This window comes from Suncus etruscus, chromosome 15, assembly GCF_024139225.1.
Source record: "Suncus etruscus isolate mSunEtr1 chromosome 15, mSunEtr1.pri.cur, whole genome shotgun sequence".
NCBI classification, from domain to species: domain Eukaryota; kingdom Metazoa; phylum Chordata; class Mammalia; order Eulipotyphla; family Soricidae; genus Suncus; species Suncus etruscus.
The window spans coordinates 2672758-2744846 of record NC_064862.1 but is presented as its reverse complement, the minus strand read 5'-3'; positions in this window follow the sequence as shown (position 1 = coordinate 2744846).

The following is a 72089-nucleotide window of genomic DNA, read 5'->3' as shown; positions in this document are numbered from 1 at the left end:
TTTTCTAAGCAGGTATTAGAATACTCTGCTCTTACATCAACAGTTAAAAGGTGAAAGTTATAAATATATCTTTGTTATATTTTCATCATGACATTATAAAATGCTGGCTTTGTTAATTTCTTCTGAGTTTCCTCAGACTGAAGACCAATACCACTCTGGAGTTTTTAGTCCATTTTAAAACCATTTGATGATAAGCAGGAGGTTAACAAATATAAAGTTGTCACTAAATTTTTCTTTCTTGGACCAATTATATGTGAACATGCCACCTAGAGAGTCTTTAATCTTGGTGGTACTTTTTCACAATACATCAGAGAAACTTAGTAGACTCTTAGAGCTGGTGAGGACTTTCTGTGTGTGGGCAGGGGGTGATTATTAAATAGAAGTTCAGAGTAAAGAAACAAAGTAATTTCATGAAGTCACAGTCAATAAGATTAAACAAATGAGTCAAGAGTCTATAGTTTAAGCATTTTATGAGATAGAGTTCATGCTAAGTGTTCTTGAATGCAAGCTGCTTCTGCTTGACCATCAGCTGCAGCTTTTGGGACCAAACCCATGCAGAAGCATGTGTAGAAGCTATGTAATCAGTGGGGAGCTGGCACTACCCAAGAAGGGTGGAGAGTAAGGAGCCTAGCTGCTTTGCTTTGCTTCACTGCTACACACACTTCCTATTCAACATACCCCAGCACAACACTACAAGCTTGACAATAGGGAAACACAAGACACCACCATGCATAGAAAATAAAGATAGCAGCTCTGATGAGCCAAAAAGTGACAACCACCTATTTAAACTCTCAGATAAGGAGTTTAGAAAATAAATATGGAGGATGTTCATAGAACTCAAAGAAAGCATACATAGATCAAGCTGCATGGACCACAAATAATAATCAAGAGAATATGAAAATAGAAATCAGAAAACTCCAAACTGAAATAATAGGACTGAAAAACGTGGTAGGAGAAATAAAAAACCTCACTGAAAAGCCTCTTCAACAGCAGCTGAAGACCAAACCAGTGAGTTAGAAGATGAGGTGCATAACACTTCTATACAACAAAAGAGATCAGAAAATAACCTTAAAACAAGTGATCAGACGATGGAAAAAATCTTTAAAGAATGTGAAGAGATGAAAATAGAAGTCTTTGATAAACTCAACAGAAACAATAGAAGAATCATTGGAGTCCCAGGGATCCAGGAAGAAAATCCCCAGGAAGAACCAACAACGGTCATTAGGAAATTATTAGAGAGAAGCTTCCAGAGCTAAAGAGAGCATGCAACCAAATCCTGCATGCTCTAAGAGTACCAGCTAAAAGAGACCCAAAGAAAAGCACCCCAAACACATCCTAGTCACAATGACAAATCCCACAGGTAGGCATAGAATACTGAAAGCAGCAAGATCAAAAAGGAAAATTACATTCAAATGAGCATCCTTACAGCAGACCTGTCACAAGAAACCCTCAAGGCCAGAAGGCAGTGGTGGGATATAGTGAAAAAATTTAACGAAATGCTGCACCTAGAATACTGCATGCAGCCAATCTCACTTTCATGTTTGAAGAAAGTATACATAGCTTCATGGATAAACAACTGCTGAGAAACTTTACATACTCAATCCAGCCTTAAAAGAAAAACTAAAAGATTTACTTTAAAACAAGACAGACCAACAGACACATCAAACTTCTACACAAAGATAACAGTAAATCCCATGACCATTATAGATTTCAAAGTCAATAGACTAAATAAACACCTATTATGAGATACACAGTGGCAAAAATGAATCAAAAGGCTGAATCCAACATTCTGCTGCTTACAAGAAACATATCTAAATAGTCAGAAAAACATGGAATCAAAATCAAAAGTTGGAGGATAATCATCCAAGCAAACAACTTTACTAAAAAATCTGGAAGGCCATATTAATATCAGATGACACAACTTTAGATTCAGAAAAGTTATAAGGGACAAAGAAGGACATTTTGTACTAATCAAGGAATATGTAAAATAAAAATTAATCACACCTATAAACATATATGCAACTTATAAGGGACCAGCAAAGTATTTAATACAATTGTTGACAAATCTGAAAGAAGATATCAATAGCAACACAATGTTAGTGGGAAACCTCAACACTGCTCTGTCACCACTTGATAGGTTAACCAGACTGAAACCCAACAAAAATATACTAGCTCTGAAAAGAGAAATAGAAAAAAGTGGACTATATATGTGTATATATTACTATATATATTAATACTTATAGGGCAATCTACTCCCAGAAAACTGTACACACACTCTTATCTAATGCACATGTGTCATTCTCCAAGATAAATCACATGCTGTCCAATAAAAATACCTCCATAAAATCAAAAGGATATAAATTGTACAGCCTACCCTCTTAGATCACAATGCACTGAAATTATAAGTGAAATGCAAAGAAACATGTAAGAAAAACTTTAAAACCTGGGAACTAAACAGCTCACTAATGAACAACCAGTAGAGATGAGTTAGAGATAAAGTCAAAGAGGAAATCAAATGATTACTGGAAACAAATGCAAATAAAGACAAAATTATCATATTTTTTGAGACACAGCAAAAGCAGTACAAAGAGGAAAATTTATAGCTTTGCAAGCACACACCAGGAAGAATGGGCCCCCATATATAACTTAGTGACACAGTTTATAAAATTAGAAAATAATCAGCAAAATGAATAAAAATGCATAGGCTGAATAAAATTACAAAGCTTAGAGCAGAAATTAATGAAGTGAAACTCCAAAAAAAATCCAAATGATCAATGAAAGCAAATGTTGTTTCTTTAAAAAATAAACAAGATTGATAAACCACTAGAGAAATCACAAAAAAGGGAAAGAGAGGAATTTAATAAACCAGATTAGAAATGAAAAGGGTAGGATCACTACAGATACTACAGAGATTCAAAGGGTAATCAGAGACTTTGAGAACCTCTATGCCACAAAATATGAGAACTTGGAAGGTATGCAAAAATTCCTGGACTCTTATAATCTCCCACTGTTGGATCAGAATGATATGGTATATCTAAACAGACACATCACTATTGAGAAAATTAAAATGGTAATCAAGAGCTTTCCAAAAACAAAAGCCCTGGCTCAGATGGACTCACTAATGAATTCTTTAAAACATATCAAGAAGAACTAATACCAATCCTTTTCAGGAAATTGAAGAAACAGAATCACTCCCAAATAGATTTTATGAAGCTAACATTACCATGATAACAAAACCAGACAGAGATGCTGCCAAAAAAGAAAACTACAGACCAATATCACTGATGAACACAGATGAAAAGATCCTCAACAAAATCCTGGCAAATAGAATCCAACACTCATGAAGAAGGTCATACACCATGACCAAGTAGGTTTTATTTCAGGAATGCAAAGATGGTTTAACATGTGTAAATTGGTCAACATAATATACCATATCAATATCATATTAATAAAAGGAAAAATAAAAACCATATGATCATATCAATTGATGAGGTGAAAGCATTTGATAAGGTCCAACACCTATTCATAATAAAAACTCTCAACAAGATGGGAATGGAAGGAATTTTTCTCAGTATAGTCAAAGCCATCTACCACAAGATGGCAAATAATATTCTCAGTGGTGATAAACTAAAAGCCTACAATCTGATACAAGAAAAGGCTGCCATCTCTCACCACTCCTATTCAACATTTTATTGGAAATACTTGCCATAACAATTAGGCAAGAAAAAGATATTAAAGGCATCCAGATAGGAAAGGAAGAACCAAGCTTCCACTGTTTGCATATGACATGATACTATATTTAGAAAACCCTAAAGACTCCACCAAAAAGCTTCTAGAAACAATATATAGTGGCAGGCTACTAATTAACCAACAAGAATCAACAGTTTTCTTACACTCAAAAAATGATTGAGAAGAAATGGACATTAAAAAAGCAATCCCATTCACACTGGTGCCACAAAATCTAAAATATTTTGGAATCAACTTAACTAAAGAGGTGTAGGACCTATACAATGAAAACTACAAAACACTGAGTCAAGAAATAAAAGAGGACAAAGAAAGAGACACATACACTGTTCATGGATTGAAAGGATTAACATCATTAAAATGACAATACTCCCCAAAGCATTGTAGAAATGTAATTCAATTTCTCTTAGAATATCTATGACATTCTGGGGCCGGGCGGTGGCGCTGGAGGTAAGGTGCCTGCCTTGCCTGCGCTAGCCTAGGACGGACCCCGGTTCGATCCCCCGGCGTCCCATATGGTCCCCCAAGAAGCCAGGAGCAACTTCTGAGCGCATAGCCAGGAGTAACCCCTGAGCGTCACAGGGTGTGGCCCAAAAACCAAAAAAAAAAAAAAAAAAAAAAGAATATCTATGACATTCTTAAAACAATAAACACCCATTAATAGCTAAAGCAACTTAAGAAAAAAATAAGATGGGAGGCATCACTTTCCCCAACTTTAAATTGTACTACAAGGCAATAGTCATTAAAACAGCAAGGTATTGGAATAAAGAAAGAACCTCAAATCAGGAGAATAGCCTTGAGTATTCAGAGAATATTCTCTAGACATACAATCAATTAATCTTTGGAAAAGGAACAAGAAATACAAAATGGAGCAAGGAATGCCTCTTCAACAAGTGGTATTGGGACAACTGGGCAGGCACATGCATAAAAGCAAACTTGGACCTCCATCTAACACCATACACAAATGTCAAATCCAAATGGATTAAAGACCTTGATATCAGACCCAGAAGTATATGTTATATATTTAATAACATGTAGTAAAACACTCCATGACATTGAGACCAAAGACATCTTCAAGGAGAATATAGCACTATCAAAACAAGTAAAAGCAGAGATAAACAAATGGGATTATATTAAACTGAGAAGTTTCTGCACCTCAAAGGAAATAGTGACTAGAATCAAAAGGCCACGCACCTACTGGAAGAAACTATTCACCCAATTTCATCAGATAAAGGACTAATATCTAAGATGAACAAGGTACTGACAGAACTTAACAAGAAAAAATATATAGCCCCATCAAACATGGGGAAAATAAATGAACAGACAATTTCTCAAAGAAGAAATACAGATGGCCAAAAGGCACATGAAAGAATTTTCTAAGTAGATGCAAGTCACAACAATGAGATACCATCTTATGCCATGGAGACTGGCACACATCTCAAAGAATAAGAACAATCAGTCAGTGCCAGCAGAGATGTGGAGATAAAGGAACTTTCATTCACTGTTTGTGGTAATGCCATCTATTTAGCCTTTGGAAAACAATATAAAGATGCTTCAATTGAGCATCAATTGAAAATTGAGCTCCCATCTGATCCAGCTGTAACACTCCTAGGAATATACCTTAGGAACACAAAAATACAATACAAAAATACCTTCTGCACACCTATATTCATTGCATCAGTTTTATAATAGCAGGATCTGGAAACAACCCAGATGCCCAACAACAGATAATTGGCTAAAGAATCTGCGCTACGTATACACAATGAAATACTATGCAGCCATCAGAAAAATGAAAGTCATGAACTTTTCCTATACAAGGATGAACATGGAAACTAATTATTATGCTGAGTGAAATAAGTCAAAAGGAAAAAGAGAAAGATATAGAATAGTCTCTCTCATATATGGGATTAAGAAAAATAAAAGACATTATTGACAGAGACAATAGTGATGAGGCCTGGAAGGATCAGCCCATGGTATAAACCTTACCACAAAGAGTGGTGAGTTCAGTTAGAGAAATAACTACACTGACAACTATCATGACAATGGTAGTGAGTGAGAAAAATAGAATGCCTGACTTGAATACAGCCAGGGGGTGGGGAAGGAAAGGAATGGGGGGCATTGGTGGGGGGATTATTGTATTGGTGAAGGGAGCTTTCTTTTTCTATAACAGAAACCCAACTATAAACATGTTTGTAATCAATGTGATTAAATTTATTACTTTAAAAAGTGTTCTTAAAATTTTTTTAAAAATGTGTTCTTAAAATGGGGAGAAGAATTGAACAGACACTGATAAAAAAAAAGAAATACAAATGTCCAAAAGGCACATGAAAAATGCTCCTCATCACTAATCATCAGGGAGATGCAAATCAAAACAATGATGAGATACCACCTCACACCCCAGAGATTGGCACACATCACAGAGAATGAGAACAAACAGTGCTGGCGGGGATGTGGAGAGAAAGGAACTCTTATCCACTGCTGGTGGGAATGCCGTCTAGTACAGCCTCTATGGAGATTCCTTCAAAATCTGGAAATTGATCTCCCATTCGACCCAGCTATTCCACTCCTAGGGATATACCCTAAGAACACAAGAATACAACACAAAAACCTCTTCCTCACACCTATATTTATTGCAGCACTATTCACAATAGCCAGGCTCTGGAAACAACCAAGATGCCCTTCAACAGACGAATGGCTAAAGAAACTGTGGTACGTATACACAATGGAATATTATGAAGCCATCAGGAGAGATGAAGTCATGAAATTTTTCTATACATGGATGTACATGGAATCTATCATGCTGAGTGAAATAAGTCAGAGGGAGAGAGAGATGCAGAATAGTCTCACTCATCTATGGGTTTTAAGAAAAATAAGTCATTTTTATAACAATCCTCAGAGACAATGAGAGGAGGGCTGGAACTTCCAGCTCACTTCATGAAGCTCACCACAAAGAGTGGTGAGCGCAGTTATAGAAATAACTACACCGAAAACTACCATAATCATGTGAATGAATGAGGGAACTGGAAAGCCTGTCTGGAGTACAGGTGGGGGTGGGGTGGGATGGCGGGAGATTTGGGACATTGGTGTTGGGAATGTTGCACTGGTAAAGGGGGTGTGTTCTTTACATGACTGAAACCTAATCACAATCATATTTGTAATCAAGATATTTAAATAAAAAAAAGCTACATAAAAAATGTGTTCTTGGAGTCCGGAGAGATAGCACAGTGGTAGGGTGTTTGCCTTTCAAGCAGCCGAATCAGGGTCAATGGTTGTTTGAATTATGGCATCCCATATGGTCCCCTCTATCTACCAGGAGCAATTTCTGAGCACAGAGCCAGGAGTAACCCCTGAGCGCCTCCAGGTGTGGCCCAAAAACAAAAACAATTTTAAAAAGTGTTCTTATAACACACACACAAACAACACAAAATTGCAAATAAAAACATGGCTAAAAGACCCTGAAAAATTCTCCAGACCATTAATTATTAGAGAAATGCAAATCAAAACAAAAATGAGGTATTATCTCACACCACAAAGAAAGGCACACATCAAATAGAACAAACAAGTGCCTGGTGAAAGCAGTGAGAAAAGGACTCTCACTACTCGTGGAAATGCCATGTAGTTCAGCCTTTCTGAAAGACAATATGGATATTCCTCACAAATCTGGAAACTGAGCTTCCTTATGATCCAGTAATACCACTTCTAGGGGTTTACTCTAGGAACACAAATTCACAACACAAAAATGCCCTCTGTACTCCTATGTTCATCGCATTATTTGCAATAGCTAGAATTTGTAAACAACCCAGGTGCCTGACAACAGATTGAGTGGCTAAAGAAACTGTGGTACATATCCACAGTGGAACACTGTGCAGTCTTTAGGGAACATGAAGCAGTGAAGTTTTCTTATACATGAATGGACATTATTATACTGAGTGAAATTAATAAGAGAGAGAAACAATAATCTAACTCACCTGTGGGATATAAGGAAAATTTAAAAAAAAAAAGCAATGTAGATATACAGACAATACTAAAAAGGATTATGAGGATCAGTCCATTGTAGGAAACTCACCGTTAAAAGCAGAGAGTGCAGTTAGAGTAGAGAAAGCTGTACGATGGAAATGACATGGACATGCATGACACCTCTCCATTAACAGTAGTACAAACCGCAGTGTCAAAAAAGGAAAGTGGAGGAGAGAGAGAGAAAGAGAGAGAGCGAGCTCAAAAGAAAACTTTTTAGTTTCTGGTTCCAGAGTTTTACATGCGAGTCCACTATCTTTCCCACCCACTATTCTCCACCAGTAACATATGCCCCAGAATCTCAGATCTCAGGGGTTTGTGAAAAGAATGGAAGGTACCTCAATTTTTCTTTAAAACTAGAAATGGATTTAAGACATTCTTTATCTTTAGAATTTTCTTTACATAGACATAGTCTATTTTAAAGTAGAAGTCATTATTTGGTGTTTGAAGTCCATGTGGGTTTTAACTTGGAACTCCCAAGAGCCAGAGGAAGAGGTGACCTTCTTATCAATTTCCTTTCATTAGCCTCCTTTCATTAGGAGAGGCTTAGAGGAGTAAGCCTTGGTCAAGATAGATAGTTGGGTGATAATGAGACTTTGTTCAGGAATGCTCTGCATGTTTGTAGACATTTCTGGAATTTGTTTGAAAACATCTGTAATGTGGAGCCACGGGTCCCTGCTTTGCAGCTCTGTTGTGCGACGTGGGTAGGGGAAAGAGTTCCAAAAATTAAATAGCTTCAAAAGCCCTTCTCAAGCTGAGCCTCTCTCTCCTGTCGGGGAGTTTCTGCAAGCAAATGAGCAGAGACTTTAGTATTTTTGGTGGGATACTGCTATTTTACTCTGAAATGGAAAATTTTCCTTTATAGTGTGTCATCTTCATCAAAGACCACATAATTCTAAAATTCTGTGTATATAAAATGTCCCCTATAGGCAAATCAACAGACACAGAAAGTAGAATAGAGAAGGATGAGGAGCAGGAATGGGGAATGATGCTTCAGGGAAGGTTTCTCTCAGGAATGATGAAAAACATCTAGGTTAAACAATAGTAATAACTGAAATACAACAAATTAATGACCAACATGAAATAGCACATTAAAATGATAAATTACTTTGTTTCCATTAAAAAATTGAGTGTAGTTAGAGAAATAACTACACTGACAACTATCATGACAATGTTAATGAGTGAGAGAAATAGAATGCCTGTGTTAAATACAGGCGGTGGGGGGAGGGAGATATGGGGAGCATTGGTTGTGGAATGTCGCACTGGAAAAGTCATCCTTTTATAACTGACCAACTACAATCAATCATGATTGTAATCGTGGTGCTTCAATAAATATATTATTAAATTAAAAATTTTACATTTTATGCCATCTTTAGATGTGGACTGGAGTATGTGGATTTGGAGGTACAGGACCCCATTGAATAATAATAATTGAAGCATGTGTGTGTCGTACAGCAGCATGGTTCTGACGGTCTGATAAATATCCAGCAATTTGCCCTCAAAATAGCTCTCCTCTTTGAGATGGATGCTATCATCAGTCCTCTTTTATAGCTCTAAGAACAGAGCACAGGAAAGTCAGGGACTCTCCAGGTGGATCAGAGTGAGGCTCCTCACCAGATAGTCTTACCCAAGGTCTGTATCTGCACCCATAGCAGTGCTCCTCTAGGAATTCTAGCAGAGTAATTTCAGGTAGAACAATGGGCAAGTGTGGGTGTGTGAGAGAGGGCAGAGAAAGGGGGAGAAGAAAGAGAGAGAGAGAGAAAGCTCAGGTGGCCCTTGTCTGAATATTGATTGATTAAAACAAGATCAGTCTGCCACAAAAATAATTACAAATTAACCCACCAGTTTTTTGGTTTTGTTTGGGGGCCACAGTTCTCTGGGCTTGCTTTTGGTTCTGCTCTCACAAATCTCTCCTGGCTTGGCTTGGGGGACCTTTGACTCCTGGGATCAAAACTTGGGCAAAGTCAACACCCTGTCTGCTATACTCTCTCTCAAACTTCTAATTCCCTTGAATCTTATGCTAACCTGGAGCAGATGCCAAACATTCTAACACCTATTTGTTTAGAGTTGGACAAAAATTAATTTTTGGCTTCAGACCAGTTTGAAAGAACACATCTGTACCTTTCCTGGATGATTCCCTCTACTCTCAGCCACCTTATAGCTACATACTATGGAAGCTCTGCTCTTTCTTCTGCTGCAGTTTTGGCAGTTGTCTCAGTGCACACAACTTTGAGAATAAAACGTGTATTTCACATGTTTTATTACCACCCAATGTAAATTTTTCTTTCATCAGAAATAAACTTTAGGGATTTGGAGATATTGTATTGTGCTTGCCTTGAATAGAGCTGAGCTGGGTCTGTTCCTCAGTATTTCATCTGGCTCCTTGAGTTCTGACAGGGATGACCCCTGCACAAGAGCTAGGAGGAAACCCTAACCTTGATTGGATGTGACTCAATAACTAAACAACCCCCCAACAAAGAAATTAGCTTTTATTTTTTTTGTAAGAATTTATTCAAGAGACAAAATTGATTAACATAATGTGGTAAACTAACATAACATAATATAGCGACATAACATAACATATAATATAATTGATATAATAATAATACATGTAAGTCAAAGAAAGTTTCTGATTAAAAACACAATTTTTTTCCATAATGGCTTACATATCTTTCACTGTAGAATTTTAGGTATATATTAATATTGAATCAGGGGAATACCCATCACCAACTATGTCCTCCCCCCATTCCAGTTCCCTTTCTACAACCCATATAACCCAACATCACCCACCGGGCTGCTAGAGTAGGTGGACCCCTCTGACTGGCTTACTATTAGTGATCACATAGCTGTTTGGTCCTGGAACCTTCCCTTGTTTAAGAGTCAGAGCTAGAAAAATCAAGGTATGTGGTTTTGTTTGAAGGAAAGAAAAGCAATAGATTGGGGTACAAAATAAGAGGGGAAAAAGTCAAAAGTCAAATATGCTGAAAATGGGCAGATTCCCTCTAGAGGCTTCCAACCTCAGTTTGAGAGAGGACGTGAAAAAGGTAATTGGGATACCACAATACAGAAAAAAAAATCGAATTAAATAACTGCTGAGCACTACAGCAATAAAGACAGGCACCACACAATAGTCTCGGTTCTGAAATCAAATCATGCTCGAGTGCAAAAAGAAAGAGAAAGACAAGACAAAATAATATAAAATAATATTGGAGGCATCAACCATAGTCTCCACACCAAAACAAAGATGTCAAAAAAAAATTGATCAATCAATAAATAAACATGTGGAAAAATTATTGTTTTGTGCTTTTTTTTTTTCCTTTTCTTTATCCCCCTGTATAGGCACTACTGGGAATATTGTAGAGGGAATTCCCTTGACCTAGGAGACACAGGGTTTCTCTACCCCTGAAATATACTGTCATGGGATTAACTCTAGACTCCTTGCATCATCATTTACTCTCCCCTTGCTGCTTTCGTGCTGTGTGGAAGACTTCTGCTTTGTCTTGGATGGTAAAATCAGACCTCTGTTTCTAGAGATCTTGGTGGCTGTGCAGCTCAGGGAATGGAGTTTATGAAGTCTTTCTTTGTGGTTCTAGCAGTTCTGCTTCTTCAGTGTCAATGCTTCCTCAGTGTCAATGCTTCTTCAGTTTCATTTTAATCCATCTTCTGTAATTGGTATTCTTGCTCGTTATGTTGCTCCTAGAATGGAGCCTGGGATAAAGTCTTTCATTCTGTTTCCGGAAGACCCGTTCAGTTGCGGTTGTCTCAGTCAGACTTCTGGAATTGGAGCTCTTGTTTGTTGAACAGATCGTATACCAAAAGCTAGGCTAGAGCTTTTTGTTGCTGTTGTTGTTGTTGTTGTTGGTCCCTGGGTATGTACTGTCCAGTCTTGGTTGCAACAACCAGTAGTCTATATATAGCGATCTTGGCTTTTGCACAGATCAAAGGGTGACATGTTTTCTGATTTTGTCTTATCGATAGCTGATGAGGAAGGACTACTTGCTCTTAGATCAAGTTGTTTCCATTTCCTCATTGTCAGGTTATCAATTTAGAACTGGCACATGTTGGTGTCAGAGCAGCATTGTAAATACCCTGGAGGGGATTTGGTTCCTGGAGCTGTTGTGGAGAACTCTGTCATATCTATGTCTGGAATCCAGGAGTTAAGGCTGAATGGTCAGTGTCTAGTTCCCTGGAGCCTAAGTTGTTTCCACATGACATACATTCAGGGTGGGAGATGTCCCTGTGTTGTAAAAAAGTATGAGTTTTTATCCCTAGTAGATAAGAGCTTGTTTTTATACATACAATTTCCCCTTTGTTTAATATGTCTTTGCAGGAGGAAGTGTTGTTACATTATATTGCTGGTGGATTTGGGGGTGGAGAGAAAAGAAACCAGACTCCCGACAAAAACTAATAATATATATGCTCATACATATTTAAAGGAAAAAGTTTCTTAAAAAAAAAGAAGATTTAATAAAATGTGTAATTAAAGGGATAAAGTGGGGTAAGGAGAGATAGCATGGAGATCAGGCATCTGTCCTTCCTGTAGACGGGCGGTGGCTCAGAACCCGGCCTCCCATATGGTCCCCCGTGCCCACCAGGGACGTTCTCCAAGCATAGAGCCAGGAGCACCCTCCGAGCGCTGCCAGGAGGGACCCAAAAGAAGCAAAAACAAATCAAATCAAATCAAATAAAAAACTAAAACAAGACAAAACAAACAAACAAAAGAAACTAACAAGAATAAAAGAAATAAAAAAAAAGAAAAAAAACAAAGAAAAAAGGGAGAAAGTGATACAGGAGATCACTTTACATTTGGGAAGAAACAGGAGAAGAGGTAGCGTTATATGGGTCTATACTTATGATGAAAGAATAGGATTCCCCCTTGTCTTTTGAGATTTCCTTGTGAGGCGTGGGGTCCAGGCAGGGAGGTCTTGGGTAGAGTTCTTGAAGGGGGGGTCCTTTGGAGCTAGTTCTGGTATCAAGCCACAGTCCACATTAGAGAGAGGTGATTAGGAGGGCCACATTGCATGAGTCTGTCCGGGTGTTGGTTATATTTTCTTGCTAGGAACGAGGTGATAGCTTGAGTGGGTATCTCTTCACTTGGGTAGTGGGTACTGGCTCGTTGTGGTAGAAGGTGTTTCTTGGTGCCTAGTGGATTAAGAGCTGAGGGTGAAGAGTTAGAGTGTGGTGGGGATGTTGGGGGTGGGATTGAGGGGTGAAGGAATAGTCGGATTTCTAGAGTAGGGAGAGGGGATAGTATATGGGAGGGGTTACATAGGGTATAGGTATGAGTTGTTTGTGGTTTAGGTTTGTCTCTTAAGGAGAATTCCTGTCTCTGTGTGCTCCCGCACACATATAAACGTTAGCTTAGGTGTATATATATTTGGTTTTTAAGCCACACCCGCAGTGCTCAGGGGTTACTCCTGGCTGTCTGCTCAGAAATAGCTCCTGGCAGGCACGGGAGACCTTATGGGACACCGGGATTCGAACCAACCATCTTAGGTCCTGGATTGGCTGCTTGCAAGGCAAACACCACTGTGCTATCTCTCTGGGCCCAGCTTAGGTGTATATTAATGTAGAGAGGTGTGGAATGCAAGAGGTGTGCTGAGTACTAAGTATACTACTTGTTAGAAAAGGAAACTAATAGATCAACTTTTGGGTATGTATAGGTTTCGTGTCTCGAGTACTGACCATTATGTTAGAGAGATCTATTTATATAGGTGTTTACCCTTTTCAATTTTGTCCACAGCACCCTATATGTCAGCATTCCTTTCCTATAGAGGAGGTAACCATGTGGTTTTTATTTGGCATAGATTGACTGATGATAGTGAGGAGGAGAAGTTGGAAGAAGAGGGAGACAAGAAGAGAGAATAGGAAAAACCAGACAAAACAAAACAAACCAACAATCAAACACCAAAAACAACAAAAATACGAAGTAATGAGAAGAGAGGCTATAAGAGCAAGGGCATGTTAGTTTGGTTGAAAGGGTTCGATGCTTGGGCCCTGTGGTAAAAATGTATAGGTCTCGGTTGTTGCTTCGGTGATCTGGCTGGTCCTGTGCTTCAGGTCCTAAAAGAAGGCATAATCGAGAGATAAAGGGTATGTTAAGGAGTTTTATCTGGCCATTTTCTTGCTTCAAGCAGAGGATGGTGCCTCGTGTGACTGAGCACCGAGGTACCGCCATAGGATGTTCACACTTTGTATCCAGGAACCCCTGTGAACAGAAAAACTGAGAGGTTATTTTAAATGTGGTAAGATTAAGGCATTCAAATATCATGTTTTGAAGTGTTTCCATTGGACTCAGTAAGTTCCTGTTATAATCTTTACCTGTAATCCTGTATATAATCCCTAGTAAATTATTATGGGCCTTTGTAATAAAACGATAATTACATACCTGTTCTCTCTATGCTACTGTTTCTTGTTGTTGCTGGTTTCTTTATGATATAATGTGTAGTCGGGCTTTGTGTTGTTTCTCTCCCCTTTGTTTTGGGCTATACTCCCCAGTATATGGTGATTATTACTGTGTTTGAGGTTCCTATCCTGTTACACCCTGTTATTTGATCGTGGGATATTGGATGTATATCTGGTGTATATTCTAGTTACTTCAGAATAGTGCTATCATTCTGTTTTTATCTTTCGTCTTCTGGCTTGCTTCATTTAACATAATATGCCCTAGGTCCATCTACATTGCTGCAAAGTCTGTGATTGTATCATTTCTGACTGCCATGTAGTATTCCATTGTGTATAGATACCACATCTTAATGATCCACTCATCTGTTGTTGGACATTGAGGTTGGTTCCAAGACTTGGCTATTATACTGAGTGCTGCGATAAATAGTGGGGGGGGGGACACATACTTTGGGATAAATGTCCCTCTGACTTGGGGGTATATACCTAGGAGAGCGATTGATGGGTCAAGTGGGAGCTCAATTCTGAGTTCCTTGAGCACTCTCCAGACTGTTCTTTATAGGTGTTGGACTAGGGGGCATTCCCACCAGCAGTGGATGAGAGTGCCTTTCATACCACATCCCTGCCAACATAGATTTTTCCCATTATTTTTGATGTGAGCCATCCTCACTGGTGTAAGGTGGTACCTCATTGTTGTCTTGATTTGGATTTCCCTAATGATGAGTGAAGGTGAGCATGTTTTCATGTGTTTGTTGGTCATCTTTTGGTCTTCCTCGGAGAAGTATCTATTTATTTCATGTCCCCATTTTTCTATGGCTTTATTTGGTTTTGGGGGACTCAACTTTCTGAGTGTTTTGTATATTCTGGTTATCAGCCCTTTATCTGATGTGTTGAGTGCGAAAATTTTTTCCCATTCAGTTAGCTGTCTTCTTGTCTTAAGTTGGGTTTCCTTCGCCATGCAGAAGCTTCTTAGTTTAATGTAATCCTATTTGTTTATGTTTGATGCTAGAATCCTTGCCATTGGTGTTCCATCCTCGAAGACTTTTTAATATATAGATCTTCAAGTGTTCTGCCTATTTTTTTCCTCAATAAAAGTCTTTAATCCATTTTGAGTTGACTTTTGTATAAGGAGTGAGGTATGGGTCGATTTTCAGTTTCTTACAGATAATTTTCCAGTTGTACCAATACCATTTCTTGAAGAGACTTTCTTTGTTCCATTTCAAGTTCTTGGCTCTATTGTCAAATATTAGTTGACTGTATATCTGTGGATTTATGTCTGGAAATTCTGTTCTAACCCACTGGTCTGAGGCTCTGTTTTTGTTCCAGTACCATGCTGTTTTGATCACTATGGCGTTATAATATAGCTTCAGATTAGGTTAAGAAATGCCACCCAAGTTCTTGTTTTTCAGTATCTGTTTGGCTATCCTGGGTCTTTTGTGGTTCCAGATGAATTTTATTATTGATTGTTCTAAGTCTTGAAAGAATGATGCATGGATTTGGGTGGGAATTGCATTAAATCTATATAGAAGTTTGGGTAGGATCGTCATTTTGATTATGTTGCTTCTACCTACCCATGAACATGGGATGTTCTTCCATTTACTTAGATCCTCTTCAATTTCTTTCTGAAGTGTTTTGAAGTTTCCCTGGTATAAATCTTTCACTTCCATTGTAAGGTTGATTCCTAGGTACTTGATATTTTTTGAAACTATTTTAAATGGAATTGTATTTTTAATCTCTCTCTCCTCAGCATCGTTATTTGTATAGAGAAACTCTACTGTCTTTTGTGTATTTACTTTGTAAACAGCCACTTTACTGTAATGGTTAATTGTTTCTAGGAGTTTTACTGTGGATTCTTTAGGGTTTTCCATGTATATCATCATATCATCTGCAAATAGAGATAGTTTAAATTCCTCTTTCCCAATTTGGATCCCTTTGATTCCCTTCTCTTGTCTTGCTATTGGAAGGACTTCTAAGATTATGTTGAATAAGAGTGGAGAGAGTGGACAGCCTTGCCTGGTTCCTGACCTTAGTGTAAATGCTTCTAGTTTTTCGCCATTAAGGATAATGTTGGCTGTGGGCTTTTCATAGATTGCTGTAACTATCTTGAGGAAGGTTCCTTCTAACCGTATTTTACTAAGTGTCTTCAACATGAAAGGGTGTTGGATTTTGTCAAACATTTTCTCTGCATCGATTGATATGATCATGTGGCTTTTGATTTTCTTGTTGTTGATGTGATGTATGATGTTGATTGATTTCTGTATGTTGAACCAACCTTGCATTCCTGGGATAAAACCCACTTGGTTATGGTGTATGATCTTTTTGATGAAGTGCTGGATTCGGTTTGCTAAGATTTTGTTGAGTATCTTTGCATCTATATTCATTAGATTGGTCTGTAGTTTTTTTTCTTTGTGGTGTCTTTGCCATCTTTGGGAATGAGTGTGATATTAGCCTCATAAAAGGAGTTGGGAAGAATTCCTGTTTTTTCGATGGTTTGGAAGAGCCTGTGGAAAAGTGGCAGTAAGTCTTCTTGGAATGTTTGATAGAATTCACCTGTAAATCCATATAGACCTGGACTTTTGTTCTTAGGGAGTTTGTTTATTATATCATCAATTTCCTCTGAACTGATTGTTCTGTTTAGGCTTTCTAGGTCTTCCTTTTTCAGTCTCGGAAGATGGTAATTTTCCAGGAATCTGTCAATTTCTACTGGGTTCTCTAGCCTAACTGAGTATAGTTGTTCATAATATGATCTCATGATATGTTGTATTTCTTGGGGTTCTGTTGTAATCTCTCCCCTTTCATTTGTGATCTTATTTATTTGGATGTTTTCCCTCTTTTTTTTTTTTTGGTGAGTTTTGCCAGTGGTTTGTCTTTCTTGTTTATTTTTTTGAAAAACCAACTCTTGGACTCATTGATTTTTTGTAATGTTTTATTAGTTTCTATGTTGTTTATTTCTGCTCTGGTTTTTACTATTTCTTGCCTTCTGGTTGTGGTTGGATTTCTTTGCTACTGTTGTTCCAATTCCTTGAGATGATCCTTTAAACCAGTGGTCTTCAAATTATGGCCCGTGGGTCACATATTGTATTTGTATCTGTTTTGTTTCTTCATTGCAAAATAATATATATGCAGTGTGCATAAGAATTTGTTCATAAGTTTTGTTTTTACTATAGTCAGACCCTCCAATGGTCTGAGGGACAATGAACTGGCCCCCTGTTTAAAAAGTTTGAGGACCCCTGCTTTAAACTGTTGATTTTGTCATTTTTCTCTTGCTTGACATAGGCCTGTATTGATATGAGTTTCCCTCTAATTACTGCTTTTGCTGTGTCTCACAAAATTTGACAAGTTGTCTCTTCATTATCATTTGTCTCAAGGAATCTTTTTATATCTTCCTTGGTTTGCTCTTTGATTCAGCTGTTTTTGAGCAGTTTGTTGTTTAATCTCCAGGTCTTAGTTTTTCTCCATTGCTTCTTCTTGCAATTAATTTTGACCTCTGTTGCATAGTGATCTGATAGAGTGCTTCTAATGATCCTTACATTTGTGGTATTATATAGGTTTGATTTGTATCCTAAGACATGGTCTATTCTGGAGAAGGTTCCATGAGGACTTGAGAAGAATGTGTATTCTGTTTTCTGGGGGTAGAGGGCCCTATATAAGTTTATTAGCCATAGATATTCTAATTTTTCATTTAGGGCTCTTATTTCTTTGCTATTTTTTTGTCTACTGGATCTGTACAGTGGTGATAGTGGAGTATTGAAATCTCTTACTATTATCACATTTCCCGTCATGTGTTTCTCCAAGTTAGTGAGCAACTGCCTCACATATTTTGCTGACTCTACATTAGGTGCATAAATATTGATCAGAGTTAGTACCTCTTGATCTATTGTCCCCCTGATTAGTATGTAGTGACCCTCTTTGTCTCTGATCACTTTCTCGAGGTTGAATGGAATTTGGTCTGATATAAGAATGGCTGTCCCTGCTCTTTTTTGTTTTCCATTGGCTTGAAAGATTGATTTCCATCCTTTTATTCTAAGCCTATGCCTGTCCTGTACTTGTAGGTGTGTTTCTTGAAGGCAGCAGAAGTCCAGTTTATGATTTTTAATCCAATTCTCTACTGTGTGTCTTTTAATGGGAAAGTTTAATCCATTAACATTTAGGGAGATTATGACAGAGAGGGCTGTTGTGCAGTTGTGTTGTGTAGGGTGGTTGTTGTTACAATCGGGGGTTTGGATTGTGTAGTTCATTTCTGAGTAGGTCGTTTAGGATCAGTTTTGTTTGCACAAATACTGCAAGCTCGTTTTTGTTTGAAAATGTCTTTAGGATACCATCCCATAGGTATGACAGTTTTGCTGGGTATTGTACCCTAGGCTGGAAATTTCTTTCATTCAGTCGTTTAAATATTCCATTCCACTGTCTTCTTGCTTGAATTATTTCAAATGGGAGAGCTGGTTTGATTCTTATGTCCCTTCCTTTCTACTTGAGGTTCTTTTTTTCCCTTATTGCTTTAAGGAGTTTATCTTTCTCTTTTTTCTTTGTCATTTGGATTATAATATGTCTTGGTGTTGGTTTATTAGGGTCTATTTTATCAGGGACTCTTCACTTCCTGGATTTGCACAGAGTCCTCTTTCCAAAGGGTGGAGAAGTTTTCTGCTATTATTTCCCTAACTACTTGTTCTTCCCCTTTCCCTGTTTCCTCCCCTTCTGGTATACCTACAATTCTTAGGTTATTTTTTTTTTGTCTTTGTTCATCAAGTGCTGGACTTTTCCTTCCAGTGCCTTGCCTCTTAATTCCTTGTTGGTTTCCTGGTCAGTTTTGGTTTGCAGTTTTCCTTCAAGTACTACTATATGCTTCTCCATCTCTGCGATTCCGCTTGTCTGGCTTTTTACGGTGTCTGTTAATTCCTTTAATTGCTTTTGTATGGAGTCTCTCATATTCTGTATCAGATCTTCTTTAATTTGCCTAATTTGTTCCTCCATGGATTTCTTGTACTTGGTGGCTAGAGATTCTCTCATTTCCTGTACCATGGCTTGCATTTCCTTTCTCATGGCTGCTTTTAAATCTTCATCTCTTGGATATGTGCGTTTTGGTGGACTTGGGAACTTAGTAGGGGTTCTCTCTGTATCTCCAGCTGTTAGGTTCCTCCTCAGTTTACCCATGGTTTTATGTATTTATTGGTGTGGCTTGGAGAGTAGTGTCTTCTGATTTTGGCCTGCTTTTGCTCCCTGAGATGTGGGGCTGGGTCCCTTCTCTGGACTGCAGCTCTGAGTGGGACTGTTGGGTGGGCTGGCTGGAGTTTGGCCTCTAGTGTGCCCTCTAGCGGGAGCCTGGTTAGTGTTCCCTGCTCTTGCTGCCAGCCAGTGCAGTGCCGCTCCGAGCCACAGTGGTGGGGGGCGCTGTTGAGCCTGGCTCCTTTGCCCTCTCCTTGCCCTCCCCTACCTGGAAGTCAGTGGAGCTCCGCCTCTTCCAGGCCTCTGTCGGAAAACCCTCTGGTCATGGTTCCGAGCCCGTCCCAGCTGGGGGCGCTAGAGACCTCGGAGATGCCATGGCAACTGCTGCCCCGGGAGACCTCACAGCCGCGACAGGGGGAGGGGCGGAGACAAAGGCCGGTCTCCCACCTGGTGCCGCCTCTGGAACCTCACAGATGTGACGGGAGAAGGGCGAAGGCCAGGAATTAGCTTTTAAAACAATTGAGCCTACTGTTCAAAACCTTTAAAATCTGATAAACTGATGATATCTGAAAGAGGGGAAAATGAGTCCCCTCTGTCAATAATGCATAAAATAATGATATAATTTACTTTAGTTGAACATTTTTTTCTTTAACAAAGAGGCGTATATACATATTCGGTACCTGGAGTTTTCAGCAGCGTGAATAGTAAATAAATCCTTCTTTGAGTTAGAATCCCTGCTAGCCATCTAGCAGCCATCTAGCTGTGGTCAGGTTTGTATCCATTTCTATAATTCAGCTCTCTGAAAGCAGAAAGGAACATGATAAAAACCTACCCTTTAGACTTGGTACAAGGTTTATTGAAAAATGTAAATGATTTAAGGAAAAACTGGTCTAAAGCTTGCTCTCTATTTTCTATTCTCACTCAATCTATATATTTTGGTCCAATACATTTACCATGAAAATAACAACCAGAAATCATCTTTTATTTTTGTCACTCCTGATATCTGTGAGTGGCTTTCTTTCAGGATCTCTTTAGACTCTGATGAGGTTTCCCTTTACATTTGAAGCAATGGGAAAAATGACAAGAGTCTGCATAACATAGTAGCAGCCTTCCATGCATCCAAAACATTCACTTCCTTAAATAAACTCTGTTTTTGAAATTGATCAATGTCATATATATCTTGAATTGATAAATTGAAAGAAAAATATACCAAGATGCAAAAGCACTAAGAGAAAACAACAGGTATGTGTTATTTGAGAGAGAAAGAAAATGAGAATTCTAGCTTTCTTTCTTTTTTTTTTTACTTTTACAATTTCTAGGAAAGCTCCTCTACATTGTGTTTGTTCATAAATTACAGACTGTTCAAGGTAGAGAAGGTAATAAAGACAATCATTATACTAAGCTTCCATTTTGTGAATTAGAAATAATTTACAAAGATCTGCTCTAAGATAGTTTTGGGGAGACTATTAAGTAAGTTAATGTAAAGCCTGAAAATAGACTAAATCTAGTGGCAAATACGGTCTCCTCTTTGTTTGAATATTTTCTTCTGGCTAGATGGACCCACTTTCACTGATTCAGAGCTATATAATAACTATCTTATTAGTTTTCATGTTCATTCTAAACATTTAATACCCCACTGTTAAGGCCTCTGTGTGTTGAGGAACTTTGGAAATCAGAGGTATCTCTCTGTAAAGCACATATACAAGTCATTCTTTTCAGGATGACAGCCACTTTTCTGCGTTCCGTCATTTATTGTATATTTCTACAGTCTTCTAGAAAACTCTTCCTGTGAAGAGTATCTTCCCTGTGAGGCAGATTTTTCTCATGTAAAATGATATGACTTTATAATTTTCATAAGATTGTCAAGAAGATAAAATGAGTACTATGTAGCATGGTGTGTCTGGATTACAGTTAGTAAGCTTGATGTTATTTAGGATTGTATCTAAGATTTTTTTTCAGCTTTTTAAATTTATTTTTTATTTAACCTACTTTATTACATACATGATTGTGTTTGGGTTTCAGTCATGTAAAGAACACCACCCATCACCAGTGCAACATTCCCATCACCAATGTCCCAAATCTCCCTCCTCCCCACCCGACCCCCGCCTGTACTCTAGATAGGCTTTCCATTTTCCTCATACATTCTCATATTTAGGACAGTTCAAAATGTAGTTATTTCTCTAACTAAACTCATCACTCTTTGTGGTGAGCTTCCTGAGGTGAGCTGGAACTTCCACCTCTTTTCTCTTTTGTTATTATTGCAAGAATATCTTTCATTTTTTCTTAAAACCCATAGATGAGTGAGACCATTCTGCATCTCTCTCTCTCTCTCTGACTTATTTCACTCAGCATAATAGATTCCATGTACATCCATGCATAGGAAAATTTCATGACTTCATCTCATCTGAGAGCTGCATAATATTCCATTGTGTATATTTACCACAGTTTCTTTAGCCATTCATCTGTTGAAGGGCATCTTGCTTGTTTCTAGAATCTGGCTATTGTAAACAGTGCTGCAATGAATATAGGTGTGAGGAAGGCATTTTTGAATTGTATTTTTTTGTTTCTAAGAGTGGTATAGCTGGATATTATGGAAGCTCTTTTTCCAGTTTTTTGAGGGATCTCCATATTGTTTTCCATAAGGCTGGCTGGACTAGATGGCATTCCCACCAGCAGTGAATGAGTTCGTTTCTTTTATCCCTGTCAGCACTGCTTGTTCTCATTCTTTGTGATGTGTGCCAGTCTTTGTGGTGTGAGATGGTACCTCAATTGTTGTTTTGATTTGCATCTCCCTGATGATTAGTGATGTGGAACAGTTTTTCATTTGTCTTTTGGCCATTTGTATTTCTTCTTTGAGGAACTGTTTGTTCATTTCTTCTCCTCATTTTTTGATGGGGTATATTTTTTATTGTTAAGCTCTCTCAGCACCTTGTATATTTTAAATATTAGCCCCTTATCTGATGGGTATTGAGTGAATAGTTTCTCCCATTCTATGGTTGGCTTTTGTATCCTAGGCACTATTTCCTTTGAGGTGCAGAAGCTTCCCAGCTTAATATAGTCCCATCTGTTTATCTCTGCTTCTACTTGTTTGGAGAGCACTGTTTCTTCCGAACATGTCCAGTCTCAATGTCATGGAATGTTTTATCTATGTGTTGTTCTTTATACCTTATAATTTCAGGCCTGCTATTAAGTTCTTTAATCCATTTGGATTTGACCTCTGTGTATGGTGTTAGATGGGGTTATGAGTTTGCTTTTTTGCAAGTGGCTAACCGGTTGTGCCAATATCACTTGTTGAAGAGACTTTCCTTGCTCCATTTTGGATTTCTTGCCCCTTTATCATATATTAGTTGATAGTTAAGTTGACTCCAAGATATTTGGGTTTGTGTGGCAATAATGTGAACATCATTGTTTTTTTAATGTCCATTTCTTCTCTATCATTATTGGTGTATAAGAAGGCCATTCACTTTTGCATGTTAATTTTGTAACCTACCACTTTGCTATATAAATCTATTGTTTCTAGAAGCTTTTTGACAGAGTCTTTAGGGTTATCTAAATATAGTATTATGTCATCTGCAAACAGTGAGAGTTTGACTTCTTCCTTTCCTATCTGGGTGCCTTGATATCTTTTTGATGTCTAATCACTAGGGTAAGTACTTCTAGTAGTATGTTGAATAGGATTGGTGAAAGAGGGCAGCCTTGTCTTGTACCAGAATTTATAGGAAAGACTTTTAGTTTATCTCCATTAAGGATAATATCTGCCATTAGCTTGTGGTAGATGGCCTTGACTATATTGAGAAAAGTACCTTTTTTTCCCATCTTGATGAGGGTTTTTTTTTTTATCAAGAATAGGCGTTGGACCCTATTAAATGTTTTCTATATGTCTCTTAATATGATCACATGCTTGTTATTTTTATTTTTGTTAATATGATGTATTATGTTGATTGATGTTAAACTATTCTTGCATTCCTGGGATAAACCTTCCTGATGAGGCATTGGATTCTATTTGCCTGGATTTTGTTGAGGATCATTTTATCTGTGTTCATCAGGGATGTTTGTATGTAATTTTCTTTTTTGGCAGCATCTCTGTCTGGTTTTGTTATCAAAGTGATGTTATCTTCATTAAAACTATTTGGAAGTGTTCCTGTTTCTTCAATATTATGAAAGAGCCTAAAAAAGATTGGTAGTAATTCCTCTGGAAAGGTTTGAAAGAATTTATTAGTAAACCCGTCTGGTCCTCACCTTTGTTTTTGGGAAGATGTTTGATTACCATTTTAATTTCCGCAATTGTAATGGGACTGTATAGATATGCTACTTCATCCTTATTCAGCTGTGGAAGTTTATGAGAGTCCAAGAATTTATCCATTTCTTCTAGGTTCTTATGTTTCGTGGCACAGAGTTTCTCAAACTATTCTTTGATTACCCTTTGAATCTCTGCAATATCTATAGTAATCACCCCATTTTTATTTCTATTCCAGTTTATCAAGTTCCTTTCTCTCCCTTTGTGAGTTTTGCCAGTGGTTTATCAATCTTGTTTATTTTTTTTTCAAAGAACCAACTTCTGCTTTTGTTGATTTTTTAAAAAATGGATAATTATCTTTTTTATTTTGGGTGGGTCACACCTCTCAGTGTACAGGGGTTAGTCCTGGCTCTACACTCAGAAATTGCCCCTAGTAGGCACTGGGTACCATTTGGCATGCCGGGATTCGAACCACTCTCTGTCCTGGATTGGCTGCATGCAATGCATATGTCCCACCGATGTGCTATCTTTCTAGTTCCTGCTTTTTTTAATTTTTCATATTGTTTTGTGAATTTTCACTTCATTGTTTTGTGCTCTAAGTTTTGTTATTTCTTTCTGCCTACCTAATTTTGGTTTCTTTTGTCAATCATTTTCTAATATTATATGCTGTGTCATTAAGCTATGCATGTAAGCTCCTTTCTTCTTGATATGTACTTGCAAGGCTATAAATTTTCTTCTCACTACCGCTTTTGCTGTGTCTCATAAATTCTGATAATTTGTGTCTTCATTGTCATTTGTTTTCAGGGATGTTTTGATTTCTTCTTTGATTTCATTTCTTACCCACTGATTGTTCAATAGTAAGCTATTTATTTTCCAGGTGTTAAAGTTTTTCTTTCGTGTCCCTTTGTAGTTCATGTCTAATTCCTTGTGATCAGCGAAGGTAGTTGCATGATCTATCCTCTTGATTTTATGGAGGTATGTTTTATGGGCCAGCATGTGGTCTATCATGAACACCATTGTTTTCTTCATGCAGTTATTCTAAATACCACATATAAGTGTTATTCTGTATTTGTACCTCTCCTGGCTTACTTCATTTAACATAATATCTTTCTATTCTATTCATGTTTCTGCAAATTGCAATATTGCATGATTCCTTACAGCTATGTAGTATTTTATGTATGTATGTATGTATGTATGCATGTATGTATGTATGTATGTACCACCTTTTGTGATCCACTAGTTTGTTGTTGGACATCTAGCTTGATTACAAGTCTTAGATGTTGTACTTAAGGCTGCAATAAAAAGTGTGAGCATATATCCCTCTGGATGAATGTCTTCCTTTTTAGAGATAGCTACCCAGGAGCAGATTGCTGGGTCATATGGAAGCTCAATTTTGAGTTTAATGAGAACACTGCATACTGTTTTCCATAGGGGTTGGACAAAGCAGCATTCCCACCAGCAGTGGATGAGAGTTTCTTTTTCACCACATTACTGCCAACAGAGATTATTCCCAGTATTTTTAATATGTGCCATCCTCTCTGGTGTAAGATACTATCTCATTGTTGTCTTGATTTAGATTTTCCTAATAATATGTGATGATGAACATTTTTGTATGTGTCTATTAGTCATCTGTGCCCCAGAGATTTATCTATTAATTTCCTCTCTCATTTTTGATGGTGTTTTAGGTTTGTGGAGTTAATTTGTGAGTACTTTATATATCCATGATACCAAGCCTTTATCTAATGTGTTGATTACAATTTTTTCCTCATTTGGTTATCTTAGCCCATGTTTCTTTTTTCTTATAAAAATTTTTTAGTTTGACATAGTTCAATCTATTCAGGCTTTCTTCAGATGGCTCTTGATTTCCTATTATGTGTTAGGTGCTATCCTTGTAACAAAATGGACACATTTCCTCCTTTTCATGAACATTTCATTATTATGAGGATGTGGAGAAATAAATATGTAAGTTGTCAAGATTGCTCATGTAGTTTAATGTTTAAAGGCAATAATGAAAGACCTTTAGGATTGTTGTAAGGTGAATGGAGAAGAGATAGATTCTGAGATGCTCAATAATAGAAAAAATGATGACTAAAGAAATATGTGGTATGTCCTAGAGTGATTTGGAAAAGAGAAGTATGAAGTGAGGGTTCCTACCATTCACAGGGCTTAAGGCATAAAGCTCTAAATGCAAAATAATCATAACTTAATAGTGGAATATCAAATATTTTCAAAGTAGAGGCCAGAGCAGTGGTGCAGCAGTAGAGCATTTACCTTATACATGGTCGACCCTAGGATGGACCGCGGTTCATTCCCCTGGGGTCCTATATGGTCGTCCAAGCCAGGAGCAATTTATGAGTGCATAGCCAGGAGTAACTCCTGAGCATCACTGGGTGTGGTCCAAAAACCAAACCAAAAAGTAATCATCGTAAGTGAAAATTAATAGTTTTGGTGATGAGGATGCTAATGAATCACAATGTCATATACCTGAGAAGAAATGATAAATTCTTGGACTCTTATAGTCTTCCACAGTTGCATAAAGAGGATGTAGCATATCTAAATACCCCCATCACTATTGATAAAATTAAAACAGTAATCAAATATCTGCCCAAAAACAAAAGCCCAGGCCCAGATGGATTCATTAATGAATTCTTTCAAACTTTCCAAGAGGAACTACTACCAATCCTGGCAAGACTCTTTCATGAAATCAAAAAAAAAATGGGAACACTTCCAAATAGCTTTTATGAAGCCAACATCACCTTGATACCTAAACCAGACAGAGATGCTACCAAAAAAGAAATTTACAGACCAATATTGCTGATGAATGCAGACGCAAAGATCCTCAACAAAATCCTGGCAAATAGGATTCAATGCCTCATTAAGAAGATCATCCACTATAATCAAGTAGGTTCCATCCCAGGAATGCAAGGATGGTTTAACATTATAAATCTATCAACATAATACACAACATCAACAACAAGAAAAGTAAAAATCACATGATCATATCAATAGATGCAGAGAAAGCATTTGATAAGGCCCAACACCCATTCTTGATCAAAACTCTCAGCAAGATGGGAATGAAAGGAACCTTTCTCAATATAGTTAAGGCCATCTACCACAAGCCAGTGGCAAATATTATCCTCAACGGAGAAAAACTAAGAGCCTTCCCTCTAAATTCTGGCACAAGACAAGGTTGTCCACTCTCACCACTCCTATTCAACATAGCACTGAAATTACTCACTATAAAAAATATATGAAGGGAATCCAGATAGGAAAGAAAGAAGTCAAGCTCTTGCTATTTGCAGATGGCATGATATTCGACTTAGAAAACCCTAAAGACTCTACCAAAAAGCTTCTAGAAACAATAGACTCATATAGCAAGGTGGCAGGCTACAAAATTAACACACAAAACTCAATGGCCTTTCTATACACCAATAGTAATAAGGAAGAAATGTACATGAGATCTTGACTAAGTAGGTATTCATTGTTTACACAAAGTTTATGCGACATAAAGAACAGTGTTCTAAGACATTAATGGTAATCTTCCTTTGAGATGTAAAAATTTTAGTGCTGGGGCCAGAGAGATAGTTCAGTTGTAGGCCGTTTGCCTTTCACACAGCCAACCCATGACGGATGGTGGTTCCAATCCAGGCATCCCATATGGTTTCCCCAAGCATGCCAGGAGTTCTTTCGGAGCACAAAGCCAGGAATAACCCCTGAGCACAGCCCAGTGTGGCCCAACAACCAAAAAAAATTAATTTAGTGCTTATTATGCTGAGACAGGGTACTGAATTCATGATCAACCTTGCCTCTACTTTGTATTGGAATTAGAAATCTGGCTAGCATTGATGAAATCAATCAATGAGTTTCCCAGGTTTAAACTGAGATTCATAGAAACTGTCATATATCAACAAATGATGACTTACAGGTCACAAACTTCAGATTGGCCTCTGGTTTTCTGATTGACTTTTGCTTCACCAAATGTTTAAAATTATAGCATCTAATTTATCACTTTTCCACAAGTAAAATGGAATAAGAAAATGGCCTCGCTTCTGAAAGATGTGGGAGCTTTTATTTGGGCGAGGGTTTTTATGTTTTAGGGTACAACTTAGTTCTATGCTATTACTATATTTTGTTTTTCATTTCCCCTTCTAGAAAAACTCATTACATCTGTATGCTATTTCACAGACCATGTGAGTTCTCTTTCTGTCCATAGAAAATATTTATGGAATGAAATAATGGGAGAAATAAAACTTTTTTCTATCTTTTATCTCTTTATTGTTTCACTTTGAATGAATGAATGAAGTGGAGCTTCATTCATAAGTGTAAAATCTTAACATTTGTGGGACCAAACACATAGGGATTAGGCCTGAGCTTAGCAAGTTCTGAACCTAGATTTTATTTTTCTTAACTTAATTTTAACACTTGATTTACAAAGTTGTTCAAATCTCTCTTTGGGGCAAGAGAGATAGTACTGTGGATAGGCTCCTGCCTTGCACGAGACCAACCCAGGCTGAACAAAATAGAACAGTTGTTCAGGAATTCAATATTCCAACACCAATCCTATCACTAGTGTGAACTTACTTTCACCATCATTTTCAATTTTCCACCCTTCCTCAAGTTTGTCCCCGTAGCAGGCACAAAATAACTTATTTTATATTGCTTGTTTCAACAAAATGGCAAATCAAGTTATCAAAAATATATAGCTCAGTAACAAAAAATTTGTGAAAATTATTAAACTTCACAATGCCATTTGTGTTTTGTTTGTTTGGGGGACACAATAGCAGCATTCAGGACTTACTCCTTACTCTTTGTTCAGGGATTGCTGCTTCAAGCTTGGGAAACCATATAGGGTGCTGGGCTTTGAATTCTGGTTTGCTAGGAGAAAGCAAATGCTTTCCTCATAGTACTATCGCCCTGACCCTCACAATGGTGTTATTAAAGTCATTGTGTGAGGATATACTGAGCTGTTTGTTGCTACTTGAACCTTTAGTGTTACTATTTTTGCTTATTGAACTTAGTTAGAAAAGTAGCTCCTATGCTACTTTCTCCTAATTTGCTGCTCCTACTGGGCTGCCAGTATTATAGAAATTGGAGGTGCTCTTTAGGAGCACTAGAACTAGGAAATTCAGCCCTGCCTCCTCCCGAAATGACCTCAGACTTTTTAGCCTGAAGATAAGTGTGGCTGGGATTGGCATCAACTTGGAGTTTCTTTTGATAATAGTCAAAAGCTGCAAAGCTGGCTACATGCCAGATGCTGTGGGGTATGGTATGGCTTGTAAGGCTTTGGGCAGTAGGAGAGAGGGGAAAATAGGTTTTTTTGGTACCACATATGGTCACCCAGGCACTGCCAGGAATGGAGCATGAGCTCAGAGCTAGGAGAAATTCCTGAGTACAGCTGGGTGACTCCTCCAAACAAATGGACAAACAAGCAAAATCTTACCCTGTGCGAAAAGGCTAACTTTAAATGAATTAATCCAGAAGAAGAAGGATCAATATAGAATGACACCACTTTTATGTATTATTGAGAATAACTGCATAAATAAATGCAATGGTTTAAATAGGAGTTGTCTCAAACACTCTTTGGCCCTAGAATATAGCTAGAAGAAGGAAAGAAATTCAGTGGAGGAGGAGAAACACTAATATGAAATAATGGTGCCAGGGTGCAAGTTATTGCAGGCACATTGGTGGTGTAAATAAACAACAGAACTAAATATCTAAGTAAAATTAAAAACAATAAAATCATGAGACCCAAACTTTAACAATCAAAACTTAAACTGGGCCTATTATGCTGGCAGGCTGTGGATGGTGGTGATGGCATGGGATGATTCTGGGAACATGCGTGAAGGGAGGTCCACATCGGGGGTGGGATTGGTACTGAAATGTTGTATATCTGAAACCCAACTATGAAGAACTTTGTAAAATACTATGGTTTCAAAAAGCATTGAATATTAAAATATGCAAGAAGTATACTTTGGTTTGATAGGAATTTAATATGAGAATCAAGCTCCTCTCCTTAGGTGACTTGTAATTTCTAGTAAGCAACGTGTCTGTTGCTTGGTATTCAGAACACATTGAGAATAGAGAGTGAGCATAGGGAAATATTCTACACTCATATTATGAGATTTTCCAGGCCACCTTTTCTTTCCAGGCTCTACATCATTACCAATGAAATTTGTTAAAAACTTAGAAAACCCTGTGAAAAGTAACCGGGATAACCTTGAGTGTGGCTCTTAAGTGATGAATAAAAGAGCCAGGAGGAGTATAATGTCAGATGGTGATTACTCTTATATATTTTAAAGAGTATTAGAAAATGGTATCTATATCTCTTTGCATGACTGTAAAGAACAAAATTCTTGCTGATATTTAAGATTATATAAAAATAAATTTTAGCTTAAGGACAAAGAGTCACTTCCATTGTTCTAGATCTTTGAAGTGTAGTGACTGAGACTGTGAGTTCCTATTGTTGGGGGTGAGCAGAGAGAAGGTGATTTCTCTTCTCACCAGTAGATATTGGACTAGATGGTCTCCATCAACTTGGGTCTTTGATTCTGTCATAAAATGCTAATCATATAATTAAATATGTGATGATTCACCTATAAATTGATGTCTACACCTACAGAAGCAATGTAAAAGGTACGTTAGGGAGATACTTGGCTAACTTCTGGAAATAAGGCTGACTAGGTTTACTAATTATGGGACAATTTTTTTCACATGTATAAATTGGGGGGCAGTAATGAAATATCTCTCCTAACACTGTTGTGAGAATTAAGGATTTTGATACAGATAAAACAATGCAAGTAAGTAATGAAGCAAAATAACTTTACAGGTTGGCCTTTAGTATCATCACTGGGGCATTTCTACACTCAATTACACTCAATTTTAGTGAATATGAATCAGCACACACTTTATACATGTGGAATATTGAAAAGTGAGATTCAGCTTGGAAAACTTATCCAAGTTAATGCTTAGTTGTTTGTGACTGAACATAGAAATAGACACTCTTTAGTACACTAGCAAACAACAATTCTTCTGAATAAATAGATACAAAAATGCATAGGACTCTTCTTTCTTAATTGCTGTTACATTGAGCCAATATAGAGATTAACTAATATTTTTAGGACACATAAAATATCTTATTTTCCAATTTAGTTATTTGGGCATCTAAATTCCCAAAATATTGTTCTAGTTAAAAAGAATGTTGCCACTATTATGCTGAGTGAAATAAGTCAGAGAGAGAGAGAGAGAGAGAGAGAGAGAGAGAGAGAGAGAGAGAGAGAGAGAGAGAGAGAGAGAGAGAGAGAAACGCAGAATGGTCTCACTTATCTATGGGTTTTAAGAAAAATGAAAGACATTCTTGCAATTATAATTTTCAGACACAAAAGAGAAAAGAGCTGGAAGTTCCAGCTCACCTCAGGAAGCTCACCACAAAGAGTGATGAGTTTAGTTAGAGAAATAACTACATTTTGAACTGTCCTAATAATGAGAATGTATGAGGGAAATGGAGAGCCTGTTTAGAGTACAGGCGGGGGTCGGGTAGGGAGGAGGGAAACTTGGGACATTGGTGATGGGAATGTTGCACTGGTGATGGGGGGTGTTCTTTACATGACTAAAACCCAAACACAATCATGTATGTAATCAAGGTGTTTAAATTAAAAAAAAAATGTTGCCAGTTTAGTTGATCAGTGTAAACAACACTTCCTGAAATTTAAATTTTGTTTTATTTTTTTGTAAATATAATTTTATTTTAATCATAGTGGCTTACGATCATTGACAATAATATTTTAGGTACATATTAACATAAAATTAGGGGAATTCCCATCACCGGATTATCTTCCCTCCACCTTCGTTCCTGTCCTACCTCCCATATCCTCCTCCCTCACCCCCAGGGCTTCCAGAATAAATGGTCCCCGCTGTGCCTAGCTTACTACTTAGTGGTCCTACACTTGTTTGGTCTTCATACCTGCCTTATTTCCCACTCTGATTGGGAGGGGGGACTAGATAGTTTAAGTTATGTGATTTTGTTTGAAGAAGAAAAAAGTAATGAACTGGCGAAAAAAAAATCAAATATGCCAAAAGTGGGCAGAGTCCTTCTGGAGACTCTCATCCTAGCTTTGAGAGACGAAGGGGAAAGAGAAGGTGAAACACCACAATAGTAGACAAAGAGGTGTCAAATAAATTATCCAGTGAGCACTCCAACAATAAAGATAACCACCACATAAAAGCCATGGTCTTGAGATAAAACACATGGCAGAGCACATAGGGAAGAAAAGAAAAGAAGAAAAAAAATATGAATGGAGACAAAAACTTCAATATCTACACCAAAACAAAGAAATCGACAAAGACTAGATAAATAAATAAAAAAATTGTTTTGTGCTTTTTTCCTTTTTTTCCCCTTTATTCTTCCCTCCTGCACAGGTACAGTAAATATTGGGGTCATTTGAAAAGGAATTTCCTTGGCCTAAGAGATACAGGGTTTCTCCACCCTTGGAATATATTGTCATGGGATTAACTATAGACTCCTTTCAGGTTCATTTTCCCCATGGTGCTTTTGTGGTGTATGGAAGACTTCTGCTCCATCCTGGGTGATAAAATCAGACCTCTGTATCTAGAGATCTCAGTGTCTGCACAGGTCAGGGAGTGGAACTTATGATGAAGTTTTTCTTTGTGGTTCTAGAAGTTCTGTTCTCTCAGTGTCATTTTAATCCATCTTCTGTGATTGGTGGTCTTGGTCTTTGTGCTGATCCTAGGATGGGGCCTGGGATAGCATCTTTAGTTATGTTTCCAGGAGACCCATTCCGTTGCAATTGTCTCAGACAGACCTCTGGAACTAGATAGGGGAATTAATTTGAAAGTCAACTAAATTAGAATATATTTAATGTAATCTTGTATTACACGCAGAGGAGAAAGGGATGTTCTGTATCAAGGGGACAACAATAGGTTATTAACTCTGCACCATTGCCCATTCCCTCAGTAATGTTTAACAAGAGTTTATTGATCACAATAACCTTGATTTGTACATGGAGCAGAAAATTACATTGTGGGCACCAGACCAATCCTTGTATACCGAGCTGCAATGCAGGCTTCATTAATAATTGATTTTAGGGGAATTGTACAAGCCCATATGGCTTATCATTTGCTAGCATATTTCATCATAAAATGAAGTTTGATTTATGAATAATTGTAGGATATTAATCTTGAAGGAACCACAATTGGGAAATTTAACTAAGATAGTATCAGTTTTCAGAGTCTTTCTGCAAAATCTTTTGTCAGACATAGAACTTTTCTTCAACAAAATTCAATAGCTCAATAACAGAACATTTCTTTTAGCAACTCACCTTAGTTGACTTTCAGGCAATCTAATCTGCATCTTCTATGAAGTTTCACCATAATATTTAGTCTTTATATTAGAGATAATGAATATTGGATTGAGACATAGTTTAATGAAACATGCATAGTTCCTGCTATTCTGAGAAAGGTTTCAGGCAACCCAATTAACAACTTAGAATTCTGTTTACATCATTTAACATACTCATTGAGAAAGTACAAATTTCTACTCATTGGGAACTTAGAGATTTCTACTAACAGCATATTTCTACTAACACCAGTAGAAGCATCAGTCATGATTAGTCAAGTTTTCAGACATACTCCTTTCTTGACAGTCACATCGGGGGAAGGCCACATGTGGATACCAGCATCCCTCTGTCTTCCTGACCAATTCTCTAGCGTCCATGTGGCTTCTCTGCTTTCTTACCTTGAATGCATTTCAGTAGTTGTTTCATGTGGACTGCCTGCCTTATGTTCAGTTTGACCTGGGTCTCAGCAGCACTCATATCAAATCACTGTGTTTGATGATCCAGACTCTTATTCTAAGAGGTTGTTTTAGACATTCAAACTTTAAAAATCAGTTGTATGATTTCAAAGCACTTAATATCCTGTGATGGTGGCTATTATTTAAATATAAATCCTAAACTGCTGTGATTTTCCTTTTTATACAGATTATCTTCAATCCTGACTAATTTCTCAGTAATGCTTAATGCTTAAAACATATGAAAAAATAAAACATACGAGAAGAGTATGGTCTCTATCCTTCTCAATATAAACCACTGTTAGACATGAGGATGGTATCCTACTAGCACTTTAAGATACAGGGATCCCTAGATCTCATGCTAAATATAATGGTTTGGTCTGGTAGCAGATGGTCAACAATACCTGTCATAGGCTCTGTGAGAGCATACATAAATGTAGTGTTCTGAGATGAAGACTTAGGATGAAAACAAAATGCAAATTGAAACTGTTAGTAGAACCCTGGAAGACATCTTGAAATCTTTAAAGAAAGTGATGTATGGCCTTGAAATAGCCAGACTTCCGATTGTTCACACCCTGCTAATAAAAGCCCTTCTTGACTCTTTTCCCATCCTCCACAGGCATACAAATTCCTTGATCTTCTTTAATTTACTGAGTGGATATGCTTCTTACTATAATTACCCATTATTGTCTGATACCAATCATACAGGTGAATTGATTACTTTGGTGTGGATCACCTACTGGATGGGGTTATTTCTTGGAAAATATCCTATCCCACCACCTCTTGCCCTGGCCATGGAGGAGCTCTTCCCTAAGGAAAAGTTATGACCCAAAGGACTAAACTACTAGATGTGGGTGACATCATTAAAAGAATAGACTTAGACTGAAAATTTCCATTGTCAACTGAGAGATGTCTGGTCAGTCATATTGCTTTCCACCTAGCAGAAAATATGAATGCCATTGCCACCTCTTTAAGAAAATGATAGTCTGTGAGTAGACTGTCATAATGTTTGATCATAAAAATTCTGATACCCTCGATAGCCCAGACGAACTTTGATTTTTAATTTTATTTGTTTTGGGGTTACATCTGGTGGTGCTTAGGGTTTACACTGAACTCTGCAGTAATGGATCACTCCTGGAGGTGCTCTGGGGGCCATTCAAGTGTTAGGAATCAAACATGGGTTGTTTATGTGCAAGGCAAGTGAGATAAGTTCTCCATTTCTTAGAGTCAGTGTGTTACTGAGAGTTAGTTTGCCCTGGACTATTCTAAACAGCTAATAGTTGGGATATGATCTCATAATCTGAAGTTGGGATATGATCACATAATCTGTGGTATGCTTGGAAATATTCTAACACTTCGCGTACTTTTTTCACATTATCTGAGCTGTTATAATAGTTGCCCCTTTTTTCTAGAAAGAAAGAAGTAATTGATATTTTAGCCTCTATATATATCATTTGTTCTCTCTACAAACTAGTTAGTTTTGATATAGTAGGACAGAAGTTACAAAGAGAATAGAAAATGGACAGACATGGTAATAATATCATAAAATTTATTTATAAGTTTGGATGAAGTTATAGTGTGTGTAGATACTTGTGGTATTTAAAAGTTTGTCCATGATACTCCTAAAAATTGTGATACTAGACTTGTTTAAGGTCTGAGGACAATTTTTTGTAAAGTCAAATAGGTCACAATCTAGTAAACAGACATAGTATCAGCTATTCTAAAATGAAGGTTTTGCAAGGTCAACCAAAGACCTTTAATAATTTTTAGAATTAATGCCTTTGTATTATTGCTTTAGGGATCTTTTTTTAGTGCCTTTATTTAAATGTTATTGCTCTCAAAGGCCCTTACTGAGCTTGTTAAAAGATAAGACTGCGTTTTCCAGCTGTATGATATCTGTGAATTCTATAAGATTAGCCCATGATTATTCCCTAGAATGGGAGAGGCCTCATGGCTTTATTTTTATATTTATGCCATTGGAACATTCATGCATGCTTCTTACAATGTTTGTTTATTAATCTACTTAGCAGTATCATAGCAGTCTTCAACTCTGTAGGCTTGGAAAGTGCTGGCATCTAGAACCAGGGCTCTGAACTCATTCCATTCATTCCACTTTCTTGTTTGAATACTTAGGATTTTTATTTCTTCTATTTTTTAAACAACGGAAACCACAGAGCAGACATATTTTTCTGAAAAGGTCACATTTGGAGAAGATATTCTCCATCTGAGGCTACTTTAGTCATCTGTGTTTACAACTGACAGAGGTGAGCCAATATGGCCACAAGCTGATGTCTACATAACTCAGGGTTTTGAGAGTTACAGAACTCTGAGGCAACTCTGAGTGCAAGGGAATTGGCTTTCTGGTAGTGGGGAGCTGGGAAGGCAGCCCAGCTTCAGGTCATTCCTACTATCCTGTGGTCTGCTGGAAAATACATTTCTGTGAGAATTTAGAAATGACAAATCCAAATTTACAAGCTGACTTTGAGTTGGGATAAAGAGAAGTTGTGTAAGTCCTGTTATTCTTTCTTTTTCTTTTTCTTTTGGCAGCTTCAGAAGTATGACAGTCCATTTTGTCCTTATCCCATGGGGTTTTCACTTGATAAATGAAAACTCAGTTTCAACAAAATATACTATGGTAACATCACTGGCCAATGTACTATATCATACAATTTGAACTTTTGAACTATGTGAAATGTCTGACATTAATTTGGAGAAAATGTCAGTGCAGGCACATATCTTGTGTTATTTACTGCAAAGGCATTGAATATAGAGTAAAGCTTTGTAAATTCTGACACCTGAAGAAATATAATTAATAAGAGAAAAAATGGAAGGAATGGTAGGGCTGACTATTTTTTATTGAGACACTATAATTTTCAAAGTTATTCGTGATAGTTTCAGCCATACACAACGTTCCACCAATTCTGGCCTTTGCACTGCTTTTTTCCCTGTTCTACCTCTACATCTCCTCTATTCAGTGGAAAACTGAGATTCAGGTTATATTTTTTAGATTTTGGGACCCACTGGGCCATTTTTAGGGGTTACTTCTAGCCCTGTGCTCAGAAATTACTGCTGGCAGGCTCAGAGGACCATATGAAATGCCAGCGATAGAACTTGGGTTTCTGCGTGCAAGCAAACGTCCTTCCCACTATGCTATCACTCCGGCTTGCCTGCTCTTCATTTCTAGTGCCTTTATTTATTTGTTATTACTCTACTTTTATTTTTTGTATCAATATTTAAGTGGGCAAATTATTTAAATGATACAAGTAAAAATAGAAAACACTGATTCCATTTTAGAATCAAAAAATCCTTTCTGATTCCCTAAAGAATTAAAGATGACTGCCCAAATTGCTTTTTAATAGCACTAGTATGCATCTTTGGCTTTGACACCAGTAGGAACCATGTCTTCACAAAGCTATAAATTAACTTTTCTTGATATTTTTACACAACTGTTTTTTTCTGATTCTGAGGATACTCTTTTACCTTTCTCTTTTATTACTTAGTGTTTGATGGCTTCTATTCGCCTTGCTCTTTTGACCAGACCTTTTTATTATAAATAGTTTCTTAGGGGTTATTTTTCTGAGTGCTTACCAAATTATCTCACATTTACACAAAATGCCATGCTGAATGAGGAAACTATCACTATAAAGGATAGTTGTGAGTTAATATGTAAGCTTTGAGAAGACTTGCACAGGAATAAAATTTGAGGGAAACTCAGTCTGTTTATCAACTTACAATTATGCTATTCTTCCAATAAATATTTCAGATTGTTCCTTATACTTGCCCTAACCACAATCATTTTTTAATGAATCGCGTCTATAGGTCTGATTTCTTGCTCCATTGCTGGCAAATGATTCTTGCATAAAGTCTAAGTTTCACCGGCATTCAAATGAAAGTATCATTTGTATGAAGAACCAACTTCAAAATGACTGTAATGTACAAAGTGTTTTATTTGACAAATAATTAAATTCCCACAAAGTACCACTAGATGATGCTGTTTCCTCATGAGGCAGGTTCACCTTGTCACCCAAGACTCATCTGAGCTCTTCTCATCACTGAAGGAGGCAGGGAAGGACTAGCTGGATCTCTTAGTCTCAGATTTCACACTTAAGAAACAAAGACATTCTAAGTGGGCGACTCTTTTGGCAGATTCGGGACCCATATGAAATGCCGGTGATAGAACTTGGATCTCTGCATGCCAGGCAAATGCCCTTCCCACTATCACTCCCTCTTGCCTGTTCATTTCTGTTGCCTTTATTTATTTATTGTTATTCCTCTACTTTATTTTTTAATCAAAATGTGAAAAAAGATGACTTTATAAAACATATTCTATGAAAACTTCAGGTTTCATTTAGCTTTATTTTATTTAGATAATTAATTAAACTCTGTATAAGGGGTATCGGGTAGGAATCAAATAGACAAGAGCACACCTGTGTATATTGATATTATTCAACCTGAAAAAAAATTTAGTGAGTTAATTATACTCAAAGATTTGTAGCTAGAAAAAAATCTAAGTTCTATAACTGACTTTTTATAGTTAATATCTAAGGTTTCAGCCTGTAGGGTTTGGGGATCCAAGTATAATTTTTCCTACTTCCTTTATAGAGAATGTAGTTATAGAATTAAATACCTGTGTTCTAGGTTGTACCTGCACTGTGGTCTGTTCTGCAGGCCATTAGATTTGACACACAAGCTGACACTTCCTGAATTACAGAGTACATGAATGATATTGAATACCTAACTATTGTATTTGTGCTACTTTTTCTGCCTGCTCTTTAACAGTGACCTATAAATTTCTGTTTCTGCCTCAGATGTTTCCAGTTATAAGCGAATTAGACTCTAATATAATGGTGAACAAAATACTATAATTGTGTCTATCCTATCTTTCATTTTTTAGTTTATTTAAATTTTTTTAATTTTTATTTTGATCATAGTGGCTTACATATCTTACACATTAGTATTTTAGATACATATTAACATTGAATCAGGGGAATACCCACCACCAAATTTGTCCTCCCCCCTTCCCCGTTCCCTTTCTGCAACCCATATCCCCCACCATACCCTACCCCCGGGCTGCTAGAGTAGGTGGTCCCCTCTTTGTCTAGCTTACTATCAGTGATCATACATTTGTTTGGTCCTGGTGCCCTCCCTTGTTTCTCCCTCTATTTGAGAGGCTAAGCTAATAAATCGAGTTATGTGGTTTTGTTTGAGGGAAAGAAAAGCAATAGAATAGGGTAAAGATTAAGCAAAAAATAAAAAAAATAATAAAAATATGCTGAAAATGGGCGGAGTAATTCTAGTGGCTATCGGCCTCAGTTTGAGAGAGGACTTGAAAAAGGTAATTGAAACACCATAACAATACAAAAATAAATGTCAAATTAAATATCCAGTGAGCCCTACAGCAATAAAGAGAAGCACCACACAATAGTCTTGGTTCTGAATTCAAATCATGTGGAGTGCAAAAAGAAAGAGAAAGATAAGATAAAATAATATAAAATAAAAAAGGAGACATCAACTTCAATATCTACACCAAAATAAGAACGTCAAAAAAATCAATCAATAAATATATATGTGGATATGTGGAAAAATGATTATTTTGTGCTTTTTTTCTTTTCTCCCTCCCCCCCCCCTGTATGGGCACAGTAACTATTGGGGATATTATAGAGGGAATTCCCCTGGCATAGGAGATACAGAGTTTCTCCATCCCTGAAGTAGACTGTCATGGGAATAACTCTAGACTCCTTGCATGATCATTTACTCTCCCCTCTGTGTTTTTGTGGTGTATGGAAGACTTCTGCTTTGTTATGGATGGTAAAATCAGTCCTCTGTATCTAGAGATCATGGTGACTGTGCAGCTCAAGGAATGGAGCTAATGATGATGGCTTTCTTTGTGGTTCTAGCAGTTCTCCTTCTTCAGTGTCATTTTAATTCATCTTCTGTAGTTGCTGTTCTTAGTCATTATGTTGCTCCTAGGATGGAGACTGGGACAGAGTCTTTCTTATGTTTCTGAAAGACCCATTCACTTGCAGTTGTCTCAGTCAGACATGGAGACTGGGACAGAGTCTTTCTTATGTTTCTGAAAGACCCGTTCACTTGCAGTTGTCTCAGTCAGACATCTGGAATTGGAGATCTTGTTTGTTGAACAGATTGTAGACCAAAATCTAGGTTAGAGCTTTTTGTTGTTGTTGTTGTTGTTGATGGTCCCGGGATGCGTACTGTCTAGTCCTGGTTGTAACAACCAGTCATCTGTATATAGCAATCTTGGTTTTTGCACAGATCAAAGGGTGGCATGTCTTCTGATTTTGTCTTATCGTTGGCTGGTGAGGAAGGATAACTTGCTCTTAGATCTAGTTGTTCCCATTTCCTCATTGTCAGGTTATCAATTTAAAACTGCCATATGTTGGCGTCAGAGCAGCATTATGAATGCCCTGGAAGAGACTTGGTTCCTGGAGCTGTTGTGGAGAACTCTGTCGTTTCTATGTCTGGGATCTAGGAGTCTAGGCTGGATGGTTGGTGCCTATTTCCCTGGAGTCTAGGTTGGTTCCATACATTCAGGGTGGAGGATGTCCCTGTGTTGTAAAAAAGTATAAGTTCTTATCCCTAGTAGATAAGAGCTTGTTTTTACACGTAAAATTTCCCCTATTTTTTAATATGCCTTTGTAGGAAGGAGTGGTGCTACATTATATTGCTGGTGGATTTGGGGCTGGAGAGAGAAGAAAACAGACCCATGACAGAAACTAAAAATATATATGCTCAGACATATCTAAGGAAAAAAAGAGTTTCTTAAAAGAAAATAAAAGGATTAAATAAAGGACATAATTAAAGGAATAAAGTGGGGCCAGGAGAGATAGCATGGAGGCAAGGCGTCTGTTCTTCCTGCAGAAGGACGGTGGCTCACATCCGGCATCCCACATGGTCCCCCATGCCCACCAGGGGCAACTTCTGAGCACAGAGCCAGGAGCACCCGCTGAGCACTGCCAGCTGTGACCCCAAAGAAGCACAAAACAAATCAAATCAAATAAAAAAAAACAAAAACAAAAAGTAGAACAAAACAACAACAAAAAAAACGAACAAGGGGGAAAAAGAAAAAAAAACAAAGAAAAAGGAAGAAAGTGATACAAGAGATTACTTTACATATGGGGAGAAACAGTATAAGAGGTAGTGTTCTATAGGTCTATACTTATGATGATAGTATAGGCTTCCCCACTGTCTTTTGAGATTTCCTCGTGAGGTGTAGGCTCCATGCAGGGAGGTCTTGGGTAGTGTTCTTGCAATGGGAATCCTTTTGGAGCTAATCCGGTATTAAGCCACAGTCCACAATAGGGAGAGGTGATTAGGAGGGCCACACTGCATGAGTCAGTCGGGGTTGTGAGTTAGAGTGGGTGTCTCTTCACTTGGGAACTGGGTACTGGTTCGTTGGTGTAGTAGGTTGGTCTTGATGCCTAATGGGTTAAGAACTGAGGGTGAAGAGTTGTAACATGGTGGGGATATTGGGGATTGGATTAAGGGGTGAAAGGATAGTCAGGTTTCTGAGGGGGGAAGAGGGGATAGTATATGGGAGGGGTTATATAGGGTATAGGTATGGATTGTTTGTTTATATAGGGTATAGGTATGGATTGTTTGTGGTTTAGGTTTGTCTCTAAGGAGGATTCCTATCTCTGTGTGCTCCTGCCCCCATATAAACATATAGAAGTTAGCTTAGGTATATATTAATGTAGAGAGGTGGGGAGGGCAAGAGATACACTGATACACGGAGGTGGAGGGTGGTCCCCTATGTCAGCCTCTGGAGATGCAGCTGGGGGAGAGGCAGAGACGGGGGGTGGGGGGGGGGAAGTCCCCTACTGTCAAGAATGGACTCAGCTCCAGGCCTCTGTCTCATGCTTGCATTACTGGAGCCCAGATTGCTTAAGACATTAAAGGCCTCACAAATTTTCCTGGTGAGATCTAATGGCCATTTTTACTGTTTCCAGTAGTAAATATAATAACCACTTATTCCTTATTAATTAAACAGCATGCGCTTAACTAAAACCATGGTTAAAACCTTCATCCCATTAGGGCTCAAGAGTTGCAAACTGCTAAAAAGATATTAAAGCAAGATTTTAATATTTTATGCTCTGTATTACAAATGTGGTAGATAGAAATGTTTATCTGAAAAGAAATGATGGGCCGGCGAGGTGGCGCTAGAGGTAAGGTGTATGCCTTACAAGCGCTAGCCAAGGAAAGGACCACGGTTCGATCCCCCGGCGTCCCATATGGTCCCCCCAAGCCAGGGGCAATTTCTGAGCGCGTAGCCAGGAGTAACCCCTGAGCATCTAATGGGTGTGGCCCGAAAAACCAAAAAAAAAAAAAAAAAAAAAAAAAAGAAAAGAAATGATGAAGTTCTTGTTTGCTCTTTTACTTCCCTTATAAATTAAAGTGGATATTTATTTTAGTGAATATTTACATTCTTTTGCATTAAGAAGAGAAATTAAAAATGGCAGAGATATCATGATGGACCAGTGATGCCTCTCAATGGCATTTTAAAGACCCAGCAAGGCCTCTCAGTAGATCAGTTCCATCCCCATATTCTTGGTTAACTAGCTTTTATAAGGACTGACAAAAATTGCTTTTTCTTCCAAACACAAATGAAGCTTTGATGGGGCCTCAGCAGGGAAGAGATTTTGCTTTTTCATCTTTTTTTTTTTTTTGCTTCCCTGTGTCTAATCTTGTCTTTTGAAATGGCTGCAATCAGAACAAATTACCTAAGGAGTGGGGGCTGAAAGGATTTCACAGTCAGTGTGGGTATCTAACAATTGTATACCTTCTTTTAGTAATTGAAATGATCCAAGAAACCTGTATGTAGTTGGCAAAGATATTCTCAGATGTGAGCTAGAGGGCTCCCAAAGCAACAAAGGTGGTTTTAGCCAGTGCTCAGGAGAGTTAGTAAACTAGTACCCTGCTAGTGGCTTTCCCCGCCTTTGGGGTAAGGACCACATAGAGTTTAGGCCGGGGATAGTTGCTCTGATGAATGGAGAGTCAGAACATGGCAGAGAAGATTGCTTCATAGCTGGATTTTGTAAACTTGGATTCCAGATGCAGCATGAATAGCTACTGCATTCACACCAAGGAAGAACATTACTCTGAACCCCCTGGGGTGCCCCTGCATTTAGGGTCTGGATTGTTGTCTGGAAGACAGCTTTGGGGAGCTCTAAAACATCATGGTGCTCTTCCCTGTCTTTTATTCATTATGACATGCCTGCATGTGTGTGGTGGAAAACATGTGTTTGCTTCATAAGATTCAAGGAAGCGAAACCTGTGACTAATGTACTAAACAGATATTTGCACCTCTACAAAGAGATGATTTGTTTTATTACATCATAGGAAGATAATAAAGCAGGGGTCTCAAACTCAATTTACCTGGGGTCCCCAGGAGGCAAAGTCAGGGTGAGGAAGGGCCGCATATGGGTTTCACAAAAAGAGTCTTCAAATGTCATTATTAAGTTTTAATTATTTATTCTGAACATGAATAGAACATTGAGTGAAGATCATGAACAGTTCTTCTGAACATGGCATCTTTTGCCTATTCCTTGCTGCCAGAGATTTGACAGCGCTTCTTCTCACAAATCTGAACCACATTTGGCTTTAGAAAGGAAGCAGTTGAGACCCTCAGTATGGCTTGAAGATGAGCATCATTAAGTCTAGACCTGTACTTTGACTTATTGAAGTTCAATGTGGAGAATAACTTTTCACAAAAATATGTGCTCCCAAAAAGGGACTTGGTGCACTAGAACATTCGGGAAAGCTCAGGGAAGCTGGGGGGCAATTCTCTCAAAAATTACCCATGCATGTCTGCTTTTCCACGAATCTCCCTGAACTTAGCTTTGAGATCAGAGTTGCATTGCAGGTCAATGAGCTGCATTTGAAACACAGGAGGGGCATCTTGCACATCAAAGAAAAAGGAGTCTACAAAAATTTGGAAAGTGGCTCTGTGCTTTTTGAAGTCTGAAAATCTGTGATCAAATTCCTTCTCTAGCTTAAAAATAGCATCAACATATTTCTCACCACTGAATGGTATGCCTGCATCCACAAGTTCCTTGCATGCTGGGAAATGGCAAAGGTTTGTCTGAGAGAGCTGGGGTTTTCATAACACAAGTTTTATAGAGAATGCTCTCACGTTGTCATAGGCAGCACTGATAAGCTGCCCCGGGCCTTGTAACATCTTGTTTACTACATTTAGCTTATGTGTGATATCAACAAGAAAAGCTAAGTCCATGAGCCATTTGTGATCACTCAACTCAGAAACAGCATTCCCATCCTTCTCTATGAAGGCTTTCACTTCTCTCAACTCAAAAAATCTTTTCAGGACATTCCCCTGCTGAGCCAAGGTACCTCGGTGAAATAGAGCACATCTCCATATTCTGACTCTATTTCCTCTAAAAAAGCATGGAACCTCCTGTGCTTTAAGCCCCTGGATCTGATTTGGTTGATTCTTTTCACAAAAACAGACATCATATTGTCACACGGCAGGCACTTACTGCAAAGGGTAACTTACTGCTGGATAATGTAGTGAAGAGCATTGGCCTTCTCCACACCCTCGTCTTCAAGTTTTTTTGAACAAGTGCCACCAGTCCATTTTCCCTCCCTGTCATCAATGACACTCCATCGGTTATTATTCCAACAAATCTCTTCCATGGAAAACCTGCATTCTCAATGGCATCACACAGATGCCGAAATATCTCATTAGTGGTGGTCTGGCCATGCATTAGAATTATTGTGAGCAGCTCCTCTGTCAATTCAAAATTGCAATCAACACCATGGACATAAATTGTGAGCTGCACAGTGTCTGTTATATTTGTGCCCTTGTCAAGAACAACTGAGTATGCATCAAAACATTTGGAGTGGGGCCAGTGAGGTGGCATTAGAGGTAAGGTGTCTGTCTGCCTTGCAAGCGCTGGCCAAGAAACGGGCCATGGTTCGATCCCCCAGCATCCCATATGGTCCCCCCAAGCTAGGGTGATTTCTGAGCGCATAGCCAGGAGTAACTCCTGAGCATCAAATGGGTGTGGCCCCAAAAAAACAAAAAACAAAAACAAAAAAACATTTGGCTTTCTCACACAGTTGATGATAAATGTCACTTGACATGTTAGAAATGCGCTCTGACACAGTGTTGGCAGAAAGGCTGATTTTGCTAAACTGACCTTTCCTTTCTGGACAGATAATACTTGCAGCCTGTAATGTGCATTTTTCAACAAACTCTCCTTCTGTGAATGGTTTCCCTGCCTTAGCAATCATCTCACTAACCATGTAACTAGCTTTGATTGATGCAACATTCTCTTTGGTTGCTTTCTTGAAGAAATCTTCTTGCCTCATTAGACACGCTTTAAGACTGGCAACCCAGTTGGATCTCTCATTTCCTTGATATTTTGCACATTCCTCAGCATGTTTAGCTGAATAATGGTGTTTCAAGTTGTATTCCTTGTGCACTGCAACTTTCTCTGAGCAAATAAGACATGTGGGGATGCCCCTGTGCTCAACAAAGAAATACTGTGTCTCCCACTTTTCCTGAAATTTTTTGTGCTCGTCATCAATCTTTCTCTTCACTGCAGGCTTTGATGAAATCATGATGAAGGTATGACAAAATCTAATTCTGTAATAAACTTCTCTCCCTTAGGCCTCCAACAATGCAAGGGACAGCGGGCAAGTGCAGCAGAAATTACGTCTGCGCTAGGCGCAAAGTATTTGCAATTATTCGCTTACCGAATATTCTCAATAAAAAATCACATTAGTAAGAAAATTGCAAAAAAAATCGCATTAAACATTTGCATACCCCAAACGAAACTGCTTGGGGTACGAGAATGTTTAATGTGATTTTTTTCTTACTAATGCGATTTTTTTCTTACTAATGCGATTTTTTTTGCAATTATTTGGTAAGCGAATAATTGCGAATACTGCAATATTTGAAGGCCGGCCACAGGCCACAAAATGTTGTATGGAGGGCCACAAATGGCCGGAAGGCCGTGAGTTTGAGACCCCTGTATTAGAGAGAACCTCTGCCATTTCAGTATCACTCCTGGAACTTAAGACTTGATAAGTTAAAATGTGGACAAATTTGAAATAACAATTTACTAATAGGACAAAGCAGCATTCCTTAGGTTCCTTTACAGACAAGAGATTTTTGTAACTGTTTGTGAAGGGGATATCTAAAGGGGTAGGATCATGATTCTCATAGAAAAGCAGGTGGAGAATTAGGATCTTCAACAGGAGATTATAAGTTACCTGTATCTATAAATAGAAGTTGGAAGATCACTCACAAGAATCTAGGACTTTCTGAACTTCATATTATGTACAATAACATGCTCATAAGATGGAAAATTTTCTTCAGTCCAGGGAGATTTTAAGTGAATGGTAAAACTCAGTAGTGTGTAATGATAGGTTTTAGGTTTACAAAAAATAGATATTATCAGCTCAAGAAAACAAATAGAAAATGTGAACTTCCTTTAGGTTTTCAATAATAGATATCATCAGCTCTAGAAAACAAATACAAAAAGTGAACTTTCTAGTAAATAGCATGATATTAGAAATTAAAATGAGAAACAATGGCTCCATATCAAGAACTACTTGTATAAGAATCACGAGGGCCATTTCTGCAGGTTTATGTAGTTGGAAGGAGAGGCAAGAGGAGGCTGTAAAGCCCAAATTTCTGTCTTTCAGGAATGGAAGAACAGGTACCTGCACACAAGTTCAGTAATAATGAGACAGCTAGGACTGAGGAGGATCGGTATTATCAAGAAAACTTGATAGACAAAGCTCAAGATAGGGTCCAATAACCTCTCATATCACTTCAGAAAATGCAGCAAGCCTATTTCTTCCTTGAGTACTTAAACAATAAGTTATTTAAATATTTATTTCAGTATTTCTTTTTTAACAATTCATTTTATTGTTCTCGACTAATATTCACTGAAAAATCAAGACACCAGCCTGATTCAGAGTAACTTCTAAGTACAAATGTATAATATAAAAAATAATATACTGCTTTCTGAACATAAAAACAAGTTATATTACTCACTGAAGTTAAAGAACAGCTCCAAAAGAAAGAAGTATGTGTAAATTTTAACAGCTGCAACATATTATTTTTACATGAATTTGTAAAACTGCTTGTGCATTAAAAAAAAGATCATGAGTCACAAGCATGTGTGTGCCAGCCTCTGAGTAACATCAGTTTTTAAAACTTATCTGAAGAGATTCATGTCAGAGTCATCTCATGATGCTTTGATATGAGTCTTAAGCTAAAGAATGGCATCATTTTGGAGATGGATTAACTAGGAAATCCTTTTGAGCAATCACAAAAACATTCTCCTAAATTTGCCACCGTATTGGAAGCCCAAACCTTCCTGCTCATCTCTTGTTGGGTCACTTATTCACTCGTTCACTTATTAGTCACTTATTCACTCAAGTAGGAGGAGGAAGATATTTCAGGAGGTTGTTTTGGATGACTCTGATGAATAACTCTTTGACTTCAGCTTGTATTTTAATCTTAACTTTTCTTTGGAGAAAAGAGTACTGACAATCACTAAAATTTGGTCGTAGGTAAAAGACATTCATTATACTATCTTTGCTTTCACTAAAAATTTTGTATTACCCTGAACCAAATAGTTCTCTAACGTAGTTTTTAGGTAGTAATTGTGGCTATTTTCTTGTTATTTCTTTATACAGTGCCAGAGATTAAATCCAGGTCTCATGCAAATGAAGCACATGCTTTGCTTGTGGGTCTGTCTTTGACCAGGAAATCTTTGTTTTAGTTAAAAATATGAAGATTAAAAAAGTTATACATTTTTTCATTCTTGTTAGTTTTTCTTAATGGAAAGACAAATAAAGATAAATATATATATATATATATGTATATATACATTCACTTATATGTCTATTAGTTTTTATATTACACATTCCTATGTGCCTACAATTATATTCCTAGTGTGTAATAAAAAATTAACAAATAAGTATTTTTCCTAACAGGATGTATCTTACACATCAGTGCTCAGCCTGAAAATTTCCATTAAGATATGAAAGCATTCTACCTTTCAACTTTATAGTCAGACAATTACTCTTAAATCTGCATGCAAAAATTATACATTTTCCTTTTTATTATGTTGCTGATCCTTTGCATAGGAAAACTCCAATGGACTTTGATTTTGCCACTAAGGTATACTCTGAAATATTCACTGTAGAAATATCCTGCTAAGTCATATTCACAAAGGACTAGCTCTTGGTTTAGCCATGATTATATAATCTTGATTTTAATTATTGGGTATATCTTGTTAGTTACAACCTCATATGTATTTTGAAGATCTGCCTGAATACTCATTAAGGATGTAGTGTGAGTTTGATGTATTCCCCTTTGTTGCAGAATATACTTGGGAGAACTAATCTGGTTACACTTTATGGGATGTAAGAAAACTTCATAACCACTTATATTTTGATTTAATATAGTTATTCAGTTAATAAAATTTATTATGTGCTTTTATGAGTTATACACTTTGGTGGGTCTGAGAATATATGGAGCTAAGCTTTGTGGTCATTGTTTTCACGAACTTTTCAGACTAGTATGGGAACAAACATTCATCTAAATAATCACACATGTGACTAGGTAATTATATATGTTGCTGTGTATAATGGGAACATGGAGTTCTTTGAGGGTAGTTAAAGAGTCATTCACACGACCTTCTTAGGATCAGGGATAGAAACTCTAAAAGGTATAATTTGAACTCACATATGAAAGGTAGACAGAGCACCAGATGAAGGGAAATTAATATGAAAAGATCCTGAGTATATGGAAAGACATGGCACTTCAGAAGTACTAAAATTTTAGACTGGGTAAAGGACTGGAAGGGAGGAGATCAGTAGTACACAGGAGATCAGTGAGCAATGAAGTAAAGAGGTAAGCCCATGCTGAGTCCTGCAGGGGCCATGTGTACCATGGAAAGAATTTCATCTTTATCATAAGAGCAATTGGAAAGTCTGTTAAAGCTTCTAAGTGGGCTAGCATGATTTGATTTACACTCTTAAGGAAATCACTTTGTGTGAAATCTGGAAAAAAGATTATAGAATTACAACCGTGCCTGCAGCTCCTGGAGAAGTGTTGATTAGATTGTTAGAAGCAGCCTCCAGGACATAGTTTGGGTGTGTGGAAGCAGCTGTAAGAGGATCCCCCTTCTTCAAGGTCACAAGCTGTGCAGAGTCAGATTTTTAAACAGACACTGATGACACAGCATGATGAGCTTCATGTGGCAAATGAGTAAAACACTCTGCGAGCTGGGGAGACAAGACATTTAATTTTGATTTTGATGATCAGGCCAAACTGCATGGGGAGGTAGAAGAAGTAATATCTCATCAAGGTCATAAAAAATAAAAGCCAAATCCAAAGTCATTTCAAGAAGAAATAGCACAGTCAAATTTAAAGGCACTTTGGTTTAAATTTAAAGGTAATGAAAGACCTCTGGGAATGATAAGCAACCGCTCAGGCCACTAGCTTACCACAGATGATTCCAGATGGCTGCTGCTAGTACCTTAACTTAAAGAATTCTCTGATCACACACAAAGGTCAGTTATTCGGCAAATCCTCCCGATTTTCACTGTGCCTCTTTCACCTTATGCTCTCAGTTGCTCAAACTAAATCCTGTAAGACCAGCATTAGTATCATTTCCTGCTAAAAAAGACCACATTTTCCTTACTTTCCCTAACTTTGTTTCAAAGATCCCCAAATTCCCAGTCCTGTTTTGCTTCAAAACTGACTACTTCATTTTATGGCTGGAGAAAAATTCGTGTCTGTGGACTCAAGTTTACTTTAGGGTCAATGAATTAAAGGAACTCTCCACATAATTAGATTATTCTACCACATTTTTGAAGTTCTTTTACTTTTCCACTATCCCTAATGAACATGTATACCAAATGTTTCATCATTATCACTCTTATTTGATAATTTTTACCCTCTTATTTCAATAAAAAAATGGGAGCAATCAGAAGAAATTTCTGTCTATCCTGGAACTAGTATCTGAGCTCATCAGCTCTCTTCCAAGTACTGTGGATGGAATATCTTCACTCCTATCAAAAGCTAGATACCTTCCCATGCACATATACCAAGTCCTCTTCAAGGTCCAGCATTTTTTCTCTTTCTTTACAACTTTAGTTTCTCCTTTCCTACTGAATCATCTCTGTCAATAAATTGATACTGTAAAATATATTCCAATTCTTTTTATTTTTTTTAAAAACTTGATCCATTATTTCTGTAGAACTCCTTATCCTCTGGTCCTCCTTTTTAACAACAAAACTTCACCAAAAGTTGATCATTGTCTTATTTCTTATTATTTCTCTTCCTTTTCCAACTCTAATTTGATATCTCACCCAATCACTTCTCTGAAATGGCTCTTAGTATAAACAACCCAAATGAACATGTCGTAAAGTCCCATATAAAGGTCCAATTTATATTTTCCTAACTGCTGGCACTATTTTTTTTATATAGATGATAGTTCCTAGTCCTGAGAATATTTTAATTTTACTACCTATATTCTCTTGGTGATTCTTTTATCCCCCTCCCTTGATAGCTTCTCCTTACTTGTTTTGACTTCATATTCTTATCCACTGTCAAATAATTGCAGGAGTAATACTCAGTTCCTGAGTTTATGTCTTTTTTTTTATATTTAGACTACCATATTGCTATTCTCCATACTCCTATTACTAGCTTACAACATTAGCCTAAAACTTTTTAAATATGTTTTTATCAATTTAAATACTAAAATATACTGATGTGTTCCTTTTGGGAGGGAGGGGGCCAGGCTCAATTAGAATCTCTTCCCTAAAACTCAGGCTCAAAAGTATGTCCACTTATTTCCACATGGACCATGAAGAGCTATCCCAAATCTTACCTTGCTGATATTTATTCTCTTAGTCTACCATATATCTCTTGCTTAATATAGGCTGGTTATATCCTTAATAACTAGATAATATATAATTATTTATTGTCTGCTCCTCTCTCTTACTTTAAGCCTCCTTGTGCTTTTTATTTGAATTATTACAATAGCCTTCTAATTGTTTCCACTTTGTTGTTCTACAATGCTATACAGAATAATCTCAAAAAATGGAAATATTTTTTGGCAACATAGGTAATATCTTCTCATTCCATAGATCAAACCTCACCAATGATATTCCACTTTATCAGAATATCAACTAAGAACTTATAAGATATCAAATATTGTATAATTAACTGCCCCCTAATTTATTTTCTGAACTCAAATTCTATTAGTCATATCATGTGCATTCCACTTTAGTCATCCTGGTCTTTAAAAAATTATTTTTATTCTTGTTTTAGGCATTTTAATTTTCTATTTGTTGTTGTTTTTGTTGTTGTTGCAGGACCAAACTGAGCAATTCTCAGGAGTTTCTTCTGTCTCTGCACTCAGCCATTACTCCTGCAAAGCTTGGGGAACCAAACAGGATGCTGAGATTTGAACCTTTGTCAGCCATGTCCAAGGCAAACACCCTACCTGCTGCTGTACAATTGCTCCAGCCCAACATTGATTTTCAGTACTATTAATAATAAGATTTCATGTGGACAGTGTTCCAACATCCACTGCCCCAACATGTTTGCCTCTTCCCTTAATTCACACCCCTCCCCTTCATCCCCATCATGGTAAACTTAGTCTGTTGCCTTTGATCATTTTCTTTAGTATGTTTTATATATCCGACATATTACATATATATGTATGTATACATATACCTCGTGTTTGCATGCAGCAACCTGGGTTCTATTCCCAACATCCTGCAGCCTGCTAGGAGTGATTTATGAGCACAGAGCCAAGAGTAACACCTGAGTACCACCAAGTGTGGCCCTCCTAAAAATAAACAAACAAACTAACAAAACCTCACATAATTTACCTTACAATGTTTTTAACCAGACATCTGTTTTCATATGCTTGGGCTGTATCCAGGTTTTGGCTATTTGTGAACAGTGCTGCAATAAGCCTAGAAACATAAATTTCTATAAAAATTTTAATATACTTTATTTAAAGAGCATGCATTATATAGTTGACATAATTGATAAAAAATACATTTGCTTCCAGGTTATATAGGAGTAAATTTATTAAAAAAAAAAGAATTAAGGATAAAAAAACAATGACAAGCAATGAGGTCATTAAGTAATTGTTAGAAGATTTAGTAAGCTCATGTTGTTAGTGACCATTTTGATACTTCATTTGTTCCTGAAGATTAGCATTTCACCTACACATTGGTATGTTCCTATGGGGGAGACAGTATTAAACAAAAATGGACTGTTGCCACAATGTCCAGAATTCCAAACACTATTGCAGATACTGTTTTTTTTGGGGGGGGGAGGTGAGTTTTTGGCTATAAGGTCTTCCAGAATTATGAGACTGTGGGGTGCAGTGCTTACACTCACTCCAAAAAATGTCCTGGTGATTTAAACCCAATATTGGCCTACTTGGAGTTTTGGTTGGGTTGGTGTCTTTAGAGAGCCATAGAGAAGAGGTGAAGTAGGATCATTGGCAAAATGGCAATTGTGGGTGATGGATGCAGTAAGCATGGCTTAGGCAGAATAGGGACTTGGCCTACCCTCTCCAGAGATTAATAGCTTTCAGCTACATGAGAGGTATACCACTCTTCAAGAACAGAGTAAGTTTATGGAACTAGCCAAGCAATTGATTTTGTTCACAAATGTCTTTTTGAAATAGAGTGTGTTGGTCCTTGGAGGAGATGTCAAGAAGTGGAATTTCTGAGCCATTTGGAGGCTCAATGTTTAGTGTTTTTTAAGTGAAGTTTCCATATTTTTATTAGCAAGCTTGAACCAATGGACATTCCCACAAACAGTTATGAGAGTTCCTTTTCTCCCATATCCACTCCAACATTAGTTATTTGTGTTCTTTTAAAAATGTTTCCATTTTAGACACTGTGATTTACAGTACTTTTAATTATAGGGTTTCATGTATATAGATAATGTTACAACACAACACTATACCCTCTACCAGGGTGTTCCCTTTCTCACCCTGTGCTCCTCCCTAACCCTGCTTCTCGCACCATGTTAAGATCAGTTCTATAAACCTTTATAGACTCCATTGCCTTTGTAAAATTTTCATTCTGTTACTAAGTTCTTGAGAGAGGTCATTCTGCATTTGCTCCTCATCTTCTGCCTTACATCACTTACCTTGGTGTTTTTGGATTCCAGGTATATTTCTTTCTCAGAACTCTGGTTCCCACTGCTCTTTATTTCTGCAATGGTTTTTAAAGAGCTTTACTTGACTGACTCCTTCACTTCCTACCAGTCTTTTTTCATATATGTATTTACATATATATATTTTTAGTATATTCTTACTTAAGCACTCTAGATTTGCAGCTTCTCACCTGCTGCATTCCTTATGAAGATTGTATAAGTTATTCCTTTTAAAAAACATACCTGATTATCATAATATATTTCTGAGAATAATGATAGAATCAGTGAATATTAGTTCCAGTATTTCTGAAATTTAACAGTTATAAGGTATATCACACACTATTTAACAATTCAAGACTACTGTTCCAAGTTGCTGGGCAATTTTCCTCTACCTGTAATACAGGTACTTAGTGCTTTTTATCCTTAGACCCACCCTCAAAGTCTCAGAGTTGTCTGTACTAATAGAATCAAGGAGGTATACTAAAAAAGTGAAGAATAAAACAAATAAGCAAAAAAATTGTCTGGGGCTGGAGAGAGAGCATGGAGGTAAGGCATTTGCCTTGCAATCAGAAGGTCATTGGTTTAAATCCTGGCATCCCATATTGTCCCTCGAGCCTGCCAGGAGTGATTTCTAAGCGTAGAGCCAGGAGGAACCCCTGAGTGCTTCCAGGTGTGACCCAAAAACCAAAAAAAATTTTTTATCTGAAAGTGATACTCCTTATCTCTGTTCACATTATAATGATAGTTCATCATGTGGACTCAAGTGAATTTGGGAAATATAACTGTTTAAGCCTCAGACTGCAGTGCCAATTTTTTTTTACAGAAATGTTGTCAAATAGAGGACATTGTTGTTACAATAAATATACATTTATGTGTCTAATGATAATATTCCTTCATTAGAATTTAAGTTTTTTGGAAAGTGATTCCTTTTCTGTTTAGATTCATTCTACAATTCCTGGTTATCTCCAGTGAATATGTGTCTAATTTTTTAAAAGGTCACAGATGGATGGATATAGAGTTCATTGAGAATGTGTGTCAGAAGGGCGCATAAGCCATCTTGGGCCATGCGGTTTCCAGTTGCCTGAGACTGGATTTCATCAGCGGTCTTGCCGGTGATCCTGCCTGCTTCAGAGGTGGATCAGGACATACACACACTGATTCCTGCTGGTTTCTGCTGGGTGTCAAAGGGCGCAGAAGCCATCTTGGGCCATGGTGTTTCCAGCCACCTGAGACTGATTTCATCAGGGTTCCTGCCTGCGAACCTTCCTGCTACAGAGAGTTCTTGGCTGGCTCCACCCTCCTGCTGTGCCTTCTATGACCCTGACGACTTGAAAGACTTAAAAGGAACTCTTTGCTTTGCTTGTCAGTCTTTCCTGAATACTTGAAGCTCTCCTCAGAGGCCTAGGAAGTGCACCCCCCCCAAAAAAAAAAACTGTCATCTAGAGGCCCCACCACAACATGCAGAAAAAAATCACACTACAAGCGTGAGAATGGGGAAACCTAGCAGGCAAACACCATGCACAGTGAATAAAGACAATAGCTCAGACAACCCAAAAAATTCCAACTATCTGATTAACCTCTCAAAAAAGGAGTTTAGAATAGAAATATGAAAGATGAAAGATGTTTGTAGAACTCAAAAAAAGCATAGATTGATCTGAACAGAACACAGACACAGATATCAGAAAACTCCAAACTGAAATAACACATTTGAAAAACACGGTAGCTTTACTGAAAAACTCAGTGGATGGCCTCACCAGCAGGGTAACAACAGCTGAGGACAACTGGAAGATGAGATGCAAAAAACAAAACAAAACAAAACAAAAAAAAACTCAACACAACAGAAGATATTGGAAAAGAACCTTAAGACAAACGATCAGACAATGAAAAAAGTACTCAAGGAATATAAACAAATAAAAATAGAAATCTTTGATAAACTCAACAGAAACAACATAAGAATCATTGGAATTCCAGAGGCCTAGGTAGGAGATCCCCAGGAAGAATCAACTTTCAAAGACATCATCAAAGAAATACTCCCAGAGTTAAAGACTACATGCAATCAAACCCTGCATGCTGAAGGGTACCAGCTAAAAGAGACCCGAAGAAAAACACCCCAAGACACATCCTCATTACAATGACAAATTCCACAGATAGAGATAGAATACTGAAAGCAGCAAGATCAAAAGGAAAATTACATTCAAAGGAGTATCCTTAAGACTTACAGCAGCATGTCACAAGACACTCTCAAGGCCAGAAGACAGTGGTGGGATATTGTGACAAGACTGAATGAAATGAATGCCTCAACGAGAATACTGCACCCAGCCTGACTCACCTTCAGGTTTGAAGAAAGAATAGATAGCTTCATGGATAAACAATAGCTCAGAAACTTCACAGATGAAAAACAAGCCTTAAAAGAAAAACTGAAAGGTCTACTTTAAGACAAGAGAGACCAACAAACACAGCAAACTTATCTACAAAGATGACAATAAATCCTATGACAATCATCTCTCTCAATGTCAATGAACTAAATTCACCAATTAAAAGACACAGAGTGGCAAAATGGGTCAAAAAGATGAATCCAACCTTCTGCTGCTTACAAGAAACACACCTGAATAATCAGAACAAACATAGACTCAAAATCAAAGGCTGGATTAAAATCATCCAAGCAAACAACACCCTTAAAAAAGCTTGGGTGGCCATATCTGATGACACCAAATTTATACTCAAAAAAGTGGTAAGGGACAAAGATGAATACTTTGTACTAATCAAGGAATATGTGCAACAGGAAGAAATCAGACTATTAAACATATATGCACCCTATGAGAAACCAGCAAATTATCTAAAACAATTATTGACAAATCTCAAAGAAGACATCAATAATGACACAATCATTGTGGGAGACCTCAACACGGCATGTCAACACTTGATAGGTCAACCAGACTGAAACCCAACAAAAACATACTAGCCCTGAAAAGTAAAATGGAAGAAAAAGAACTATTAGACATATATAGGACATTCTACCCCCCAAAAAAAACCTGGATACACATTCTTCTCCAATGTACGTGGGTCATTCTCCAGGATAGATCACATGCTGACACATAAATCATACCTTCATAAAATCAAGAGGATAGAAATCTTGTAGGCTACCTTTGCAGACCACAAGGCTCTGAAATTATATGTGAACTACAAAGGGACACAGAAGAAAAACTTTAACAATTGGAAATTAAACAGCCTGCTACTGAACAACCAGTGGGTCCGAGATGAAATCAAAGAGGAAATCAAACTTTCCTGGAAACAAATGATAATGAAGACACAAATTGACAGTATCTATGGGACACAGAAAAAGCAGTCCTGAGAGGAAAATTTATAGCTTTGCAAGCACACCAGGAAGGAAGAAGGGGCATACCTGAATAACTTAATGACGCATCTCACAAAATTAGAAAATGACCTACAAAAGGAACCAAAAATAGGGAGACAGGAGGAAATAACAAAGCTGAAAACAGAAATCAATGAAGTGCAAACCCAAAAAACAATCCAAAAGATCAACGAAAACAGAAGTTGGTTCTTTGAAAAACATAAACAAGATTGATAGACCATTGGCAAAATTCACAAAGAAAGAGAGAGAGAAATACCTGATAACCCATATTAGAAATGAAAAGGGGGAGATCATGAAAGATATTGCAGAGATCCAAAGAATAATCAGAGACTACTTTGAGAAACTTTATGCTACTAAACATGAGAACCTAGAAGAAATGTATAAATTCCTGGACACTTATAACCTTCCACGGTTACATAAGGAGGATGCAGCATATCTAAACACTTCCATCACTATGGAAGAAATTGAAACTGTAATCAAACAGCTGCCTAAAAATAAAAGCCCAGGCCCAGATGGATTTACTAATGAATTCTTTCAAATCTTTCAAGAGGAGCTACTACCAATCCTAGCCAAGCTCTTCCATGAAATTGAAAAAACGGGAACACTCCCAAACAGCTTTTATGAAGCCAGCATCACCTTCATACCAAAACCAGACAGAGATGCTGCCAAAAAAGAAAATTACAGACCAATATCCCTGATGAATGCAGATGCAAAGATATTTAACAAAATCCTGGCAAATAGGATCCAATGCATTATCAAGAAGATCATACACTATGACCAAGTAGGTTTCATCCCAGAAATGCAAGGATGGTTTAACATCCATAAATCTATCAACATCATACTAAACATTATAAACAAGAAAAATAAAAATCACATGATCATATTAATAGATGCAGAGAAAGCATTTGATAAGGTGCAACACCCATTCTTGATCAAAACTCTCAGCAAGATGGGAATGAAAGGAACCTTTCTCAATCTAATTGAAGCCATCTACCCAAGACAATGGCAAATATTATCCTCAATGGAGAAAAACTAAAAGCCTTTTCTCTAAATTCTGGTACAAGACAAGGCTGTCCACTCCTCTTAAACATAGTACTGGAAGTACTTGCTATAGAGATCAGGCAAGAAAAAGATATTAAGGGAATACAGATAGGAAAGGAAGAAGTCAAGCTCTCACTGTTTGCAGATGACATGATACTCTACTTAGGAAACCCTAAAGACCTTACCAAAAAGCTTCTAGAAACAATAGACTCATATAGCAAGGTAGCAGGCTACAAAATTAACACACAGAAATCAATGGCCTTTTTATACACCAATAATGATAGGGAAGAGATGGACATTAAGAAGGCAATCCCATTCACATTAGTGCCACACAAACTCAAATATCTTGGAGTCAACTTGACCAATGACATGAAGGACCTATACAAAGAAAACTCTAAAGCCCTGATCTAAGAAATAGGAGAGGACACACGGAAATGGAAACACATACCCTGCTCATGGATTGGCAGGATTAACATCATTAAAATGGCAATACTCCCCAAAGAATTGTACAGATTTAATGTGATCCTTCTAAAAACACCCATGACATTCTTCAAAGAAGTAATGAAATACTTTTGAAGTTCATCTGGAACAATAAACACCCTCAAATATCTAAAGCACTCCTAGGGAAAAAGTATGGGAGTCATTACTTTCCCCAACTTTAAACTGTACTACAAAGCAATAATTATCAAAACAGCATGGTATTGGAATAAAGACAGACCCTCAGACCAGTAGAATAGGCTTGAATTCTTAGAAAACGTTCCCCAGACATACAAACACCTACTTTTTGACAAAGGAGCAAGAAATCCTAATTGGAGCAGGGAAAACCTCTTCAACAAGTGCTGCTGGCAGAACTGGTTAGCCACTTGCAAAAAAGCAAACATAGACCCCCAGTTAACATCATGTAAAAGGTAAAATCCAAATGGATTAAAGACCTTGATATCAAACGTGATACCATAATGTATATAGAACAACACGTAGGTAAAACACTCCATGACATTGAGACTAAAGGCATCTTCAAGGAGGAAACTGCACTTTCCAAACAAGTGGAAGCAGAGATAAATAGATGGGAATACATTAAGCTGAGAAGCTTCTGCATCTCAAAAGAAATAGTGCCCAGGATACAAGAGCCACCCACTGACTGGGAGAAACTATTCACCTAATACCCATCAGATAATGGGCTAATCTCCAAAATATACAGGGCGCTGACAGAACTTTACAAGAAAAAACATCTAATCCCATCAAAAAATGGGGAGAAAAAATGAACAAACACTTTGATAAAAAGAAATACAAATGGCCAAAAGGTACAAGAAAAAATGTTCCTCATCACTAATCATCAGGGAGATGCAAATCAAGACAATGATGAGATATCATCTCACACCACAGAGATTGGCACACATCACAGAGAATGAGAACAATCAGTGCTGGTGGGGATCTGGAGAGAAAGGAACTCTTATCCACTGCTGGTGGGAATGCGATCTAGTCCAATCTCTATGGAAAGTGATATGGAGATTCCTCCAAAATCTGGAAATTGAGCTCCCATTAGACACAGCTATTCCAGTCCTAGGGATATACCCTAGAAACACAAGAATACAATACAAAAACCTCTTCCTTGGACCTATATTTATTGCAGCACTATTCACAAAAGCCAGTCTCTGGAAACAACCAAGATGCCCTTCAACTAATGAATGGCTAATGAAACTGTGGTACATATACAGAATGAAATATTATGTAGCCATCAGTAGAGATGCAGTCATGAAATTTTCCTATACATGGATGTACATGGATTCTATCATGCTGAGTGAAATAAGTCAGAGGGAGAAAGAGACGCAGAATAGTCTCACTCATCCATGGGAAAGTTTTCCATTGTTTAGTGAAAATGAATGTTAACTTTATGGCATAATTCCATTTTTTCTTTGACTTTTACCCTCTACACAGTGTAGGCTTGTTATATTCTATCAATGCACTTAGATTTTGAGTGATGTTTTAAACTTCAAACCTGGCCAAGTCTTCTGTGAAATATCCTTCAATGTCATGATTTTTAATCTCAAACCCTAAATGGTAGGATTGTGTTTTTAATTAACTCAGTTTCTATTGGGTTCCTTTGAAATACTGTTATGTCAGATTTGTAGGTAACAGGTATGTATATTTGGTCTATATATTATCAAACATTTAGATATTTAATTTTATGTTGACAGAAATTCAGGTCTTTGAATATGTTATACTGTATCTTAACTATTTTGAAACAAAAATCTTAATATTTATAAAGGTCTAGTTGGATATTTGGTTTATTTCCCACAGCACAAAAATTACCCATAAAACATATTCACTAATGAAACTAATTCAGGGAACTAGAGCAATAGCACAGAAGGTAGGGTATTTGTGTTGCATGCAGGCGACTAAGCTTGGATTAAAGGCATCTCATATTGTCCTCTGAAAACTACCAGGAGTAATTCCTGACTGTAGACTCAAGAGTAAACCCTAAATATCACTGGGCATGGCCCAAAATAAAAAAATAATTAAATAAAAATTAATTTCAGTGTGAATGGGCAAATATGCATAAAGCTGATTTAAGCTATTTTTTAAATTAAACTCTGGAAAGCATACTTCTTGTTTGAAGTGAAGTAAAGAAGTTGTCAACTAAAGCAAGAGCAATGTGGTTGTAAGGATGCCACACAGAGCACAGGGAGGTAATATGGGAGGGGAGGGTCAAAGAAGAAGAAAGAAAAAAAGAGAAAGAAAAGAGAAGGAAAGAGAACAAGTGAATGAGAAAGAGATAGAGACAGAAAGACACAGAGAAAGATAAAAAAAACTTGGCAAATGTCCAGTGACATTCAAATTCTTACTCTGGAATATTTTTATTTGAAAGACTGAAGTGTGCTAATAAAATGATTTTTTTTTTTTAGTTTGGGCCACACCCGGTGATGCTCAGGAGTTACTCCTGGCCCTGTGCTCAGAAATCGCTTCTGGCTTGGGAGACCATATGGGATGCTGGAGGATCGAACCACAGTATGTCCTTGTCAGCCTCATGCAAGGCAAAAAGCCCTACAGCTGCACCATCGCTCCAGCCCCTAATAAAATGATTTTTAAAATTGTTTTTTCTTGTTGAGGAAACATTTTTCTTAAACATATTCATAAACACTGTGACCCACTATATGTTCCTTAGCATGTAATTTAAGAGAAACGGCTTCTATGCTTCACTGTAGGATACTAGAACATATGTGAAGACCCTGGTCTCCACATTCTGCTAATTTCAGAATAAAACAGAGAGAATATCATTTATTATTGTTATTATTATTTTTATTTACCTATCTATTTTGGTCGATTTCTCTGTTTGGGTGTGATTATTGAAATCGTCATCCCCAATTATACTTATTTTTTTCCTATTCTTTTCTTTTCTTTCGTTATGTGCTATGCCATGTTTCTTATTTCAAGACCATGGCGTGTTTTTGGTTTGTTTGTTTGTTTTTGTTCTGTTTTTTGTTTGTTTGTTTGTCTGTCTGTTTTGCTTTGTTTTTCGGCTGTTTTTTTGTGGTGCTTATCGATATAGCTGGAGTCCTCACTGGATAATTGACACTTTTTTTGGTACTGGTGGAGTGTTTCACCTTCTTTCTCTCCTTCATCTCCCAAATCGATGATGAGAGCCTCTAGAAGGATTCCACCCATTTTGGGAGTATTAGACTCTTACCCCAGTTTATTTATCTTCTCCTTCTCAGGCAAAACCACGCAACTTGAACTAGCTAGTCCTGCCTACAGTTAGAGGGGGAGATAAGGGAGGCATCAAGACCAAACAGGTGCAAGACTACTAAGTAGTGGGTTGGATACAGAGGGGACCACATATTCTAGCCGCCCTGGGGGTGAGGGAAGAGGAAATGGGAGGTAGGACAACAACGGAGGGGTAGGGAGAACAATTTGGGGATGGGAATCCCCCCTGATTTTATGTAAATATGTACCTAAAATGTTATTGTCAACAATATGTAAGACACTATGATCAAAATAAAAATTATATTAAAAAAAATAAAAAAAAATAAAACAGAGAGAATAAATAAAATGAGCACTGGCCCATGTTTATTTGTATTATATGTTACTTTAATTATAATCAGATACACAAAAAGTATGGTTTTTCTACTAATCAGTAGGGTGGAAAATGGTTAAGGAAAGACTCTGTGAGAATTTATTCCATATATTCTTTGTTACTATTTTTTCCTTCTAAACACCAGGAAAAATTTTTAAGCAAGACAACTAATTCTCTGAGTTATATTATGGATAAATTTGAGTCTACTAAGCTACGATATTCACACTTGTCTTTCAAGGATTTATTGATAACTAAAATTACTTGTATTTGCTTATCTCTGATGAAATTGCTAACTGGTAACCTGATTATCAAAGTTTTTCAAGTCAGTTTGCTAGGGTTGCCTAAGAAAATAAACTGCATGAATCAGGTAATAGAAAATTATTATTTGACAATTATAAGGTGTAGTCATCTGTGATCATGCTATTGACATATTATTTCAGAGGGTTGTAAGAGAAAATTTCTTCTATACCTATTCCTTTATTTTGGGCAGTTTTCTTGGTATACTGGAATGCTCAGATTTATGTATATATTCTCATAATATATTATTTGTATCTGAATTTGTGTCTAAATTTCCTTTTTGTATAAGGACAACAATTAGAGATTCATTTTATAAATAACTTCATATTGGCAATGTGTCTATTTTCAAGTGAGGTCACATTCTATAGTTGTGGCTTTACGCAATTCTGTGTGATTTAACTCATTCTCCAACACTATCCAATTGCTGGTTAAAAGAAAGGGAAGGAGGTAAGAAAATCTAGTCATATTTATAAATATTTTTCTTATTCAATATTGTTTTTATATTCAGTATTGTTTTATTTTTAAAATTTTCATTTAGTCCCTATTGATTACAAAATTATTTATCATGTGTTTCAATATAACTCCCTTCATCAGTGTTCATTTTCTTCCAGAAGTTCCCCCTCCACAATCACCCCTGTCCTCAATTTCCTGCCATCCACCAGCCTCCTTTATAGGGGGAGGGATGGTAACTTTTAACAGTGTGGTTTATAGCACTGCTAGCAATGTTTTTTTTCTTTTATATTTGTAGTGAAACAATAGAGTTTTTAATTGGATAAAATTTACTTAGACATGAGAGGAGAAAATAAAGACACAATCAGCTAAAGAAGAGTGTGTTCAAGGAAATTGTCTTGAGAGAGTATCCCATGTTTCATATATAACACTATCACCCTTCACAGTCCCCCTCCTTAGTGATGATTCCCCCTCACAATTGCTCTCCTACACTCTCAATTATATATATATTAAACCTAGTCAATTTTTACTTAAAGGGTGGAAGAAGTTATTTTATTTCTCTCATTGAACTTGTTTTCTGCTTGCAGTGAAGGAGGACAAATAAATCCCACATTTACCCAGAAAATATACATGGAGATAAGAGTAAATGGAGGGTGTTACAATACTTTGAAAATTATAATGCATTGTGCCTCGAATTAGTCGTGTTACTTTTTGGTCGCTGCTGTCCTAAAATCCAATAGCTTAGTATCTCAAACACTTTTGGACCCAGTGAGGAGAAAGAAAGAAATTGAGAGGAGGAGGAGAAACACAAATATGAAAGGATGGGGATAGGACTAAGAGGTCTCAGGTGCAAGGTGGTATTAAAAAAGGACAGAACTAAATAATCAAGCCAAAACTAGCAATAATGAGACCATGAGATCCAAACTTTAACAATCACAACTTAAAAAGGGTCTGTTATGTTGACAGCAGTGGTGATGTCATGGGATGGACTCTGGGAACACTGACAGACGGAGGTTGACCTTATTGGTGGGATGGCCCTGAAATGTTGTGTGCCTGACACACAACTTTGAGAAACTTTGTAAATAACAATGGTTTCAATAAAATATTTTAAAAAATTCCAGTAACTCATATTGTGAGCCAGTCCTTCAGGCCCTTATCTCTATTTCTCCGGGATTATTACAATAATGTCTTTAATTTTTTTAAACCCATAGATGAGTGTGACTGTTTTGTAACTTTCTCTCTCCCTCTGACTTATTTCACTCAGCATAGTAGATTCCATGTACATCCATGTATAGGAAAATTTCATGACTTCATCTCTCCTGATGGCTGCATAATATTCCATTGTGTATATCTACCACAGCTTCTTTAGTCATTTCTCTGTTGAAGGACATCTTGAAGCTCATCACAAAGAGTAGTGAATGCTGTTAGAGAAATAACTACACTAACCCTTAGCATGACAACGTTAATGAGTGAGAGAAGTATAATGCCTGTCTTTAATACAGGCAAGGGTAGGGGAGGTGGGAGGGGGACATTGGTGGTGGGAATGTTGCACGGGTGAAGGGGGGTATTCTGTTTATGACTGAAATCCAAATACGATCATGCTTGTAATTATGGTGCTTTAATAAAGATTTTATAAAATATCCCATAATTCCATAATTATCTGAGTATATACACTTCCTTGAAAAGATTCAGGCCTATTTATAAAGATTTTGGTCTTATCTTCAAAAAATTCTGCAGTAGGGCCAAAGAAATAGTTGTTTAAGTGTTTGAAACTACTGGAGTGAAAAATAATCTGCTTTAATAGTGAGCAAACTCAATTATAAATATTCATATAAATATTTAAACTTTTTGGTTTTGGTTCAGGGCCACACCTAGTGGTACTTAGGGATTACAATAGTAGTAAACTCTGTCTGTGTTCAGGGATTGTCTTAGGGATTACTTACTGCTCAGGTATCTTTCTTCTTGTAAGTCCTATGGCTATATAGAATGAATGTCAGGACCAAACCTGAATTGGCCACATGCAAGGCATCACCTTACTTGCTGTACTATCGCTCAGGTACCAATAATAAATATTAAGCTTACATTCACATGGATGGAAAATATTTATTTTCAACAACAATAATTCATTTTACTTTAGGAAGACAATATTACTTTGTAGAAAAGTCTTAGAGCTTAGTCCTATGATAATTTCCTCCCCACATGGGGAATACCTTCACTTTCAGAAAAAAAAAACAGAAAAGTGGCAGATAGAATATTTATGCATTTCAATCTTGATTCAATATATTAACTTCTATGATTATATACCCTTTAGTAAATGTAAATTGGACCAATTAATTTCTCTAAATTTCAATGCTATTCTCTATAAAATTAGAATAATAATAATAATCCACTTTGCATGAATATTTGGAAGAATTAAATAGAATGAAAACTCACTACTGACATTAAAATCTAAAAATTCAATTTATACTCATTAAAATATAATTTACTACTCTTCTAATATTTAGATTTGTTTTGAGTTGCAATTTGTTTTTTTTTGGGGGGGGGTATACCCGGTGATGCTCAGGGGTTACTCCTGGCTACGCACTCAGAAATTGCTCCTGGCTTGGGGGACCATATGAGGTGCTGATGGATCGAACCGTGGTCCATCGTAGGCTAGTAAGGGCAAGGTAGACGCCTTACCTCTTGCACCACCGTTCCGGCCTCTTGAGTTGCAATTTCTAAAGTGTTACAAATACAAACAGTCAAAACAGAAAATAGACTAGGATTTCAGTCAGTGTTACCCTCTGTACTGCTTTATATTCAACTGATTAATATACATTAGATTCAGAGATAGATATGTGGACGTAACGATACTTGATATTTTCAGAGTAGCACTATATTAATTTTGTTTTATTATTTAATTATTATTTATTTAATTATATTTTCATAATAGCACTATATTAATTTTGTGCAAGAGTGAGAACGTTGTCAGTAAATCTGAAATTCTAGGTATGTGGGTGAGTTAAAAAAAATGCAGTGCAACAAATGACCCATTAACTTGAAAAGTTTGGGTACATGCTGCAGGGCAGGACAGAACTGAAGGCACTGGACCATTCTGTGGTTAAGCATTAAACTTTGAATATTGTGTAAAAGAAGGCCTGATAACCTTCTTTTGTAATATGTTAAGTAAGTCTCTGACTTCTAATGAGTTGTCATTCTTGGTGGTTTATTAGAACTCTTTCCTTTTTAAATTATTCATGCTAATTTTCTTCTAACAATGAGACTTATATACTAAGAGTTATTAAAGTTGGGAGAAATTTGTGGAAAACAGAAAGGAAGAAGTGCATATTTTATAATTGATAGGACTTTAGAGACTTTTAGTAGTTGAATAGAGTATTTTTCCAAATTAGCTCAGGCACATGGAAAGATAACCAATCTGATGTTATAAGAAAGTCTATTAATTTTAGTCTTTAATTTATACACATTAACAGCAGATGTTAGCAAACACTGTGTTCCAAGAACTCTTTTAAAAGATATCTCTGGGTCTTGAGGCAGTCCACATTTTTTCCATAAGACCACAAAAAATAAATAAATAAAAACAAAAAACCAGGAAGCCTACATGAAAAGGCTTAAGATATTATTTCATCATTGATCTAAGCCAATTATAATTATTTGGAAAACTCTAAGTTGTTTAAATTTTACATTGTTATTGGATGGGTTTAATGTACATTTCAAAAGTGCTTGTTCCATTTGTAATCCATAGTAATTCATATGGCAGAACCGTATTAACAACTATTAATGTTTATCTATGATGAACAGATGTTGATGAATGTTAACGTATCATTAGGTTTTTCTCTGACTACAGATAGCTTGTATATCTTCCATTCTTGCAAGAAGTTACAGCAAAATATGCTTTATAAAATAAATGAAATAAACAAACAAATAATCACATAAAAAAGTAACAATCAATATGATACCCTTAAATTTTATCCAGAATATTTGGGTATCACCAGCAGTGGAGAAAACATTGAGATTTAAAGAATTTGACCTTATTGACTCAATGGTGGGGATTTATGGTTGGCAGATTGATTGATCAGAAAGGAGTCAAGGCAAATGCTTCTCATAAATGATACAAAGAAGACAGCACATCAGCTGAGGCTATCATAGATTAATAAAATAAATGTTGTTTTATTTGATTACTGAACTGGCCAGTAGTCAAAACAGTAGTAGAACAGATTTTAAGGGCAGACTCAGACGTAAACATAGGATAGGAAAAGACCTTGCAACATTTCTACATCCAAAAGGCTGACATCATGAGTTAGAGGCAGAAGAAATTACGACCAATCATAGGTCCTAAAACTTAAGATACTCCTGATATAGAGAAATCAGTGCATAATTTTATTGACTTTAGAAAAACAGAATTACAGATCAACTAATGCTATGGCTATCCTATATTTGAAGTGGGCAAACATAGAATAATTGCAGTTGCAAATCTTTGTAATGTAAATTGCTACCATGGGTATCTTTTGCTCAAATGTGTGCTATAAAATGCTGTGAATGTATATGGAATTCTACTCTGTCTAGGTCAAAGAGAAAAGGGTTTTACAGGATTTATGTGTGGAAATAAAAGCTTTTAAGCTAACTACTATCTGGAAAATCATCTTTTATTATTCCCAAGTGAAGTATGTTTTCCACTGTAACCGTTCATTGCTTCCTTCACTATGGAAAGTTTCATCTATTCATTCAAAAATGCATCCATTCATTTAACTCAACAAACGAATTTAATCTGTGCACCTTTCAGATGCACTTGCAGATTACATTTGCACTGATTACTTTTCTGCCTATCCAGACATCATTAATGCCAATTATGCAGGAGAAGAATGTAATTAAGGGGAGAGTAGTTGGCAAATTTTAGGCCTTTTTTTTTTTGGTCTTAGGGTTAAAGGTCTCCAGAAGTGTAAGGATCTCAATTATTTGTATGAAAAAGCATAACATAAAAGACTGTCTTCCAACAACAAGATTTGAAGAAAGATTTACTTATAGGCTGTAAAATCACCCCACGCACCATATCTCCAATACCAGTTGAACAAGTGTGAATCAGGGTCACGCATAAAATAATCCAGACCAGGCTGAGAGTGAAACACAGATAGTCTGGTCATCTACCTAGTATTTCCCCCAAGCTGCCAGCCAGAACCATTTTTTTTTATTGAATATATATTTTTATTAAAGGAACATGATCATATTTGGGTTACAGTCATAACCAGAACACCCCCCTTCACCAGTGCAATATTACCCCCTCCCCCCTTCTCATCCCCTACCTGTATTTGAGTATTCGAGACAGGCATTCTACTATAGTAATTTGTTTTTAAGTTCAGTAAGTTGTATTTTTTTCCTTAAAGGATAAGAGTAAAAAATATATAGTAAAGGTGTGATAGTGGCAATCGCCAATGTTTGCATAGGTACAGAAAAATGGAGAAAATGGAAAAAAGTCCTTGACTTGATTACAAAAAGGCCTCACCCCAGAAGTTTATTGGCGTAAGACTGACTCTGGGTTCCAGGCATACCAGTCTATCCAACTCCAGTCATTCTCAAGGTCCCAGTGAAACTTTTGCACATTTTAGCTATAGTTGGTATCAGACTTTTATATTTAAAGACTCTGGATTCTGTGCATTTCTTTCGTCGATGTCAGGCTGATGTGGAGCATCCTCTAGTTTCAGCATATCATTAAATGCAGAGTGATCTGCCCTGTATGCAGACTGTTGCTGAGTCGCCTGGGTGTTAGGAGTACTCTTTGGAGTAAGTCAATGCCAAAGTAGTGGTAGGTCTTCTCTGGTAGAGGCTTGGATCCTGGGAATGTTAAAGACAATTGTGGTTGTTTCCATAGATGGTATCCATTGTTCAGGTGTGTATGTCCGATGCCCATTCTTCTGAGGCCTGAGCCAAATCATTATGCCAATGTTCAGGGTAAAAGGCCTAATTACATTACCAAATTTGTGTTTCCATTTCTTTTAGATAAAAACTTGTTTGCATATGTATTATTTTCCCATTTTAATGTGCCTATGCAAAAGAGAAGCAATGCCACAAGATATTGTTGGTGTATCTAGGGGCCAACGAATAAAGTCTAATATTTCCCGTAACTTGGTATCCACGTGAAGTGAAGTCTATACAGAGTTACTCTTCTACCAGTATTGCTTATAAAACAGATCTCACAGGGGGAAAATCAAACAATCAAATAACTAATCTAGTGGGCCAAATTGTCACTATATGAGGATATTTGAAAAGTTATAGATGTAAGGGAATACATCTGAGATATACAAAAGAGATGCATGTGACCCTTTTATGTTTTAAAAAGAAAAAGAAAAGAAAGAAAACAAGGGTTTTTGAAGACAACAGGCGATAGTTGAGTTTGACACATGTTTTGCGGCATTAGAGAACCCTATATTGTCCTTGAAGTAGGGGTTATGCTGAAGCTGATTCCGGTATGATGCAACAGTCCATAGTTTGATGGGGGCATGAGGGGCCACCAAGCATGGGTCAACAGGCATGTTGGTTGTAGTTGTTTGTATAGGCATGAGCTGAGGACCGAGAGGGTGTCATTCAATGAGGAGCTGGATGGTGGTGTTGGAGCAGAAGGTCAGTCTTGGTGTCTACCCAATCAGGAACTGAGGATAGGGAGGGTTGAATAAGGGGAAGGTAATGGTTCAGGGTTTGGGTATGAGGAGGTAGGAGAGACAAAGGGGTGAGGGGAGAGGCAATACATAAAAGACTAGACAATAAAGGTCAATTTGAGTGTTTTATCAGAATCTTGGGCATCCTGATTCTATTCCTAGGAACAGTCTAGTATCAGGAACGTTTTTGAATAATGCTTAAAAAGTACATTTGTGCCCGCGCAGTTTTGAAAAATAGTATTACTAGCAAAAAACAACAGGGGGTCGAATATACGTAAGGGAGGGGTTTCCCTCCTCCGCCTGCCCCCCAGGGCCCGACTTGCCAGGGCGGGCCATGAAGGCCCGCCTGGCGTAGGGGGGGGGGGTCCCAGTCTCCTGGACCAAGTGTTTAGCCCAACTATTTTTATTGGGAATCACCCCCAGGTGAGGCAGCTATCCTAAGCCTCTCTGGCTCAGGTTTACATATAAGGCAATCTTTGTTTTGGGTAAAATAAGGTGTAACCTAATTAATAGGTAACCAGTATTCATTATCACAAAGAAATCTTAGAAGAATCTGCCTGATTTCAGGTTACTTTACATTCACAAGAAGAAAATTTATTCACTTTTTTTTAATCTATGTAAAAGCCTCATCCCCTTGTAATTTTTCTAGAGCCTAAACCTCAAAATATTTCCTATGCCATCATGCAACACCAAACTAAATGAAAACTTGAGAGCAATGTCAAGGGAAAATAAAAAACTACACAAATGCTTAAAACAGCTAGTTTTACTGCCAATATCTAGCTTGTCTCACCTATTGTAACAATAACCAAGTTTTTATATGGGTTAGTGTGCTAAGTGCTTCACACATGTTGTCACATGCCCCTCACAACTTTAAGAGATTGGCGCTTTTTCCTCATTTTCAGATGGGGACCCAAATGCAAAGAGTTTAAGTGGTAGAGGTCCTAATAAGATCAGAAGTATAATCCGGGGATGTGAGAACTTGCACAAACTGGCTCCATCCTCCTACACTAGCTTAGATATAACTGGACAAAAAGGTGGTTCTTATTAATATTTGCTCAGATACCTTTGTTAAGATGTCACCTACATATCATCTTCTTACTCTGATCTTCCGATTTATTACTAATCACTATCTCTGTCTTGTTGAAATAAGAGAAGCAAGTTAAAGTTAAAATGCAAGAACTAAAATGACCACTCTTCTTTTAGATTTATGGTAAAGAACTTCAATATATGAGTGGAATGTGGATCTAAGGGTAAAAGATACAGGGGAAGCAAGGAACAAAAATGATATATACCACATACTAGTTTTGAAATATAATCATAGAGACTCCTCAAAAAATCTTGTTATTACTTTATTGCTGAGCTATTTTGCCTCAAAACTTTTTCTGGTGGAGGTGAGGATGTAAAATGATGTGATGAGACAAAGAACTGATATTGGATGAACTCATCTAAGAAACTTGAGGGGCAAAGAGACCTGGGAGATGTAGGTGGGGTAACATGAGTGCAGAATAAATTTTTCAGATTTAGAGAGTTGGAACTAATGTCTGGTATGATACTTTAGATCAGCTTTTTTCAACCACTGTGCCGTGGCAGACTAGCGTGCTTTGAGATACTGTCTGGTGTGATGTAGGAAAAATTCCAATTTCATCCTTAATATGCAGTTTTGCACTGAATAAGTGAACAAAATATGAACTATTATAAAATACTTTATTATTTCATAATAAAGTAATAAAATAATTTCTTTGTGTTTATTTGATTCCTATTCAAGAGAATTACTTTATATATAGTCAACACAGGCACAGAGTTAAATTCTTTGAACATTTTCTAAAGGTGGTATGCCTTCTGATTTTTTTTTCATGAAAAAAGTGTGCCTTTGCACAAAAAGGTTGAAAAACACTACTTTATATTACAAACCTGCTAGGAATAGAAGTGGGCTGGGAGAAGGGCTTGATGTTTGAAGGAAGAGCAGACAATTAGTTTATCTGTAGTTGTACTCAGGGTTGCCTGTTCGCATCCTGCAAGTGGTTTGAAGGCCTTAAACTGTAGAGATCTTGCTTATTACCTGGAGGGATTATTAAGCTTTGTGTTGCAAGGAAGAGAAAAAAAACTAGGAAAAAAGGAGCATTATTGTGGCTACCAGAAATATTTATGCCAGTTAGCATGTCTGTGAACCTTGCACACGAAACATCTATTACATGAATCCTCTTGAAAGCCAGTATGAGAATTCTGAAGGCTTCATTGTTTGATTTAATGTTAGGCCTATAAACCAACATTTTGGAGTCAGAGTGATAGCACAGTAGGTAGAGTGTTTGCCTTGCATTCAGCTGACCCAAAATCTCATATAGTCCCTTGAGCATTGAAACCCCTAGCACAGAGCTAGAAGTAACCTCTGAGCATTGCTGTGTGACCTTCTCACCCCCCACCCCCCAAAAAAACCCTCAACACTCTGGCTTCTAAGTATAAAGTGTTAACTTTGGTATATTTTCTTCCCTGTAAAGTGAAGATATTTTCCATAGAAAGGAATCCATATATTTCTGTGGCCTGGACATGCTGTCTGCATGTCACTTTTGTTCATATAAAAATACTTTTAGAGTTTGGGAAGGTCTTCAAGCAAAGAGTTGGTCTCAAATCTGGCAAACAGGCTTTAAAACAAGCATGATATAATTGACTAAAGAAAAACATTAAAATGTTTTATTTCTTCATTAATAACTACAATGTTTGCCTTTTTCTATTCAGGCTATAAATACTTAATGATGGATATTTTTGACATTAAACTTAATTTTATCCCCAGAATATATGTAGCTTTTGAATAGCATGCAATAAAAGCTCTTGTTTCCCTCTGATTTCTCTGCTGTTCTAAGGTCCCCTGAGATTTGCTATGGTATCTAAAGTCAACCTCAATTATTCACTTTAAGTGGATGACTTTAGCTCATTTACCAAACATTTTGCTTAAAAAGAAGATAAAGTCATATGCAAGATACATTCCCCTTCATTAAAAATAGTGCAAACCAGTGTCAAGAAAGAAGAGAGAGATAGAGAGATTGAAATATATATATATATATATATATATATATATATATATAGAGAGAGAGAGAGAGAGAGAGAGAGAGAGAGAGAGAGAATTGTGTGCTAAGAGGAAGACAGTGGGGAGAGAACCTGGGGGACATTGGAGGCAGGAAACAAGCAGTAGTGAAGGGTGGTATACAATGTATGACTGAGACTCAATTATGAACAACTTTGTAAGTATGAAACTTAAAGTAATTATTAAAAAATAGATTTTCGTGACAGCTGTAAAATATTTTGCTCTCTTGCTTTTGGAAAATATTTGCATGTACTTTTTCAAGAACAATTATACTTACTGTGTGTGGCTTAGACACAAAACTTTGAAGGAGAGAGAGATAGAGAATTGACAGAAATATGCAGTTGAGTTTGTAAATGCAGTCGAGAAATAACTATGCTGAGAACTATCATAACAATGTCAGTGAGTGAGGGATGTAGAAAGCCTGTCTTGAATACAGGCAAGGATTGGGGGAGCGGGAGATAAAAGCATTGGTGATGGGAAGATGGTCCTAGTGAAGGGGGGTGTTCTTTTTATGACTGAACCCCAGCTACAGTCATGTTTGTAATCACAGTATTTAATAAAGATAATAATAAT